The following is a 64489-nucleotide window of genomic DNA, read 5'->3' as shown; positions in this document are numbered from 1 at the left end:
CTACAGAGTTGGTGGCAGCTTAACTAGATATGAGGTAAACATTTCAGTTTCAGAGCTGTATCTTGTGTAAGATGGATTTTTACATTCCTAGCTAAAATGAGTACACAGTTATAGCCAGAATTGTGCAGGTAAGATGAAATAGAAAATATAATTATACAATTCCTTGAGCATAGGTCATGTAATGGATTTTTTTTTAAGTGAAGGTTTTTTAGGCTTCATTGGCCTGAATCACAATAACTATGTTAGTAGCTACTTCAAGATAAAATTTCTTGGGTTTGTTCTGCTATTTTTTATTGAAAAGAATACACAGCTTGGAGAAGTCTCATCCCTTAGAATAACTAAAAAATATGATTGATTTAATCCTGTAGGTTTCTCACACAGTACCTTCTTAGCTAGAAGGTTTTCACTGTGTTTTTGGCCAGCTGTGAACAGAGGTTTTACTAACCTCTATTACAAAAAGGAGGTTAAGTACAACTGAACAGGTACTGTCCTAAAGAAGGTTTCAGACTAGAAGCAACTCAAAAGGTTGTAACTAAACCTTAAATGCAGAAGACCAAGCCAAGCATCTTTTTTCCATACCCATAGCTGGCCAAAATCCACTGGTAGAAAATTGCTATTCTGATCTCCAAAACAATGAAAAATTTTGTCATATGATTTTTTCCATGATGATAAACACTGGGGTAGGGATCTCTTATTATGCTTCTAGACTAATAATTGTTTTTGAAAGCTTCTCAAAGCACTTCAGAATATTTCAGTGCATTTTCTACTGACACAGTTTTAGTCTAGTTAGTATGTTCAGACCAATGCCCCCTAGTTCTTTATTCTGCTTCTGGGCAAAGCATTTAACAGATGAGTTTCACAACCTCAAAATATCTTATTATGTAGTTTTCATGTAAATACTGTCTGACAGTGTAAGTTGTATTTACACTCCTTTGTCCTCAGTAATTGTTAAGTTGATTGAATCATTGCATTAGGAAAAATGCCTTAACTATATAAGGATTATAATAGGGTCTAATTAAAACATACAAAGGGGCATCATCATTCTGCTGAATTTCCTATTGCTGTCTGCTGTGCAAATTGGATACTACTTAAATTCTCTCCAATTCACTTCTCTCGTGCAGCCTGCTGAAGAGAAACTTTAAAGGTAAGAAACACTATGTTTTCATAGTGAATAGATTTGTGTTTCTTTCTCTTGACGTCAGTGAAATATTGGAACTATCCTGAAATGGGAGGGTGTAATGGTTTGGCTGGGAGAGAGTTAATCAGAATAACTGGTATAGGGCTGTGTTTTGGATTTGTGACCAAAACGGTGTTGATAACTTAGGGATGTTTTGGTTATTGCTGAGCAGGCTTGCACAGAGTCAAGGCCATTTCTGCTTCTCACACTGCCCCACCAGTGAGTGAGCTGGGGCAGCTTGAGGATTTGGGAGGGTTAAAGCCAGGACAGCTAATCCCAGCTGACCCAAGGGATACCCCAGACCAGATGATGATGTGCTTAGCAGTACAAGCTGGGGGAAGAATGAGGAGAGGGGGACATTTGAGTTACAGTATCTGACATCTGAAGTCACCATTACAAGTGACAGAGGCCTGCTTTCCTGTAAATGGCTGGACACCTGCCTGCCCATTGGAACTGGTGAATGAATTCCTTGCTTGGCTTTGCTTGAGTTTCTGCTTTACCTGTTAAATTGTCTTTATCTAAACCAAAGGGCTTTCTCACTTTTGCCTTTCCAGTTCTTTTCCCTGTCCCACTGGAGGGGAGTGGCTGTGTGGGGCTGAGCTGCGAGCTCAGGGGGGTTCAACTGTAAAAAAAGGTATTCTTAAAGTTTTCAAAATTCTAATGGGCTTGTGACTTTTGTGGGGCTTTTTCTAGGTCATGGAACTGAGGGGAGACAATGAATAGCCTCCCACCACTGCCATGGTTGACTTCCTGCAGCTAAGGAAACCTCCATCCTGCAGGCTGCAGTGGTGGTGCAGAGAATCCCACTGCTCTGTCCTCCTGCTGGTTGAGTTTAGGTACCTTTTCCTCCCTAACTGCTTTGCTATCTACAGCTACTCCAACAAAACAGTCAGCAAGGAAGATGGCTTTTGAATTTTAACTCTGATCAAGGGCTTGTGTCTGGAGGATTGGAATACGTTTATCTGCTGCAGATCATCCTTTCTAACTCTTTATTAAACCTATACATGTCTTGTGAAGGATGTGAAAAGTCTGTTGTGTATTATAATTGGAGAGATACAGTGCCATTACCAGGTAAAAATGAATTAACCCTAGTTAGACACTTATTCACAAGTCTCTGGTCAACTTAATTTTCTTCCAATTATAAACAATAATATTAAGAAGGAAAAAACCTTATGCATTCATATTTGTGGATTGACTGTGTCCTGGCAGTATTGTGCTTGAAAAAATAATATTGTGAAGTACTAATCTGGCTGGAAACTATTAGTTAATACAGCTTTTGGGCCACAGAGTAAGGTTTGAGATGTGGTTGGTATGGAATGAAGGCTTTATGCTAAGTACAGATCCAATCACTTTAGTGATCATTAGTTACCATTTACTACAATGAAATAAACCCTGCATTGAAAACAGTGGTTTGCTTTTAGCCTGTAGCACATCACACAGAGGAGAGCTGTTTTCTTTCTCATGCTTTTTCAGGAGTGTCTGTTGTTAACTACAATTTACAACCAGGTGCTGCCCTAAAGGGACTTGGTTGGCATGAAAAGAGAGGAGCTGCCCTATGCCAGCAGAAAGCATGTTATGTGCAGCTGAGACCTCACCAGAGTGCATTTCAAAGCCACCAAAAGTCAAAGGACTAATTGCACGTAACCTGCAAGATGTAAGGCTTTTCAAGTTTTCCCTAAAGTTCTTGAATTTAGTGGAGTTATCTGGATGGCAACTCTGTAAAGAACCAGGTCTAATTTTGTTCAGGTCAAACTGCTTACTTTGAAAATCCTTAATTTCACAACTGAGTTTTAAAATAAGATTGTTTGTTCTAAATACTTTACAAGACTGTTGTTATAGCACACCTGGAAAGCTTTGTAGCTTTAAAAACACCACATCTTTGCTTTGCATTATCTCCCTATTTCCCTGGTACTATTATTCTTTTTTTTTTTTTTTTCTTCCTTGCATAGTGGTGAAACTTTGATTTGTTTTAGGTTTTTAATATCTCACTTGTCCTTTCACATTGGATCTTCTGTCACCAACAGTTAGAGAGCTGACAAGAAAAATCTCTGAATTTTACCTCAGATTCTTTATTTGCACAGTAACAGAACAGATTAAAAAAACCAAACCCAACCTTTCATTGTAAGTAGATGAAAACCTAAATGTTAACAGAATCTTTGCTCTAACAAAAAGGCATATGAGTTCTTGTTCGCAATAGTTACTTTCATCCTGAAGTTTTTGAAGTCACACAAAATATTTTAATTAAGGACTAAACTTATTTTTAGACTAACATAGTCACTGGTATCTATGAAGGTTCATATTGTACAGAAAGAAGGGTTGGGCATCCAGCCCAGAATACCCTTTAAGTATATTCTGTTCTTTATTGATATGTTTTACATCACTAGCTCTACAGAAACCCTTAAAAAAAAAGTTTAATAACTTTTAGGTTCACTTACCACAGGTGAATACACAGAAACTGTTCTTAAACTGTCCATAACATGCTAATTTGGGAAAAAGGAATAGAGATAACACCACTAAAAATCATTTAAAGCAATTTGGATTTGCTATGATATGGAATCCAAGATTTTTTAAATGGGCAGTTTTCCCTGGACTATTACCTTAATCAAAATGGGACAGCAACCAAGAATTACCATAGTTAATAATATAGACGTTTTACACTAACATTGTTTTTGTTTGAATTTTATGATTACTGAGCATACTCTCATCTGCTTTCAAGAAGAAATAGAAAGGTCAATGAAAGTGCCTATGATTTCTTGCTAGATGCTGTAGAGCTGCATCACAGGAAAAAGGAAAGATAATGATCAAGTGTTGTGCAACACTTCAAAAGGTGATGAAAACCACAAGAGAGCGCACGATCTCCACATGCCAGGTAGGTGCAATTTATTGTGACAGCTAGATTCCTTTTTAATTAGAGGCAAAGTTACTAAGGGACATTTTAAAAATTATTATTAAATCACTATAGTGCCAGCTGCTTTAATGTTTTGGTTTATACTGTAATTACAATGAACAAATGACATATTGTCCAATTGTATTATTAAGGCAACTATATAATGGGATGGTCTTGTAATTGCTGTTGTGTTTGACTCCTCCTAAGAACAGCAAATAGTCTTTCTGTTCTTCCTACCAGTTAATTACGTCTCTGGTTTGCAAATGTTACATAAAACTTCACCTGCAGAAGTAACCAAAGGATTTGTCTCACCAAAACTGTATTAGAGGTTTTTCTGGTCTGTGTACCTGAGATTTACACCTTTGACAGCCATCTTTCTTACCTCTGCACGGATGCTTAAATCTTACTTTGATTCACTTGCATGTTCTAGGATTTAAGGGGGAAAATAATCGGCAAGAGGTGGAGAATTAGGGTGGGACAAGTGTTTTGAGTCTTGAAGTGTTAGAGGTGGTGTTTGTATATTCCTGCCGACCTGAGGGGTAAGCATCTCCCACTCCCTCTCACACACAAACAGAGTTAAGATAAGCGAACCCTTTTCAGGTTCTACTAATCTACATAACGATGAAAACAAGTACCACACAGAAACCTACTCAGAAGCGGAGTAGGAATTATAACGTGTGACCCAACTGTGCATTTTAGTAAGCTCCTTGCAGCAAATTTCTGTCTCCTGTATGTTGTCAGTAGTTCTTGTGCGGGGCACATCGTGGAGGCACCGGGATAAGTGTGAGCAATGGCAGTCAGTACTCCTCCATGGACCTGACCTCCCCACCACGTTCAGCCCCCGTGTTCTCACTCTTCGTTCTTGTGCGAACGACTGGCGGGGTAACAAATACAGAACATCCAAGCTTGGGCATGAAAGCTGAAAAGCTACCTAGAAAAACAGAGTAAACTATTAAGAAAGAAAAATGGGATTTTAATTAAAATCTTAATTAAAAAATAGTCCGTGCAGGGCGTGGCGGGAGCCACCCCCGGCGTTCCGTACAGCGACATGGCCGCCCCCATGGAGTCTCGGCCTGCAAACCCCACCCCCCTCCGAGCCCTCCCGACGCACTCTTAGCCGTACATCAACATGGCGGCCACCTCTCGCCGACCCCTTCCCGAAGCCAGAAGGCGGCGCCGCGCCGTAAAGCAGCGCCCGTTTCCCGATATCCAGCTGTCGCAAACCGGTGAATGGCTGTGGAGAGGGGCCGGGGGGGTGGGGGACGCGGGCCCGCGCTGGTAGCACGGGGGGGCGGCGGCGCTAGTGGCGACTTCTCCGCATCTTGCTGCCCCGGGAAAGCGCTGCCTGCTGGCGGGCGAAGGCCAAGATGGATCCCAACAGGATCATCCAGGCGCTGAAGGGCACCATAGACCCCAAGCTGCGCGTCGCCGCCGAGAACGAGCTCAACCAGGTAAGGGGGGACCCGCGGGCGGCCCGCCCCACGCGCGGCACGGGGGCGTCCGGCTCCGCCGGCAGGGGCGGGGGGCGACCCCTGCTCGGCGCCGGGAGCGCCCGCCCGCAGCGGGGGCCGAGGGCCGGGGGCCGGGGCGGGCGGGTCGCTGCCTTCGCTCAGTGCTGTGACTCCGGGGCAGCCGCTCCCCAGGGCGGCAGCCCGGCGCTCGGCGTGGCCGGGGCGCTGCCGCTCGCTGCTGGAAGGGATGACATTGGTGTGGCCCTGCGCGGGTCGCGCCCTGGCGCTCCCGGGGGACGGGCGGCAGTGACGCTCGGGGGGGCGTTCTGTCCCGTTCAGCTGCACGGCAAGTGGAAGTTTTCACGGACAGTATATGTTGTGGCATCCTACAACTAACTAATCATAGAATTACAAAATATGCAGAATTGGAAGGGACCCGTCAGGATCATCGAGTCCAACTCCTGCCCCTACCCCCGCAGCGTCCCCAAGAGTCGCGCCTTGTGCCTGAGAGAGTTGTCCAGACACTTCGACCCTGTCAGGCTCGGTGCTGTGATCGCTTCCCCGGGGAGCCTGCTGCAGTGCCCAGCCACCCTCTGGGGGAAACACCTTTTCCTAAAGTAGCTGCAGTATGCACTGAATGAAGCTGTGACCCCAACCTTTGAACGCTTGAGAAAAGAGAAAGTTCCCTTGCACAGCAGTAATAAAGTTTTATTTTCTTTGCTTTGGTGGAATATTTGATGAATTCTCTTTGAGGACTCGGGATTTTTTGGTTATGTTGATGTGTTAACAAACAATAAGAATTGGCTGTCAGGAATTACGCTATTCAGGATTGCTCCTCCAGCTTAGTTTTATATTTAGGCAACTTAAAACTCCTTCTGAGTTAGATACAGCTAATCCTTGCTTTAGCAGTTGGTAAATTCCTTTCGTAAATCAGTGGATTAAGTGCTGGACATTGAGAATGCTCTTGTGAATATTTAGATAAGGATGCAAGGCTTTTTTCTTTTTTTGGCATAGTTACTTTAAAAATCCATCAGTATCTGTTTTTATCCCTACCGTTAACGGTTGAGAGGGAAATGACAAATATTTATCAGCAGCCTGTTGCACAGCAGTAAAAGCTACAATACAAACTACTGCTACTACGGTGTTCTGTTCAGAACAGAGAGGCAGGTTCTGGGTTCCTGGGTCCTGCTCCTAACACTGTCATCATCAGTAAGTGCTGTGAAGCTCAAGAACAGACTTGAAAGCATTTGAAGACTGAGAGCTGTAGAATGTTGTAAGTTTAAGTGATGGATAGTGCAATTCTCATGAAAGACAATGGTTTTAGATTCAAGAGTGCAAGCAGACTTATTGAGAAGAGGTTGAGATGCAGATTTTTCTTTTAAAATACTTGATGAATTTTCTTTTTTCTAACTATTATGAAGAATTAATCCTGGAATCGAGACATACCTATTTTTGTGTAGGCTTCCTGTTACTAGGTGAAGCATGATGTGTCTGACAAAATGTACTGATGCAGTGCTGGGTTTGACATGACTCTCTTGATGAGAGGAACAAAAGTGCTCCTGAGCAATGTTGCTTAACGTGGGACTTTGACATCTTGAAGCTTTTTAGTGCTTTTGAAGCAAGGCTTCAAAGTGATGTGTCAGACTCCCCTCCCGTGTATCTGATGGCACTGTTGACATGTCCCTGTGTTCCTGCAAGTGCTGGAATCCAGGTGCTGTTCTAGCATTTATCTTGTTGTGTCAAAGGGACCAATCCACCAACTAACAGAAAACTCTCTGGCACTAAGTACCCAAAGTGATGATTGAGCCCTTGGCCGGACAGAACAGGAGTCACCTTTATTCTGTGTCAGAGTTACAGGGATGCTGCTCTTGAGACAGATTTGAGAGTGTTGAGGTAAAACTTGGCTGTGTTAGCTCATCTGCAGTGTACATTGGCATTCAACTTTGAATCCAGGTACTGCCGTGTGCTTCCCAGACATTGTAAATCCTACTGCTGCACCAAGACAGTGGCTGGCTGTAGGCACCTCAGTGCTGCACCAGTACAGAGTCCTTTAGAACAATATCCTAATAGTCCTGACTCCATAGTTTGCCTACAGTGTAGAGCATGGGGAATAGAGTTTACTTGAACGAAAGGTTTTCTACCTGTAAGAAGACCCAGCATGTTTGAAAATGCTTCTTTCTCCTCTGTATGTTCCTGCAGCTGCATAAAGATACACCCAAATCAGAGAATTTGCTGTCTGCCTTCTCAATTATCATCTAACTACATTCAGAAATGGAATCAGGATTCCTTTTTTTTTGTCTTCTTGTCCTTTTTATAACTATTGGAAGGCTGCTTGTGAATTTTCTTTCCCTTGCAGCTAGAAAGAAGTGTTGGTTTTCAGCCAAAATTAGTTTATGGTCCATTTATATCCATTTGTGCCAATCTTACTTCTTAATTAGAACAGGTTTCTTGGTACCCTCTCTGACAGATTTGTCAAAGGCTGATCCCCTAGAGGCCTGTTTTTCTAGCCTCAGCAGGCTATGTTTCCTCTGCCATATCATAAAACTGAATTTATGAAATCTAGTAATAGGAGCACAGCTCTTTTCTGCACCAGTTTCCCTTTGAAATAATCTTTCTTGTGGAGTCTGGTCATTTGTGTTTGCAGTGTTCCAGAAAGTCTTGTGCTTGATTCTGTTAACACCTCATTAAATACTAAATCTACAGTTATCTTCTTTGTGTCCAACATCTACATGCTTCTTATGACTCAATATACCAAAGTCCTTTTATTCTGTTATTGTTCTTCACTCAGAAACCTCAAGTTTTTGGGAGAAATTCTGTCATCCTTGAGTACCTGACTGTGTATTTTGGCCTCTTACTCCATTCCATTTTTGTTGACACAGTTCTACAGATCATTCAGCTCTTAGTAGGATTTTTCTGATCTCTCTTCTTGGTTGATGCTACTTCCAAATCATCAAAAAACTTCACTTCTCTCTGTGATCTGAACACAACTGTAAGCGTGGGATTTATTTGAAATCTGATTCTTGCTAAACTGGAGCAGTAATTTCCTGCCAGGTCAGTGTCTATGTCTGTAATTGCTGTCGTTTCCCTTTTAGCCTCTTGGGTTTCCAAGTGTACATGTCTTTCCATCTGCCTCTTTTTCTTTTGCCCCCCTGCCCTGCCTTTTTTTTAGTTCAGCTCTCTCGCATAATTAGTGTGCACTTGATGATGATATTTGTAACTCACACTGTACTTAGTAGAACAGTTAGTTATCATACTAAGAAATATATTCAGTTTCTGTACATCGTTTGTCAGTATCTGTCCTAGGCTATTACTCCTGCTATATCTGTCTCCTGGACTTCAAGGACTTTTGCTGGGTTCATTTATTTATTTGTATTATGGTTATATACTGCTTTCATGTGCCAGTTCTTGGAGTGCTGTAAAATATACTGCCTGATTACTGAACATACAGAGTCATTCTAATTCCAGTTCAGATGGTATTCCCTTACAGTTTTTATGCGTTAGTCTTCAGTGGCTCAACATGCTGTAACGCTTTCCTTTGGCCTGTAGCAAAGGAGAAAATGAGAACTCAATTGCAGAAATACAGTTGGGCTTTTAAGATATTGAGTAGGAGTTACATAATTTGGCTTTGACAGCGACTGAGTAGCAGTGCTGGAAGAAGTCTGAAAAGATTACCCCAAAGTAGGAGAGTCCAGAATAAAGTTTGGCTTCCTTTCATATCTTTCCATGACTTTGTTAAGCTGGCTGCCATAGCAGGCAGGGGTCCACTCTGAAAGTGCCAGTGAGCACTTCATGATACCTAGAGGGAGAAATCTGAGACCATTTTGGTGAGGAAGTTGACTTGTATAATTAAAACTTACGTGGAAAGTGAAGTTTCTTTGATACTGATGAATGAATTTGGGTGAATTTGGCAGCAGAACCCATACATGAAAGAAATTAAAGTGGGTTCTTGCACAAACTTATTTTCACTCTGTATGAAAACACTATGTGTTTTCCCCTCCCCAAATAGTGCCTTTGTGTATAGGCAGGGAAAGAAAAAAGTGTCTTTTGAAGTTCTAGTTTAACAACTCTCTGTTACTGACAGTATAAAAAAACAAGAGTGAAAATGCTATTAAGAACTGCAGAAATACTCCTAACTTTGCCGATGGAATTTCTAAGTATACATTTTCAGTACACAGAAACAGAAAATAAGACTTGATAAACCAGGTAGCTGAGCATTTAGATCAGATATATTTAAGCCTTGAAATAATCTTTGTAAAAAGTTAATTGCTCATGAATTCAAGGTACAAATTTCTTCTGTGTGTTTGTTTTTGCAAACAGAGATGCAGTGCCCTGTTTTTTCAGTGATTTTTATGTGCCATACTTGTATTCAGAGGTATAAAAATGATGTTTACTACTGTTGGAGAAGGATGATCTTGGCTTGCAGAACCTGAAGGAAGGCTTCCAGATTTTCCATATCCGTTGTCCTAGAGTGTCCTGATGTTTTGCAGGGGAAGAAGCACCTTTCAGTGCCATTCTGCACTCAAGCACTGTGGTTGCCATCAGTACAATGGGAAGGTTACTGACTCTTGTGGTTCTGGAGCGGCTCTGGTCTTTAAATGTGACAGCAAGCAAGACATAAGAGTAATGCTTCATGAAATGAGTGTAGTAGTGTGTGATGTGTGAGAAACCTAGGAGCCAAATCTGAACAGATGTGAAAAGTATTTGCTTCAGTAGGATCCATTTGGGGATATTTTCATATATTTTTTGCTACTTATCTCACCTTGTATTCTAGCCCTTTACAAGTGATGATCTTCATCTTGATGTTTTTCAGTGTCTCATCTGAGGCTTACTTGGTTGTCCGATGTTCTGTACCTAATCAAATGGAAGAGGAAATAGGCATAAAAAATGTGTTCTCTGAGCTTTTGAAGGCAGTGATGGTGACGCAGGGAAGGATACATCAGGCCAAAGGTTAAGGAACAGAGTGCAAAAATCTGTGCAGCTGCAGTGCACAGATCCTGAGACAGTGGGCACAGATGGAACAACATGCATGGATCATATGCATCTCTTCACCGTTGCTGTAAATTTACCCAATTATGCCTTCCCAATGCTGTATGCCTCTCCCAGTACAGCTGCTAGCCTTGCACACTGCTATATCCCATCCTCTTAATCCCAGTAGAAATTAAATTAGATTCTCTTTTAGCATAAATACTCTGATCTAGGATTCCTACAGGAACAGCCTGTATGTGTTTTACACAGCTTTAAAAGAATTGTTCTTTGTAAGTACTCAGTGAAAGTTTGTTTATCAAAAACTTTCTCTTTCAAAATAAACATATGCTCCAATGGATCAGCACTTTCAAGAAAAGTTTTACCAGATCCCAACAAAGTGGGTTCAAGGCAGTATAATTATTCACCAAAGGCACAAAGCACCATGCTGTGTTGTGGGAGCTGTGCTGAAGGTCTGTTTCAGCCATCTGGTGCCTCCCTGTGGCTCCCAGGCACAGCTCTTCAAAATTAGCAGATAGTTCAGTGTTCCTTCGTGGCACTGACAATATTCCTGCTCTCCTTTTGTTAAGGTGCAGCTGCAGTGATATAAAGAACTGTCTTGTTGAACTCATCCAGCTCCAAGGTCTCTTCCATGTCCATTTCCATGTCACAGGATACACCTGACAATGGCTCTGCACCTGCTCCTGTGATAGGTTCCGTTTTGTTTGCTGATGTCCCGGGCAACGAAGGGAAGGGACACATCCCAAGATCACAATTAGCATGACAACTAAACAAACGAGAATGTGCTGGTATAGGAAAAATGTTGCTGCATGCAGCTTTTTAAAAAGTCCTCTGTTCTAAAAACTGCAAACAGCATGTAGTTTTCCTGACCCGAGTTTGTTGCTGCCCAAATGAGCAGGATGTAATTTGAGCTTCACAAATACAACAGAATCGCGTGTCTTGTTTCTACCGTGGGCTCACAGTCTCTGTTGATCTCCACAGTGTTCTTGTTTCTGATAACGAGTAGTAAACACAGCCATGTAAAAATGTAAATTGCGGGAATGACAGTAATAGGGAACAGAAGGATTTAATGGGCCTGGCGATCTCTGTAGGGGTGATGGTGTGTGAAGTGTAAAGACGCGCACATAGCTCTGTGCTGGCGGGGATAGGACCCCCTCGGGGACACTGTGCCTTCTGTCTGCGTAACAGGGCTTTTGTCACTCCGGGTGCTTGCTGAGCGGATCTGGCACGGCAGCAAATAACCATATTTGTGTAGATCCTGGCAAAACTTCAGGGAGAGCGCTTGTACACCAGCACAAGTGGTACCCATAAAGCTTCCTCCAGTAGCAGTGATTTTAATGTAGATTTAGTAAAAACTGTTTGGACAGGGAAAGGGAAATAATATTGTTAGCACTGTCTCCAGCCTAAATGTGTTACTGGTAGGATTGCAGCAGGAAACCACTGCCAACAAAACAACCTCCCAAAGCTGCATTTTTAATCAATGTGTTTATAGTAGTAAAAGCTTTGTAGATTGGGTCTGAGAACAGTATACAGGCAGTGTTGAAAACAAAAACGACAGTTAGAGTTCATGCATGATTTTGGTTTTCTGTGCTGCTGGGATTTCTCATGCTTTCCTTATCTCTGTGGAACTTGGGTGTTGAATGCTAGAGGATGCTGCAGTTGACTGTGGCCTCATCAGAACCCACCAATGTTTTCCAGTAGTGACTGAAGGGCAAGCTTTGTACTCCAGGATACTGGATTAAAAGGTGATCTTTGGAATCTAGTATGCTTCAACCAGTTCAGCACGCCTATAGATAAATGGAGTTCCTGTGCTGGGTGTTACAGCTTTTACTTTATTTGGAGCATTTCTTAGGGATAATTAAAATTTATAAAGAAGGAAGTTGCAGGAGAGTATGCTTTTGGTTTGCCACTACTGCTTTTATCTCAGATCTCAGATTACTCTATAAACATCAAATGAGTCTCTGAGTTAGAATTACACTGTCATTATAGTGAATAAAATGAGGGCCAGAAAGTTAAGTGATTTGGTAAAATTATCAAATGATAGTGTCGTGATGCAGCTGGGACTCTTAGACATCATGAAAGCAGCGTAATTTTACCTTGTTATGGATATGGTAGATCAAAGAACTGAGGACATGAAGGGCAGAAAGTATCTTTTATTTCACAGCTTTCAAATGAGGTGGAGTTTATGGGCGGATGTTCTATACTTGTGCTTAAAGCACAACTCTGGGAACAACCACAGAACTGCCAGGCATAATCTAGTGGAAATAAATACTATAAAAGGTGAAGTACAGAAAGCTGCTGCCATCTAGCCCCAAGAAACCTTTCTCTTTGAACATAAAATACATGGATCCAAGGGATGAAAATTCTGACTTAACAGTACTGAGCTGCCAAGGCTTAGTAGTAACTACACCACGCTGAGTCAGCGATTCCTCGCTGGAGGAGCCCTGGTGGATGGCAGCAGGATAATGCTATCAGATTGTCACATCTTTTAAATCTGGTATGCTTTGCTCAGAAGTTCACTGAGCATTGTTTTCTCTTTGAAATTCTTCAGCTGCATGGCTGATGTAGTGTTTGAAAAGTTCCCATGAAGGCTGTCGATTTTGAAGTGTTATCTGCCTACACTTGATTTTAATTGAAGATGTTTGTCCTACTGTTTCCCACTTAATTTTAATAAAAACCGAAGTTTTTATTGAGGTGCGCTATACATCTAGTTTGCTAAAAGATAGTTGTATATGGCCAATGAAGATGCTGTTTACACGTGAAAACAATTCTAAATGATTTTTTAAAATCTCTTTGTTATTGCTCTTCTACCACAAGTTATTTTGCAAATAAATATCATATATTGATGAAGCTTGTCAAAGTCCTTTGACTTTGAATAATTCAAAGACAGATATCAAGCGCTTTTCACTGTATATTCTTAGAATTATTTAAATATTCATTATCACTAATCTCTAATTGAGAACTTTTTCACATCACTTATTCCGTCCATGTGCTGTTACATGCTTTGCTTTTACGAGTAACAATTTGGATTTCTGCAGATCTGGGTAAATTCAAGTCCTGAAACCTTTTGTACATCATGAGGAGGATGGAAAAGCAGTGCAAAATCCTTAGTTTGTATTTCTCATTCAGCATTTGCTCATACAGTGACTTACTAACTGTCTTGTCTATGTATTTCAGTCCTATAAGATCATCAACTTTGCTCCAAGTCTGCTGCAAATCATAGTATCCGACCAAGTTGAATTTCCAGTGCGTCAAGCAGGTGAGATAAAATCCCTTGTTCCCTTTTCTTTCAGTCAATCTGTTACTTGAACAGACTCTGGAACTGTTGTGATGTATGTCAGTTCAGGTTTGTTCTGAAGGAGGAAATGAAAAGGATCTGTCTTTGCTGTATCTTTTAATCATGAGGGTCAGATAAAACCATGGGTTGTGCATAGTGTCCTACTTTGGCTTTCCCTGTATGTTTAGTGATCCCTACTGGATTGCTGTGATACTGACATGAAAAAAAACATGATTTCTTCTCAAAACTGAGAACCCTTAGGTATTATTTCTCCTGGTGGTGCAGAAGTAATGATGCCAAGATGAGTGTGAATTTAAAAATAGAAAAGGGTATCATATTTAAGTACATTTTCCTATTTGAATCTCTTTTCCTTGGAAAAATGAAAATTTTGAGAAATTGAGATAATTCGTAGCTCAAGGGTAGTCACATACATTTAGTCAGGATCTTGGAGACTTAAATAAGTAGATATGAAGGAAGGTCACATCAGTGATAAGTTGCACAGTTAGAGTCTGAGCATGCCTGGAAGGATTGCTCAGCTGTGTGTGCGAGTTCAGGTATAGTGGTGCAGTTAACTTTAGCGTATGCATTTGTGGAAGAGGGGATTCTAAATTCTCATAATCCATTTTAACTACTCCTGTGTAATATTTTTGTCAGATACAAAGACTGTTCAGGTCTTTCAGTAAATTAATTAATACTGTTTCATTCACAGCTTTGTTTTTATCCTGTGGAACAGCATTTCCCATAGAAGCACTGTTGGGGTTTTTTTTTGGTACAGATCCCATTAATCCCCTGAATGCCTTGGGGCGTGCTGACATATTCTGTTTGTCATGCTGGCCTTTATTTTTTCAAAGATAATCCAGCTTTGAATGGTGTTGTTAGTCCATTCTGTAGTAAAGTTTGAGACTTAATCTAAACTCCATTATGTCATTTTTATAAATTAATCTCTCATTTCAGTATCATTCAGGGAAAAAAACAACTGTGTAGAATGTAATTTTTTTTTTACAGAATAGGAGTTAAATGGAAAAACACATTTAAGTTATATTTGCAGGCCAACAGATTTTCATGGGAATTTTTTAAAAGCCAAGAATTGTGTATAACAACAAGATCTGTGGACAAAATAGATTAAAGTCTTGGGCTGGTCTTTCAGGGCCTGTTTCTTGTCTGACTAGTCTGGCATGTCATAGACAAAGAGCTGTTTTTCCTCTTGCTCCTATAAAATATTTTACACACTACATGTTTTCGTACTTCACAATTTGTTATCACCAAAAGAAATTATTGTACCCAAGGATATCTTATTTATACTTTAAAATCCTAGCTAGTAATCAACCAAAGTAGTGTACGGGCGTAAGAGTTTATTAAGAACATTCCTTTAATGCCTCATACCATATTTCCTATGTTTCCTGAAGAATGCCTTCAGGCATTTTAGTACTGATGCATAAATGCTGCTTTCTTTTCTGTTGAAGATTAACTTTATTTTTCTTTTTTCTTTTCATATGAGAAAGAAGGGAACAATTCAGTGGGATTATGGGAAATCCTAATAGTGAAATAAAGCTTAGGGAATTCACAACAAACGTTTCTGTTTGAATAGAAGGTAGGCCATGTGCCAGTTTCATACTGGGCATTTCCCTAAGCAGTGTCACGTCTGTGTGTGCAGTGATTTGTTAATACAAGCCTTCCAAAACATCACTTATTGAACTTGAGTCGTTGTTTTAGGGATGAGTGAAAACACAGATTAGGAGATTTTTGTTGGCTTGTTTAGAATGATGGGATATTATGTTTATATGGAAGATTGCTCCAGTGAAGAATGTACCTTGATAGATACTGATGGAAGTATTATCCCGTTCTGTTCTGATCAGGTGCTTGAGCCTGATCTTGTGTGAAATCGTAAGAAGAATCTTTTTCTGACTTAGCTGTGCTCAGTGCCCATAATTATTAAGAATTCAAGTGGTGGTTTTCAGTTGCCTTTTCAACTCTTCGTTCTGCTTTTAGCTGTTCTGCATGTTGAGCACTGGGCAATGTGTAGAATTAAACTATTCTTTCCCCACTGTCTGTACTTAGCTGCCATTTACCTGAAGAACATGGTGACACAGTACTGGCCGGACCGTGAGCCACCTCCTGGAGAAGCGGTTTTTCCATTTAATATTCATGAAAATGATCGTCAGCAGATTCGGGATAACATTGTAGAAGGAATAATTCGTTCTCCTGACTTAGTGAGGTACCTTACATTGCACAGAGATATTTCTATTGCTCAGGTTTTCAAACCTGCCGATCTGGATTTTGTTAGCATGAGAATCTCGATAGTTTGGGAGATGAGACAAGTGCTTTTTTTTGCAAAAGTAATAATAATCTGTTTACACTTATTCATATGTGCTTGTTTTCAGAACAGTACTAACCTGGCAGTGAGCCCTGTGATGTGGTTTATCTTCTAAGGGTGTTGTTCAAAGTGTCTTGTAACACTTGTTGTAGTAACAGCCTGTCTGTTTGGCTGATTCAAGATAGATAATACATACAGGGCTGTCTGCGATATAGAATTAACCATTCAGGGAAATACTGTCCAAGGTTCCTCTTTTCTAGTAGCCCTTCTCTTATTTAGTTTATCAATTTTTACATGTAACCCCAGTATTTCACTATATGTTAGGGTTCTTAGTTTTAAGTTGTTAAAAGAATGAAGAATTGCGGTTCTTCTTTTGCTGGAAGAATAGTGTGGTTTTTTTTACAGTCTGTGATTATTCACCCCTTTAATTGAACTGAGGCTGATAGGATGGGAACTGATATTTTCTGCAGGCTTTGTTTTTTCATTGCTTAGCAGAACTAAAAGTATTTCTCCACAGGTTTTAGTTCAGTGCTGCTCAGCTTTTTTAGTCACACCTCAGTTTAGTCAATCAGCAGTTCTGCCTTGCCTCACCATTGCGAGTGGCATCTAAAAGTGTCTGGGAGGAGAGAAACAGTAAGATGTTCTTTAACTAATTGGCTCTGCCATATGCTTTGGAGGTTGAGAAAGTGCTGCTCTAGAAGATCCCAGGAAAATTGTAATTTCTTGAGGAACCTGTGGCTTGGATCATTACACAGGCCATTATTCTTTAATGAAAACATAAAAATTTGTGTTCTTTGTGGTTGCTTTCAGCTTGATAAGCAAGTATAAACATTCATTTTCAAAGCACAAAGTTATCTGGTTTCATGAGTAATTAATTCTTTTAAAATACTGCGTGATACTTACGAAGAGGGAGGAGGGAGGGAGAAAAGTAGCTAAAATGTTCTGAAATTAGTTTATTCCTTAAAGTTAAATCTTGTCGGATTTTTTTCTTGCTTTTCCTCTGCTACTTCCCAGAACTCTTTCAGTGCTGTCAAAATACGTACGATACTTAAAACATAATATAGATATTGTAGCCAATAAACCAAGATTTGGGATTTATCCTTTAATTTAAACACTATACCATGACCTTATTCACTTTTTTTTTTCCCTCCATGGACTAGAGCCCAGCTGACAATGTGCCTCCGTGCTATCATTAAACATGACTTCCCTGGCCATTGGACAGCAGTGGTAGACAAGATAGGATACTACCTGCAGTCTCCAAACAGTGGGAGCTGGCTTGGGAGCCTCTTGTGCCTCTATCAGCTGGTGAAGACTTACGAGTAAGTTGAAGTCCATCAGTAGATGAGGAATTGGTACTTTCAGTCTAAGTTGATTACTGAAAATGGCATTCTTAAGAGCACTGGCAGGTCTGCAAGGGAATTCAGATAGAAAATGGGAATTAATAATTATCATATGCTTCCTTTCCTGCAAATAAATGAAAAATATTCATCATCTTTGTATCATTAGTGAATTGAAAGCTGAGCTGCCTACAATAATCTGTATGAGTTTGCTGAGAATTTTTTCTTGAGGCTTTGTATTTTTTATCTGACTGTAAAAAAAATCCTTAGGTTTGTAACTTCCTTTGTTTGAAGATACCCCAAATTCTAGATGTGTGAGTGCAAATTATTTACTGCTTTTATGTCATGAATACAGTACTCTCATTGTCATATACTACTATTACATGTATGTATTTGTATGCATACCTGTAGCATAAAATCCTGGTAGTCTAAATCCACAAAGCATAAATTAGGAGCTGTGTAGTGGGGCTTATCACTCATATTTTTTTTAATTGCCTATTGTTAGAAACATATGTATAAGCCACACAAAAGGAATATAAATGGAGAAAGGGAATCTTTTCCAAAGCAAGGAATTGTCTTTCCCTTTCAATGGCTGTTCACTCCCATTTGTTCAGCACCCAACTTGGATTTGGCATTGGTATGAACAGCAGAGAAATTCAAGTCCCTGCTCCTGTGAGGTGACAATTCAGTAGTAAAGAACAGTAGTTCTTCCTGTCAGTTACGGCCTTTGTGGAAGGCAACGTTTGTTGTTTTCCATTTTTTTTTATTTATAGGTATTTCTAGTGAATTTGCACAAAGAGTTCGGATGGGGGTTAGAGGAGGGTCGAATGATTGTTGGATATTCTTTTTTTTGTTTGTTTTTTAGGGCAGAAATTAAAATTTTGGTGGGGAATAGGCATTAAAATCTCCAATTTGTAGATCCTGGACCAACATTTTTGTTTCCTTTGCAGGTACAAAAAAGCAGAGGAGCGAGATCCTCTCATAGCAGCCATGCAAATATTTTTGCCTCGGATTCAGCAGCAGATGATTCAGCTTCTGCCTGATAACTCCCATTATTCTGTATTGCTTCAGAAACAAATCTTAAAAATCTTCTATGCTCTTGTTCAGGTTGGCATCTGTGTAGAGGAAAACCAAACTTCTACTTATCTGGGCACAATGACCCCTTTTAGTACATTCAGAGGTGTGATTGAATAAGTATACCGTTTTGGATGGGAGAAGTCATACACAATAAACAGCTGTTATAGAACTAGGATATTTATAGATTTTTCTACTTTGAAGCTGGTCACATGATCGCCCAGATTAAATTTTTAATGCATGTAGGGTGCTTCTGCACATTGTATTTTTTAGCCCACTAGAGAAATGTTCCTGTTTTTATAAAGTTCCTGGTTTTTTTGCACATAGCCTGATATGAACTGCATGTCTATCTAGTCTGTGGTTGGCCTTTGAAAGTGTCAGTAATGAATATTGTAGTGTAATTGTCAAGTGCTGCACTTCACTAGGAGGCATTTCTTATTATCTGCTGAAAATCTGGCAGGTACTATGTATTGAGGCACATGCACTTTAGAGAGATGAGTTTGGCTTTTACTGAGATGAGTTTGGTGAAGAAGTACTTGCAGAGAATTAGAAACCAAACCAGGTTTGGTCATAAGGAACAGCCTGAAAATTCTCAATTGTGTTTTAGAAAGCTTTTAAAAATAGTTTGTTATTAAGTGGATGGAGAATTAAAAAAATACCAGGATGTTATTTTTCTTTTCAATGACTTGCCTGAATGTCTTAACTTTTCTTTGGATTTTGTAGAGAAGTGAGGCTTACTGAATAGTAGCTAGGTAGTAGTAGTGAATCACAGAATGACTAGGTTGGAAGAGACCTTCAAGATCATCAAGTTCAACCCATGCCCTAACACCTCACTTAAACCATGGCACCAAGTGCCACATCCAATCTTTTTTTAAACACATCCAGGGATGGTCCTGCCTGGGCAGACAATTATAGTACTTTGTCACTCTTTCTGTAAAAAACTTTTTCCTAATATCCAACCTGTATTTCATATGACTTGGGTCAGCTTAAGACTGTCCTCTCGTTCTCTCCATAGTGAGTACATTTTGCTTGCTAAAATCCTATTGGTGTGCCCAAGCCCTGTAGTATTGATGCTGCTGTGGTCCTAAAAGGTACCTGGGCTGTTGTGAAGAAGAAAAACAAAGAGAATTGGCAAGTTATCAGACAAAGGAGTTTTCCTCATATTATGTCTGCTCAGAAATTCCTGTTCAAATTGTACCAAGAGAGATGCAATTAGAGTGATGTTGATATGTAACGTAATTGATTTTCATTTTACTTGAAACCTCATCTTCCTTAGAATGTAACTACTGCAGAAAGATCTACATTTTATAGAGAAAAATAGTATTTCACACCTGTGCTTCTTCCCTTATTGCAGTATGCATTGCCACTCCAGCTGGTGAATAACCAGACTATGACTCAGTGGATGGAGATCTTTCGTACCATCATTGATAGAAATGTTCCACTGGTGAGTTTTAGCTATGTAAAGACCTCTGATATTTGTGTGTTGTCATTTGAGGAACTGTCAGTATAAAGATTTTCTAAGTGTTCTTTACTTAAGATTCTTATCCTTGGATTTTGAGCCAGAGTGATATAGTATTCAAGTGTATCTGAGAATTTGCATTTTTTAAATATGCATAATTTTGAAATGAAAGTACAGGCATTGTGCAGGTATTGCACATACACGTTATACTGCCTAAGTAAGATAAGTGAAAGTTCCTGAGTGTCATATAACTTATCAGAATCAAAGCTTTAGTCCATGGTATGTGTTTATATTAGTTTACTCAGCAAGGAATGTTTAACACTTAATTGCTCTCAACAAATGACATAACTAATTTTAAATAAATCTATTTGTTTGTAGGAGACTTTGCAAATTGATGAAGATGATAGACCAGAGCTGGTGTGGTGGAAATGCAAGAAGTGGGCATTGCATATTGTAGCTCGTCTCTTTGAACGGTAACAAATTGATGAAAACCTAGATTTGGGTTAACAAGTCTGTACCATTACTTGACATGCAAGTAGAGAAGACAGTTTGATCAGTCAGTCACTGAAGGGTTTTCCTGCTGCTGTGCTCTGCTTTGCACTGGCACAACTGCAGGTCTCAGCTCTTAGTGAAATGATTTGACTCCCTTAAGATGGCAACAGGCTTGCCCCACAGGAAAAGTAAATCTAACTACATATTTATTTTACTACACCCAGCTACAAGTGTTTATGTTCTCAAACATAAAGGCAGGGGAAGATTTGAAAAGAAATCCATAAACGTGGAGGTTACTGAGCTTGTGACAAAAAGTCAGCCATGTTTACTTGAGTATAATATCTTACCTTAGGAAAATTTTAAGAAAAGAACGAAGTAGGGTGTTATATGGGAAAGGATGGCTTAGAAGGAGCCTGTTGTAAAGTTTTCCTTTGCAGATGCAAGACCACTCAGGGTCCTTTATGGTTTAGAAAGTACTGTATTTTCCTGACAGCATAGACTTCTCACAGTGTAAATATCTGTATCCTTTTCCTTTTAAAGATATGGAAGTCCTGGAAATGTAACTAAAGAATACTTTGAATTCTCAGACTTCTTTTTAAAAACCTATGCTGTGGGCATACAACAGGTAAGCAGAGTGCATTTTTTATGAATTGCATTATTTTGTCTGAAGAAATGTATCACTTTGTAACAATGTGCTTGTATCGAGGTTCATTTATTAAACAAAAATGAGGAAAGTCTGGCAGGTTTTCCTGATAGTGACTGAGAAGTTCTTTAGAGCTCAGTGCCATACAGCTGAGGTATAATAACACAAATTTTCAGTAACTCAAAAACCTTGCAGGAAAACTCTCAGAAAGGGTGGGTGCTGATAAAATGGTATTATCATTGTGTATAAGCACTCTAGGTACAGCTGAGAGGAACACTTCTGGTGCAGAGGCCTCATTTCATAGATGGGTGTATTTTCAGGCCTGTCTTTTGCAAGTGCTTTTGCTGCAAATGACTTAGGCATTCTAATCCAATGATACTGTTTTATTTCAGGAAGATACAAATAGATTGGAAGATATCCGGAGAGCAGCAGTGAACATTATTTTATACCTGGAAAGCATATGTGAAAATATAGCCTAAATTCACCATTTGCAAGGAAATTATTTTTGTTAGGGTATGCTAATTGTTTGTGCGTGTAGAGACAGTTCAGTTCCAATAAAGTTGCTAAACAAAATTGCTTTTCTTCATCCAGTGTGACAACAGAATAGTTTATCCATCAGGAAGAACAAAGGAGGGGAATGGTTGTAGTAAGGCTGTAAATTAAATGAAAAGGGAAATAGCCTAGTGTCTATTCTAAATTCCTTGCAATGTATATAACTCCTGAGTGAAAAACAGACTCCCATGGGCAGTTATAATTTGAAATACTTAAAATTTGTCTGTTAAGGTATTAAACTATGTTGCAGAGGGGACAGTTTAGCTTTCAAGATAAATGTACTGGATGATCTGCACATTTCATCAATTTCTGGCACTTAAATAGTGATTTGTCGTGATTCCTTGCAGAGTTAGTAAGAATTCTGTTGTGAATATTACATTACTAAGCCTTTTTTACTTATTCATCAGTTGGAAAGTGCTGACATTGTGCTAGATATAGATATAGACAATCCTTGTCCTTGGAGCATTTTATATAAAAGACCTGACATCAAACTTAGTATTCCTAATGAAGGAGCTATATTAAAAATAAAATTAATTATAATGTTCTGAAGAATTACGAAGCAGAATTGTTCTGCTGAAAGCATATGACTCAAAATTTTGTTATGCATTGCCCCGGTTTTTATTGTTATTCGTGTATATGCCACTTCTATACACTTACTAATAATTCACTTGCCATTAGTGCAGATTAGTAGCTTTGTACTGTGTTTTTTTTCTTAAAGAGGAAACTTTTATACCAAGGAAGCTTTGTGTGGTAGAGTTTGTAATAGCATGCCAGGTGATATTATCTGATGGCTACAATAGGTAATTGAAGTTAAGGGGTTTGCAGCTCTTCTGATTCAGAGGCTTAGGTGAACCTAGTTTTCTTTCTTGGTTTAGTATTTCTATTCTCATCACTGTTCTTTCAAAGTAATTTGTCTTTTTGAAGGACCTGTCATTAAATATGAATGCAGACACTACTTGGCAGATGTAGAAGCCACCAGTTTGAAAATCTCACCGTGCCATTTCCTTACTTATTCCAAATTTTGCTGAGGCCTCTGTAAACTGTGAGCCTCTCACTATTGAAGTATATCTTTGGTTTATAATCAGAAGTGATCACATGGTAGGGCTAGTAGTAAAGGTGGGCATCTGCATAAATGTTTGCAGGATTAAAGCCTTGATATTTAAATTATTTATGATTTTTGGATCAAAAGCATTATAATGATTTCTAATGCTAGAACATCTGCAGTAAAACTACTTTATCTGTTCATGTATATTCACTGAGGAAGTGCACTGCATGTTTATGCATGAGATAGAATTTTCAGCTTTCATTTAAAAATTCCAATTTGTCATTTCTTTAGGTTCTCTTAAGAATCTTAGACCAGTACAGGCAAAAAGACTATGTTGCACCACGTGTTCTTCAGCAAACGTTGAATTACCTGAACCAGGGAGTAATTCACTCTGTAACATGGAAGCAAATGAAGCCACACATACAGGTCAGTGCTTAAAACCCAGTCATGAACAAGGCATGTCATCAGAGGGTTTAAAAAACATCCCCCAGCCCCCCAAGTTTTGTGTTTTTAAAGAAGGTTCCATGAATCATTCAGCAATTGATCTGGAAAATAAAAGAACATTTCTACACAAATGTGGTTGTGTTTTCCAATATATTACTACCTTTTATTGCAGATAATGTTAACTCAACAAAGATTCTGTTCCCTAAGGTATTTATTTTAATTTTTACAGTCTGCTAGAAAGGCATAGTGTTCTGGCTTTTATTAGTTACTGGTGTTCAGAATTGTCTTAGATTTTTGATTGTAGTGCAAAGATAGTGCACAAAGAGAACATTCATCTAAGAGGAGCTAAGCCCTCTTTTAAGGACGTGTTTTATAAGTGAACTAAAAAGCAAATGAAAAGTGATTTTCCTGATTTTTTTTATTTTTTCATATTATAAGATCCCCTTTGTAGTTAGTTAATTCCATGACTTCTAGGGAAGAATTGTGAAATCCATTCTCATGTTAAGTATTGCATTGGTGAGATCCTTCTGCAGAATGTAATATTCTGCTATGTACAGACTATATCCTGAAGTGTATTTTGTGCATGGTAATGTAATATTATAAAGATAGATTGTGTAATTACGGCTGCTGTCTGGGGCTGTTTCAAAAGGCAAGTACCTATAATACTGTGAATTTGTTTCTGGTAGACAAAATAAGAGTGCTGCTTAAAGGAATGTAACTCTAGACAAATAAGTCTAATAAGTTAGTGCATGGTGGAGAGAAGCTGTACTGGAATTTGATTTTATGTGTACTTACGTGTATTTGGCTCTTCTAAAATTAGACTATAACAGAAGAGGTGATATTCTCTCTGATGTGCTACAAAGATGAGGATGAGGAGCTCTGGCAAGAGGATCCATATGAATATATCCGCATGAAATTTGGTAATTTGGCTTTATTTTTTGCTTTCATCATAAATGTACCCTGCAGTTCCAGTGACCAGCATGGCCCCTGTAATGTCTCTCTTCACCTGAACAATAGGAAGAAGAAAACTCTATTCTTTAAGTTCACCAATCTCTAGTTAAAAGCAGGTGGTGGATCAAGTGAGTTTGGCCCATTTGGCTCGTAGCTTAGAACTGAATGATTCTCTGAGGTTTTTTTCTACTTCACATGTGCTCAGAGCAGCCAGACAGGCTGGCTTGCTCCCTTGTTAGTGCCCGTTTCAGACCCTGACTTGAAGATGTGCCAGCTGTCTGCAGGTTCCTGCAGCTCTCACTTTGACCAGAAGAGGCCTGACTTACTCTTTTCCTGTTGAAAATTGTCAGTGCTTTCAGCGTTTTTCTGCCACTTACTACTACTCAATTGTAAGATAATTAGATACGTATTCTTTCAAAAGACACAGCGCAAAGTCTTGGGAATGACACATAGGGCCATATTATGAATAATAACATTTATTGAAAGAGTCATGTCATTGAAAAGGAGAAGGGTACTATAAAAGTACAACAATTTAAGCTGGAGAACTCCTGCGAGCCAGGCACCAGAGATACATATGCAGCGTTTGGGAAATTTTAATTAGTTGATTTGGGATTAGTGTATGTGAAAACAGAATTTAAATATTAGTAGAATAATTTAAAAGCTTGGAGAGTTGTTATGCAACAAATTAATTACAGTATAGTGTTGAGCACTAGGGTATAAATACATCCTTGATTTTTGGTGTGTGAATTCAGTTCTTTCTGTGTAAGTAGTGAATCTTATTTTTATATGTAGCTGAGGCAGTTAAATACAGATTCAGATTGTATCATGGAAGGTGAAAAAATAGTCAAAGTACATTACACTCAAGTATTAAAGTACATTAAATGGAAGGTTAGTGAGGCACTTTTTCGTTTGGAACAAGAATTCCAGTGGTCTGGTAGTATTTCCTAATGACGTTTTATCTTAAAGGTTTCAGGGAAAGTTGGTGTGTAATTTGAGTCACATTTTGAGATAGCATTCGAAGATCTTGTAGTTTGATTCCATTTGTTGTGGGGATGTTTGGAACATGTTTGCAGCACAGATTTTTTTTTTCAAGATATGAATTATACTTTCAGTATGAACAGAGGAGTTTTAGTTGCAATGGATGAAACTAGAAAACTTGACCTTTCAGCAGATATAAAACTACTCCAGATCTAAGTAGATTTTATGTACAAAAAGTTTCCCATGAGGTTTTAATAAAATCACGTCAAAAATGTGTACATGTGGTAAACAGATGGTACTGGAGTGTATTGTTGTTCTTCCTACAGAGGTTTTAATTTAAAAAATAGACAGGATTTTTCATCCCTTATATATGGTCTCAAAAGAGCTAATGAATAAATAGCATGTTCTTAATTAAGGGAATGAAGAGTGGCAGTGGATTTAGAAGGCAAGAAGTAAGGTATGTGACATAAGGTTGGGTCTGACTCTTTAAGCACAAAGTGAAGGCAATCATGTCAATAATTTGGGGGTTATATATTCATCCAGATGTTGTGATATCCCAAAACCAAGATGTTTTATAAAAAGTTTATTTTTCAGAAAATACTTTTTTAATGCTTTTTTCTCCCCATTTTTTCAGATGTATTTGAGGACTATGCATCCACAACAACAGCAGCACAGAATCTCCTTTACACTGCTGCGAAGAAGAGAAAAGAGGTATGAAACCAATGGTATTTAATTATTTGAATTTTCCTTAATAATGTTGTTTTCGCCTTATGTTTGAAGATGCTACATGAAGCTAGTCTTGAAAAATATACTTGCTGCTACATAGTCAAATACTTCCTGGCTGAATGCTGTCAATTTGGGGAGAGTTAAAATATGGTGTGTATAAATCCTAAGTGAATTATTCTTGAAGATTTAAAACGTATCTGCCAGATACAAAATGGGTTGGAATAGATATATTGGAATAGATTTTCCCAGGTTTACAAACAGCCTCTGTCACAGCTGTTCTCAGCATCACAAACAGTAGTAGGAGGGAGAGTGGATCCTTACTACTTTTCACTGATGCTATTTAAAGTCGTCCTTAAGAGCAATAAAATTAGCAAGGACAAAACCCATTTCATGCAGTTACTCTTGAAATGAGGTTGTAACTTTTCTGTAGACTTTTCCGTATTTACAGCGACCTGCACAAAAATGCCTAGGCAAGCCCTGGAAAGTACAGTTGGCTAAAATGGCAAATGTTTTTCGAGGTTCCATTTTAACGTCCAGTAATCATGGAGCTCCATTTCTAGGTGGATTTTCAGAGGAGAGCAGAGTCTTTGCATTAGGTGGAATTGGTGGATTATGACCTTTCTACTTTTTTATTGTCAAAACAGTTCTTGTCCACTGATCTTCCTATTCATTTTCATAATTGGTGTTTAGACCATCAAAATGACATGTTGGAAAAGGACGTAATGAGTGTGGAAATCACATTCAGCTGTTGGTTTTGCCAAGAAATTTTTCTAAGTCTAGTCAACTTTAGAAACTACTGCCAAACTCAATAAATCAAGTTAAGTTTGTACGGTTTTAGTCCAAGCTCTCCTTGAAAATATATGTGTATATTTTTATACATAAACGTATACACACATAAGTATTTACATTTATGTGTGAGATAAGCCAGAAAAGAACTTAAGGGAAAAAGTGGGTGAGGTGCTTTTCATCATTTTCTTGCCTTTTCATCACCTTTTTTGATTTGCCTCAAGACAGTAACAAAAATACCGTACTTGCTATTAGTAATGTGAAATTTCAAGATTAATCTAATTTTGACCAGTTTGGCTGAAAAGTTGAAAATTCCAATGTTTTACACTTGTACTATTGAAAGATGTTACATTTAGTACCTCACATTACTTTGTGAGCAAAATTTCTTCATGAAAATGTCATATGAATTTTTTGAACAATGCTATTTAATAACTTGACTAAAGGGGATTGTGTGTTTTCTGTCCTGCGTAGGTATTACCAAAAATGATGGCATATTGCTACCAAATTCTGACAGAGCCAAACATTGATCCAAGGAAAAAAGATGGAGCTTTGCATGTTATAGGATCCCTAGCAGATATTTTACTGAAGGTAAGTGGGTAAAGAAATGAAAAAAAGTTTGCTTGCAATTGCAATTCTTGCTGTCAACTGTGATTTAAAATAAAATAGTCTTTCTTTATAAAGTATGACTAGCCCTTAGCCATATTTATAAAGTCTGTAGAGAGATTGCACTCTGATTGCAATCAGAATATGAGAGTCTGTTTATTTAAAAATATTAACATTCTTTCCTGGTTTTTATATCACAATTTTATATACAGATTTTTCATCTCACATTTTTCCAAAACTCTGTTTGTTTGTTACACAACAGTCCCTTGGTCCCCTCCTGCTTTACTAGTAAAATGGAAGTGTTAAGAAAGCAAACATACATTCCATCAGCAACATTGCATATGATTCTTTATGAAATTCCCCAGCAGCCTGCACTGTTATGGGCTGCTTCTGGTTCCAGGAAAAGGTTTACTTAACATGTTACAGGAATGTTCTCTCTAGCTTTCCAACTTTTTCACTCTTCAATATGTGGCTTTAAGTCTTATTTCATCTGCCAGCTGGGAGTTTTGAAAAAAGCTGGAAAGAGCAAAGAGCCTTCCTCCATTTCTTTTATAGACAGCATCTTCAGAATTTTGGGTATTTTTCTGGAATCTCAATGCAAATTTAATGCATGCTGTTAGTATCTAATTGATACCGATTACAGTTTGACTTGTGCTTTTGCAGATGATGGAGTCCAAAATATGCCTTTGCTCCATGTCAAAAGTAATTGCCATAATATTATCACATTTATCATGAGAATGGTGATCTTGTGCTGGAGGCTTCTTTTAAAAAGTAATTTATTATATTTTATCTGAATTGTCTCGCTGTGCAGGATGTGTCTTCATATTACAGGCATCATCTTACCAACATTTAACATCATTTAATGTTTTTTTACCAGTCGATTTTCTGATCTTGAATCCTGAAACATCAGTAACTTTTACAGAATTTTTGTAGATGATTTTGGATTGTAAATGCAGTTCCTCATGCTGGAGTATAACAGTGAAAGTGGACAACATTGTTTGTATTGTGAGGAGACTTTCATGTTAACATATTTATCTCTGTCCTGGGGGAAAAAGGGGATTTATTCCAGTTTTCTGCTCCTGTTTGAAATTTTCAGTCCTGAAACATGAGGTTATATTGTACTTAAAGAGTAATAACCCCAAACACTGCAGACCCCTTTAAAATTTGAATTTCTTGTGTTTGGAATTTGACACATTGAAACATTGCATCAGCCGTTTCCGTATAAAATCCTGGATTTGTAAGTGCTCTCTGGATCTTTAGCTGACTGAGATACAGAGTCTAAAGATCTCATAGACACAGTGGTCCTGCCTGAGCCACCTGGCTCCCCACAGCATCTCCAGCTGAATGCCTACAAACTTCTGGCCAGTGTGTACAAAGGAACAGTATTTTCCTTTCTCTGTTTTTTCTCTGCTCAGTCCTTCCTTCAGCTCTGTGAAGGCTGGGGAATGAGTGTGGAAAAAATGCTGTGTGCATTGGTGAAATAAAGTGTGATCACATAAGATACAGGTTGTATTGAGTGTCCCACTTCACTCTCTTCTGTCTTAGCCACTGAACCATTCCTTTGGATGGTAACAGCATGGCAGCATGTATCTTTTCTATTATTCTGGGACTATAAGAAAAGTCTCAAATATCCATGCTGGTTCTAGCTTCCTGTGAGTATCTTGGGATTTGCTAAAGTTGAAATAGTGAAGAAAAGCTCTCATCAAGTATCCTTCTCCAGCTGAGGAAATTTCTGTCGCAAATGAATTATCTTCTGCCATTAATAAACATGAAAAAAGGTGGGATTTGTTGCTGCAGTGTCCAAAATAGCAAGTTTTGATACTTAGAGTAACAGTAGGTCATCTGAAACTCAGATCTGTTCCATATTAAGCTCATATTTATCTTCAGATTATGTATGTACTCCTTTGTAGGAAGAATGGAATTACTAGGTTATTGATCCTTGTTAGTTTTTCAGAAAAATCAGCTGGAATTAATTGCCTTAAATAGCATGAAAATTCCAGTTTACATGTTATAATGAATAACGCCAAGTTGAATATTATATGTACAGTTCTTTCACTTACCTGGTTTTCAACTTGCTATGCTTTTGAGTTGATTCTATTCAAGGTAGGGGATCCAGTTCTCTTTGTGGGGGGTATACCTTTATTATATAGACAAATAATTGTATTTCCCATGGTTGACATTTGAAATGCATTATGGGCTAGACAGAAGTATGTAAAATGAATGGTCTCCAAAATTAATTTTTCCTTACTCCAACAGAAGAGTGTTTTCAAGGATCAAATGGAGCTAATGTTACAGAATCATGTGTTTCCCTTGTTCATGTCTAACCTGGGATACCTCAGAGCTCGAGTAAGTTCACCTGTTACATCAATTCCAGTATTTGCCATGTTTCCTTCCTTTGCAGTTTGATTTCATTCTGAATGTTACTGAAAGAAATTAGGTAAATACATAGTAAAATTTAAAAAACATTATTGTGCACTATTTTTTCTTAGTGTTGATTTAAACCATGATTTTTAGTTAAATGAATTGATGGAGGGTCTGTGTTGTGTTAATGTTCACCTCTTCAATCAGATTTGAGAATCTGAGCAGCAATTGTGGCCATTTTTCATAAGCAGAGATGGCTCTGAAGAATAGGCAGGATTTCCAAAAGTAGGTAACATCAAATTTGAATGTTGCTTGAAGAAAATCCCCAAGTGCTAATATCAGTCATGGACAAACAGTTTTAATTGTTTTTTTTCTGATTTTATTTCCCCCAGAAGGACCAAAGATATGAATGCAAATTATGTGCACTGAATTTATTGGAATATGGGAAAGTCTAATAAAGAGCTGCTTGAGTGCAATACCTGTGTTACATTTAATGAAAGAATATACCATAATTGAGTGGGGAAAAAAAAAGCAGTGCATCCAAACAGTGAGATAGTTAGCATTGATTTTGACTTAGTTAAAAATGCTTAAAATTTCCATAGCCCCTAACTTGCTTCTCTTTTTGCCTTCCAGTCCTGTTGGGTACTTCATTCATTCAGTGCTTTGAAATTTCACAATGAGCTGAACTTGAGGAATGCAGTAGAGCTGGCAAAGAAGAGCCTGATTGATGATAAGGAGATGCCTGTCAAAGTGGAAGCAGCCATAGCCCTTCAGACCTTAATTAGCAACCAAGAGCAAGGTATGTGACAATGATTCATCAGTTGTATACACTGATCTGTCGATTTTTTGTCCAGATGAGGAGGTTGGTGCAGATTTATCTAAACATTTCTGTCATTTGAAGACACAGATTTCAGAATATTTTATCATGTTTAGACAGATTCACTTGCTCATTACATCCCAGAATTCCGCTTCAAGTTTTGATGACGCAAAAGAAGTTAGAATCAGCATGTTTGTTTTAATGAAGTAAATATTACCCATCTTTGGGGTTTTTTTTACTGAAGTAAGCAGTGTGTATGTTTAAAAATGAATACTGCTTATATATGAGAGCAAGTGTTCCTTCAAAACTGGATTTTTGCTGTAGGTGGCATTTCAATATTACACAACTTACTTACTCTGTCTACTGGTTATGGACTGCAAAATTGCCTTGGATATGTTTTTTGGCTTTTTTATTTCTTTAGTGAATTCAAATTAAACTTATTTTGTTAAAGAGTAGCCACTACCTGGCAGTTTGGAGATGCTGTATGTTTGTGTTTATGGATAGTAGATTTCACCTAGATTCTATTGATCTTTTAGCCAAGGAATATGTGAAGCCTTATGTAAGGCCAGTGATGCAGGAGCTCCTGCACATTGTCAGAGAGACAGAAAATGATGATCTCACAAATGTTATCCAGAAGATGATCTATGAGTACAGCCAGGAAGTCGCTACTATTGCTGTGGACATGACTCAACACCTGGTAAGAGGAATAGTAAAATACCAGTCCAGTCAGAAGCACATGCCTGGTTTGGTGAACATTTAATGAACTCTGCTTGAAGGACACACTTGTTAAAGTAATCTTTATGAGTCCTCCTGTAGTATTTGCAGTATTTATCGGTTTTTTTCTCTATGAAGCATCGTTAAAACTGATAGATTTTTCAAAGATACTGATATGTGTCACTTGTTTTTAATGAGCCAAGCTCTAACGATTTAGCATTTCAAATGTCTTAATGTAGATTTCTAAACAAAAAAGAGGAGATTTTAATTTGCTATATTGCCTTTCAAAAGTAGCAAGAGTATTTTTCAGTGCTGACAGCTCCTATAGATAAGGTATTGCTGCTGTTGCATTAGCTGCCTGGTTTTGAATGACAAATTAGAAACACGGGTTTGCTCTTGAATGTCAAGTTGGTTGGTTTTGTTCACAGGCTGAAATATTTGGTAAAGTACTTCAGAGTGAGGAATATGAGGAAGTAGAGGACAAAACAGTTATGGCCATGGGCATCTTGCATACAATTGACACAATCCTGACAGTTGTGGAAGATCACAAGGAGGTGAGATTTTCCTTCATACTTTCCTCATTTCATTCATCACAACAAGCACTTCTGTGTATGTTGCATCACTAGGCATGAACGTGCATTTACTGCAGCGGGATGCTACCAAGCCACCTCTGACAGATACAAATCTAAATCCTGTTTTACTTTTGTGATTTATTAATTGTTTAGCTTTCAACTTCGAGGGAATTTATGTCCCAAGGGTAAAATTCTCATCCCTTACTTGGTAAATACTTCGTTGGAATGGGCTGGTTTTGGTTGGGGTAGAGTTGATTTTCTTCACAGTGACTAGTTGTATTACAGAGTGTTAAAGTTGCATTTAAGGGAAAATATTTTGCACAAGGCCAGTTTTTTACAGATGACCTCTGTCTCTAGTTTACCCAGCAGTTTCTTGGATAGAATTCCTAGGAATTGGTCTCCCAGTTGTGGTGCAATGTCCACAAATCACATATTCAGGGTAAAGAGGTTCTTTCTGCATCAGGGAGACCTTATTTCATAATGTGATTGTTAATGCAGCTTTAAAAAATGATAGAAACCTTTTTGATTTGAAGAACTTCTCAAACTGAATTAGTCAAATACATTTATTTGATTGCTGTATTTCTAATTTTTTTAATAAATTGCTCTATGCTTTTATTTCAGATCACTCAACAGCTCGAGAGCATTTGTTTACAGATCATTGGCCTTGTTTTGCAGAAACATGTTATAGGTATGTTTTAGAGATATGTACAAACACGTAAATTAATTATCATTAACTTCCAGAACAGAATTTAATTTTTTATGTGTGTTTCTTTAAAGAAAAAAGCCATTACTTTACCATTGTAATTTGTTTCTCTTGATCTACCCTTGTACATTAGTCAGGCTATTGTGTTTTGGAGGTCAAAAGCTGTAGATGCTGTTCTGATTATAATTCTGGCTAATTATGTTAAAGGAAAATGTCTACGACTACATTAGTCTCTTATGGACATGGTCTGCAATTAAATTACTGCTTTATCAGTATGCTTCACTTAAAGTTACAGTTTTGTGATAAGGCCTTGCAGAAAAAACAAAGGCTGAGAAAAAAAATATTTTTCAGTAAGTCTATTAGAAGCATTGTCTTTCATGTGCTGCTGATGTATTTATTTGATGTGTATTTAAAGTGGAAAACTATGCATATTATTGTAACTATAGCCAACATAAGGCCTGTCTGAAAGAGTCTTTTACAATTTGTTTTCTTTTTCTCTGTATGGTTTCGTTTCTAATTGCTGTCTTCTAGTTATTACTAGACTCATGACTTGGTTTCAGATTTTAAGGTATTTACAAGTTAAATTTATTTTGTAAAGCACCCTGCTTCAAGAAATTGTTTGTCTTTTGCAGAGTTTTATGAAGAAATTCTGTCCTTGGCCTTCAGTTTAACATGCCAGATGATTTCACCTCAGATGTGGCAGCTTTTAGGTGTTCTGTACGAGGTTTTCCAGCAGGATTGTTTTGAATATTTTGCAGGTAAAGTCACTTCTGTTCTAGTGATGATTTTACTGTTTGAGAATTCATCTCTAAAACCCACCCTGATAAGGGTCGCTTCCATTTAGTGTCTTGGTTTAAAGTGATTGTGTATTTGAGTCATGCCCTGACCGTCTGTTTAGTGTGGGAGTGTAACAGGAGATACTTAAGTAGGATGTTTAAGCATGTTCAAATCTGTCAGTGTGATCAGTTGTTTTAGGGTTCCTGAACTCAAGAAAGTTGAATATTCAAAGTTTATGTGAAACTACAAATTGATTAATTAAAATGTAGTCCTATTCTAGTTCTAAAAATACACCCTTCAATAGTGCATTTTATGAAGAATTCTTCCAGAAAAGACTTTTGCAGAGTTTGAATTTCCAACCATATTCAAGAATCTAAGCTAATGAATTCCCTTTTAGGACTGCCTCTCTGGTTAGCACTTTTTGTAATTTTTTTGCTCTCCCTGTTCTGCAGATATGATGCCTCTCTTGCATAATTATGTGACCATTGACACTGATACTTTACTGTCTAACCCAAAGCATTTAGAAATCATTTACTCTATGTGTAAAAAGGTAAGGCTTCTGATTCTTACTGTTGTGCTTATCGCTGGTAAATAACAATTAGAGGAGCTGTGTGACCTGAACAATGCCACATGGTGGCCAAGCATTTCAGAACTAAGTGAATTTTGGTCTTACCTCAGATCTGAGAACACACAGCACCTTCACACTTTTTAAGTGACATGCTTTACAGAAATGACATGCAAAAGTCTGTGTGGGAGAAAGTTGCTGTTCATCTTGACTCTCTTCTTTGGAGAGCTATTTTAGTAGGTAGGGAATTAATGAAGCCTGATTTCCTTGGGTTGCCTATCTTGTGCAAGAGATTGCCAAGTTTTACTCTCTGGTTGTCAGCTAAGGTGCAAACTGATTTGAAGCTCTTCCTACAAGATAAATATCTTGTTTCCCTTTAGTGCCGCGACTCTCACATATAATAAAGTATGAGATCATGCTGCAGTCCTCCATTGATTTGAGGCATGAGAGAATGTTAGGCATCTAGCTACTTGCTTATTTTTAAGAAACTTAAGAGTATTTGATGTGAAAGTTTTGCTTCTTTTGTCAGGTTTGATTGCCAGTGACCATGGGATTGAAATGTACTGAGATTAAGCACTCAGTTTCATACCTATATGCTTACACACAGAATAATTGCATACAATTTGTTCTTAATCAGAAACTAGCCTAGACATAGCACTTTACTTTGCCAGGCTGTTAATCTGCCAATGACTATTAGAACTGAAGTGAAAAAATGGAAACACAATATGGAAAACATCAGTGATTCTTATAAGTGATATTTCTTTCTAAAAAAGGGAAAGTGAGGGCATATAAAGAATATAACATTCTTTAAGAACTACAGCAATTTCTTCTAGTTTTTAAAATTCACCTTTAGCCACTTGTTTATGTCCTGTAGAGATGAATTATGTGTCTTAATTCCTCACAAAATTTAGTATGAATACATATGTATATGCTGTGTACAGATTTTTGGATGTGTGCAGGTACAAGAGCCCTTGCTTTCAGTGTTGTCAGTGACTACTGATAAATTAAATTGTTACTCTGATTGTTAGGTACTGACAGGAGATGCAGGAGAAGATGCAGAGTGCCATGCAGCCAAACTCCTAGAAGTGATTGTTCTTCAGTGCAAAGGACGGGGTATTGACCAGGTGATACATACTGAACAGGTTTTCTCTTTTATTGCTTTCTAATGATCCATGACTCCTGAGAGAAACAGCTGGAATTAGAGAATTTGAGGGAAATGTAAACTGGGGAGAAAAACAGAAAGAAGTAAATGAACTCAGGAAAGTTTCTAAGGTTGTGTTTTTTGGTTTTGAGACAAGGTGCTAATGGGCATGACCACAAAATGAATGGACTGAATTATAAGAATATAGTATGTTGTACAAGGTTGTCCGTTTTTGCTTTTTCTTAATAGAATTTCCCTTTTGATGCAAAACACCCAGTTAAAATTACTGTGGCTGAGAAGCTAACTGTACATATGCAGCTCCTGTTGTTTTCCTAAGCTATAGGAAATTTTTAATGTTTTAAATTACTTAGTGCATTTGGAAATGTGGATTTTTTAGCATGGCTGGATTGTGTTTGCAGGGATAAACATAATCACACATTTCCAGAGTTTCTTAGATAACCTTTTTAGCAAGTAGTCTTTTTCCTATTAAGGGCCGAATTCTGGACTTATGTAATGAGCCTAAATTACCTTGGCGTATCATGTTTGATGTTGCCACAGTGCAATCCATGGACTTCAGTGATAAATTTTCAGTTAATTTCACTAAAACTGATATCACTTCACTAGTGTAAATCTGAAGTAATTAAAGATAAAGATGTTCTCGGAAAGATTTTATTTTTAAAGGAAATCTGGAAGAGTTTAAAGTGAATTCAATGTGTTTGCGTTGAAATAAGTATGTGGTGGGAGGCTTAATTGAGCTGTACAATTCTATGAATTAAAATGGGTGCGTGTTGAACTGAAACTCATAAACTAAAACTTCCGTAATGCTTCCCAAATTTTTGTAAAGTATAAATTTTCCCATTGAAATATACATGGGTTTAGAGGATATTTATTTCATTGTTTAGAAATTAGTGCATGTTTGTTTTTATCTGACTAAACTAATTTTAAACTTTTATAAAAAATTTAACATCACTTTAGATTTATTAGGAAAAGCTTCTTATGTTACAGGTTTAGATAGTTTAATTTCTAATGCCTGTTAGTTTTGAAATTGTTTAGTATCTTTCTTTAAAGATGAGAATGTCTGAGTTTTTTCCTAAAGCTTTTCTATATGCTAGAGCAAACTCCACCAAATGGCCCCAAATATTCTCCCCTGTGCTCAGAATAACATTGCAATTTTTAGCTCAGAGAAGAGCTGTTTTGGGGAAAATGTATAAGCGTGTGATTGGAGGCTAGAAGTGAATAGAATGTGTTCCTTGGTTCTATACCTGAACTTCAGATAACTCAGGACATAATTCTGGTAAAAGTATTATAAAATTTTGTATAATCTGGCAACATGTCTAATGACTGGGGGGTTTTTTCCCTTTCCTTTTCTTTTTCTCTCACTATATGTTCAGTGTATCCCCCTTTTTGTGGAGGCTGTTCTGGAGCGCTTGACTCGAGGAGTTAAAACAAGTGAGCTTCGTACCATGTGTCTTCAAGTTGCCATAGCTGCACTCTACTACAATCCTGACCTACTTTTGCACACCTTGGAGAACATCAGATTTCCACACAATCCTGAGCCCATCACTGCACAGTTCATAAACCAGTGGATGAATGACACAGACTGTTTTTTTGGGTAAGTGTTGAGAGTTATTTGGGTTTTTTTTCAGTATTCAGGATTGACCGGCTGGTTTTCAACAACGTGTTAACTTTTTATCTGAAACGCTGCGTACATACTTTCTGTTCTGTATTGTAAATTATTTTTAACTGCTCCATTTAATTTAAAAAAATTACTCTTTCCAATGAACCCCACCTCTAATTTTAAATGAATTTTCACAATCAACTTGCATATTTATCATTGTGCCATTGACTGCTTAGCATACTGTTGAACTTAAGCGTCACTGTGATGTCCCTTGAATGTGTATGTGCTGCACTGGTGTGCACTCAAGCAGGAGCTAAGCATTTGTAAAGGTAATGAAGGGGAACAAAGCCTGTCATCACCTAGCAGAGCATGCACTTGATGCTGAGCAGAGGTGAAGGCCAGTGCTTGCCTCTCAGCTGAGATGAGGTGTCTTAACTGTGAGATTCAAATCTACTTAAGGGCAAAGCAGACAGACATAGTTAACAGCTATGTCTCACCTTCATGTTGGAGTTTTGGTTTGTCACTGGAGGCTGACATCTCATCACTGAAGGATGACATCTGCCTATCCAGGTGTATGGATAGGCTTAGGCCGTGTCTTCTTTAGTTGCTTCTTCCACACCTTGTGGTAATATTATTGTTAATTACTAAATTATTTTTACATCTACCAACTTCAGAAAAGGGCAAGATATTTTAGGATTTCCGCATACCAATTTTCTTTTACAGCTTGAGCAAAGTTCTTGTTCTTCATCTCTTTGTGCTTTCATTTTTTTTCTACTACATATCACATGCTAAGTGCATACAGAAACAGTAAGAAGGAAGATACTCCCTACACGTGGTAAACTGAAAGAGATTTATAGCTTGAAACAGTTCATCCTGGAGCATTCAGTGAGAAACTAGTCAGATTCAGAGAGGAAGAATGTTGAGGGTCTAACTAGGCTCCAATCTTAAATAGTACTGTGAGCTACAGCTTTATTTTCAGTGCTTCTGTGTTGCTCTTCAAAAAGCATCAGCTACTGAAACTACTGTTCAAGTAAGCTCCTGTTTGGAGCTGAGAAAAAGTTTAACAGAGTCTGTGAAAATGAAAAGTTAAAATGCCTGTCGTTCTGCCCAGACTGCACTTGAATGGTAGCAGAGGATTAAAAATCTCTCTCTTTGATCTGCTGATACCAGCAGATAAATAATTATCTATAATATTGCTTAAATCTAAAAGTCACTCTTCCTTCTGTGCTGCCTCCTCACTTTGTGGCTTCCAGGTGTAGGGTAGGGCTTTTTCTGTAGTAGTTCTGCTGGTGAGGCACTGTGATGTACTGTAAGGGACTTCCTCTCTTTCCCTCAGGAGAGCATTGCTTCTAGCAGACCATTTGTTTTCTTATGAGTAGTAAAGGACCCCCAGATTCAGAGGCCTAACTGAACAGGAAAAGACAGAAGTGCAAAACAAATTTGATGTTCTTAGAACCCTTTCTTGGGTCCCTCCCTAACAAGTTCATGTCTTCATCAGAAAGCAGTGGGCACCCTTATTTGTACAATCCTTTTTCTCATCAGCAGCCATTTGCTGCTTTGGTTTACACTTAGCTTGCTTTCCATTAAGAGGCATTTTTAGGCCCAAATAATTTGGTAAACTCACAGATCCTAGACAAACTGGACTAGATCAAAGTAGATCTACCTCCAGATGTGAAGGACCATGTGAATCTTGCTGTCATTTCTTTGTCAGCCATGCAGGAAATCTGGAGTGTAGTGGTGGTGACAGTGGCTGTTCAAGAACCTTTGTTCACATAAATCTCACACTCTTATGTGTGGACACTCCATCCCTGGAAGTGTTCAAGGTCAGGCTGGATGGGGTTTTGAGCAGCCTGGTCTAATAGAAGGTGCTCCTGCCATGGCAGAGGGGTTGGAACTAGATGACCTTTACTGTCTCTTCCAACCCAAACCATTTTGTGATTCTCTTGTCTTTTTTCTGTTTCTGTGAAGTCGTAGTCCCCATAGATCTTGCTCTGCCAGCAGTAGGGTTGTGCATGGCTGCACATGCTCAGGCTGAAGCCAGTGGTGTTTTCCAAAAGAATGCAGCACATGTGAACATATGAGATGGAATCCATGGGAAAAATGGAGTTATGATAAGTTGCTGTTCTTCCATGTTGTTAAAAACGTGGAAACTATTGAAAAAGTGTTGCAAAGTTGGCATATTAAAAATTAACCAGGCAAGAGAACTCAGAACTCCTTCTAAGACTGTGCATAAATTCAGTATGTCACAGTGGGTATCACGTATCTGTGGTTGTGTGCTGATAGTCCCTAAATGCCACAGGATATGGTATTTATTTCTAAATGTTTTCTACAATAACTTCACACTGGAAAGCCTTTTGCAGAAACATTTGCTCCTTACCACTTTCTGCCTTTTTCCTGACAGCTACATGACTTATGCTTATTCTCATACTAAAAATTCTTCTATGGTAACTAGGGTGAAAGGAAAATCTCACTTGCTTCAAAAAACCCTTCAGTAAGTGATTTTGAGTTTTTTGAAGCTGAATAGGGTTATATATTTGATAGGAGTTTGAATAGTTAAAAATCGTAGGTTTCTCAGAGTTGTATATAAAAATCCTAGTCTTATGTTGGTTCCAACTTTGCAACTAGAAGGAAGTGGCTAATTATTTGGAGTTTGTCCCGGAGCTGGATTGATGTAATAGAAAGAAACTTGATTCTCACAAAGGAGCACAGAAAACCAGTAAAAGGAAAGGCTTAGTGATTTTTCTCTGAAATACTTTCAGCTTGGTTTAAAATACAAAAGATTTTACAATCCATTGTTCTGTATTAGAAGAAAGTGTGTTAGCAAGAAGAGGTCCTGCAGATTATGAGGACCACACACAGCTTGTTAAAAATAGACTTGGCTTGGGGTCGTGCATTGCCGTGTTGTGTGTTTAACACTCCAGGCTTGATAAACCATTGAGGAGTAAGCAGAGTCCCTGATTGTTAGGGAGGGCTATTGTGTGCTTCTGAGCAAATAAGTACAGATCTCAAAGCACAAATTACTAAGGAGAATCATATCCAGGCTCCCTTGAGCAGATGGAAGAGTGCTGAAATAATGAGCCTTTTGACAGCAACTGAATGGTCCTGAAGCCATTCTTTCCTATTATGAAAATATATAAAACTCTTATTTTGCTTGCTCAGTCCTATGGGTCCTTAATACATCTGGGGCGTAGTAGAATACTGAACTTCAGGCAAGGCAGATGCTTTTCCTGCTGTTTGTCTCTGCTGGCAGGTGAAAGAAAAGTCTCCTTCTGGCTCAGGTTCACTAAAGATGGCTCAGTGCCTGAATTTCTGCTGTCCTGCAGGGCCTTCTAATAACATGCATATTCTGAAGACATGTTCATTCTTGCAGCTTCTCTGTTTAGCAGCTTTAAAGTGGAGCATGACAAATATGCTGTGGGTTTTGGTCATTTGGGCTGCTTCCCAATGACAACTCCCTGCAAACAGCAGGACTTCATTCTTGTACATTGGTTTGCTGTCCCAAAATGATAATTTAATATAAAGCTAATCCATCAATTACTAAGATTTTTTTTAGATTTTACTGTTGGATTTTGCAATTGGCATTGTGCAATGGTAGCTTTTTTAAATGTATGATTAAAAAATAGTGCTAGGAATTGTTTGTTTGCTCTGGTGCATGTGGCTGAAATTGCTTCTTTGTACATTTGAGTCTTGAAGAAATTTCATGACTTCCTAGTGTCAACATGCAGGATAAAACTTGTGCATAGATTACTGAGCTTTGGTCACACTTGGATGGCAATGCTGACACAAAGAGGCGGTTAGAGAAACTTTTTTCCATTTGTACTTGCACTAAGAACAACTCTTCAAATAACAACTATCCTTCATTTATAGGTAGCATTATCTTTAGCTTGGTTTTTGGTCTGCAAAGTGTCGACATGAGAGCAAATGGCTTGTTTTCAACATGCAGGAGTAAGTAATTTCAGCTGAGAGGAGTAAGGGATTTATGTTTATTTTTTTCATGAAAGAAGACCCTGTTCCTCCATCTCAGTCTCCCTGGCTGGTTTGTATGCTCTCTTTTGTGTGCCATTCCATCTGAAAAGAAAGGATTATGGTTACAGGAGCGCTCTGTTCCTGTGTATGCTTTGGTGCATTTTTCAATACCTGTAACCAAGCAGCCAAACCCAATGTAACAAAGTGTGTCATTTGATACCCTGGTTGGCTTTGTTGTTCTTGGAAGGTCTGCTGGGATCATAATGTTCTACATGGTCATATATAATTTATTTTTGTTGTCAACTGTGCTTGAGAATTAATCACTTCAGTAAATCCTAACAGGACTAACAGCATGGGACGTGTCATGAAGTCCCTCCAGATCTCTAACCTTATTTAAGCACAAGTAAAGTTTAGAAAGCTGCAGTACAGGATTGTGTTACTTAAAGGATGTAATAGTTTAGTAACATGTTATATACCAACTTTGGTAATGAAATGCTAAGCACTTAAAAGTTCTATTTCTGTAGTGATTTTTGAAGTGGTGGAGTGAGCTGGTTGTCCCTCTGTTAGCTTTATTGCAGCCTGTGGTGACCATCTTATTTCTTCTCTCTCAACTTGTATTCTCTTCATTCCGAAGTAGAACTGGTTCAATAATGGAAATATCCCAGGAGTTTAGAGGATGGCCATTTCTGCCAGCTCTGGAGGTTTACTTGGTTTCTCTAGGCACTACCTGTCCTGCAGAAGGCTTGCACAGAAGTTGTCAGCATCAAATTGAATAGTTCAAACAAAAAAAGTTCCTCTCAAGACCATAATAACAGAATACTGTAATGTTAGCCCCAAGTTGAATACTTCTGACGTTTCCAGTAAAGGAGAACCAAAGAGTATCTGCAGAGGCATTTAGAGATTTTTTTTTCCATCTTGTTTGCAGAAACTTCTGTTTCTGGAAGTGAAAATCAATTCTCATGTTTAAAAGCATAGGTTCTTACCTAGTTTCCTGACTATGGCCACATAAAAACCTTTTTGCTACTAATTCAATGGATTTCTTCCCCTTCAACCGTCTCAGTTTGTTTTACTGGAGGTCTACTCATTTGAAAGTTCCCAGTTTGAGTATACTGCCAGTTATACTTGATAAGATGGAATCATTTCCCTGCTTTCACCAGAGTTAGCAATGTGTCTCAAGGTAGCATTAGAAATTATATATTGAAATATGTATAAGACAGCCGTTCTGATGGATTTCTCATAATTTAACCTCAGCTATCCCTGGGGCATTCCATAAATGCACCCTACGATTCAATGCATTGCTTATCATTGCTCTTTGCTAATAGTTTTTGCCAGTTTCCATCCCTGAAACAGTACTGCTATCAAAGCCAAGGCAAATTAATTTTCCATCCTATTTAATAATGATAATCTGTATCAAATGCTTTATTAAAGACAAGATAGTCTACATAATTATTAAACGGTATTTATTTAGCATTACAAAGTTTGCATTTGATAATCAGAAAAAGTTGCTCCAGGAATTTGACCGGTGCTTGAAAGATGTTATTGGATGAGTACTTTCCAGTGGGAAACTTGATTCAGAATGAAGAAAATAGTTTGTATAGGATCTTTGAACATAGCTTTTGAGACATTGTCTTCTGTCATGTCAAGCACCAGGATTTTAATGTTCTCTGTATATCTTTGCAGTGAAAATCTGGTTTTTGTATAACAATTGTACCATGTTTCAGACTTCACGACAGAAAGATGTGTATAATAGGACTGAGCATCCTAATGGAATTACAGAACCGACCACCTGCAGTGGACGCTGTGGCTGCCCAGATTGTTCCTTCAATCCTCCTCCTCTTCTTGGGCTTAAAACAAGTTTGCGCCTCACGAGAGCTCACAGAACATGAGGATCATGCTAAAGATGAAAAACACTTTGCAGAAGATAATGGTAAAATCTCCCCTTTTCACATTGTGGATTTTGTCTGGATTTAATTTAAAGGGGGTAAGAAATTGCAGTTCATTTTTAAGACTCATTAGTCTGCTGAAAATAGCTCACCTTACTGGGTGCTTGAAATACCATCTTTGGAGTTGATTTTCCTCCCAAATTGTAATCAAAATGTTTCATGGTGTAACAGCTAACATTTTGTGGAAGAGTAGTATTGGTTCGAGAGTAACTTGCAGGTTACTCTGCTGGGTTGTGAATATGCCCTGTCTTCTCACATAGGCAGCAGGAGTTTGCCAGGACTCCACTAGGTATATTCTTACTTCCTGGAAAGAAGCTGTTCCGGTACCTAGCTGTTTGAAAGACCTTTTTGACTGAACTTTGAAGGAGATCCTGGCAGGTCTTCTTTGTCCAAATAGAAATTTACGTGCAGAGTGGGGTTTGAGACAGCCGAGGTTCCATGAGCACACAGGCCTCTAATCTCTGTGTCTGCCAGAAGAGAAAAAACATCAAAGAATGCCTTACAGAGGGAATTGTGAGGAGGGAATTATGCACAGTATTGCAGGCAAGTGTGCTTGACAAGGAGTCAAGCTTGTGCTTGACAAGATGTTTTGAGGTCTGAAAATTAGATTGGATGTAAGAAGATTATGTAATCCACTCACATTTCATTTAATTTGTTCTTGTTCTGTAATGGAATCACAGAATTCTTCTCATTACGTAGGAATATAATATGGAAACAACCCAGGAATGTTCAAATCTCTGTCCCTGCTTGCTGCACTTATAGTCATCTTTATTCTTTCTAACTGTTAACACAGGAAGAGCTGCAGGTTTGGAAATGAAGGTTTTGGTTTTTTTGACTCTTGATTATAAGTCAGAAATACTTTTCCTTAAATAAGAAAGAGCAGTATAGTATTTAGAATTGCAGGTTGTAGTTGCATTTAATTCAAAGGGTCATAGTTTCATAATCAGAATGGAAGGTAACACCAACTTAGTATGTTGGTTTAAGTTGTTCAAATAAGGCAACACTCAAGAGAGGGCAGATAGTTGAGAAATAGATGGATTCCTCATGGCTTAATGTACATTTGTGAATTCTGTGCAAGTCTCTAATTTAAAAAGCAGAGTGATGGGACCATTTCACAGACGACATTTCCTCAAAAATTTTGGACCCTATAATTGCACAATGACTGCATAACTGAAAGAAGAGAAAAGATGGCAGCTTCACATTCGTCAGGTCTGCGTAGAAACAGAAGTTTACCTGATCCTGAATGTAGGAAATGTTTTAACAGCTTCATTTTTCTAAGACTTGGAAGATTTTGGGGAAAGGGTGTTAACAGAGGGTCTCCCTTCCAGCCAAAACCTAGATTTACTAATTATTTTTAATTCATAAGTAATTTTTTCCTTATAGTTTTAAACTTTATTTTGCAAAACATATCAATGCTTTTGTAGAAGAGATACCAAGTGATGAGGATGAGACAAATGAAGTGAGCCAGGCAATGCAAGAGAACCATGGTGGAGGAGGAGGTGGCAGTGCTGGAGGTGGAGAGGAAGAGGATGAAGATGATGATGATGACTGGGATGAAGATGCATTGGAAGAGACTGCTCTTGAAGGGTTCAGCACACCTCTTGACCTTGAAAATGGTGTCGATGAATACCAGTTTTTTACACAAGCACTTCTAAGTACGTGTTTGCTGGTCAGCAGAATAATACAACATGATGAAATCGTTTGGAGATGTTTATGGTCATCACTGGGGAAAACCCTTTTCTTTGTTACAAGTAATAGTTTAGGTTACTGCAACTGTAAAATGTGATCTCGTTTTCTAATGTTAGTCCTACAATTTTTTTGCTTACTAATGCTGGAAAAAGCAAATGGTAGCAAATACAGCCAGAGATTAATTCTCTTCATGTTCTCCCTCAGAATTTTTCAGTCACAGTCTAAATAAATAGGGCTTGGTCACTAGAGGGATTCATATATAAAGAAAAATTTGTCACCTTCTAGATGTTAATGGGAAAATTATTTTCTCCCTTTCCTCTGTCACTAATCCTGTTGCTTTTAGTTTTCATGGGAGTTTTAATTGAGAAGATTACGTTCACATTGCCATGAATAATGGCCACATGGTTAACTTTCTGTTTCAGAAAGCAGAGGATCTAATTAAGTTCCCCAAAATGGATTGCCTCTGTTAGAGTGGGAATTCAGTGCAAGAAAAACCATCAGGAGTACTGATCTTGTTTTGCAGTGCAGATTCTGTTTTAAAGCCAACCAGAATTTTCCTGTGTTTCATTTTGTTATTGTGAAATGAGCTTGAATGTAAGCTGATGGTCACTTTTGCTGCCTGACAGCGGTGCAGAGCCGGGATGCAGCCTGGTACCATTCCCTGACTGCGCCGTTGAGTGAGGATCAGAAGAAACAGCTGCAGGAGATTTACACATTAGCAGAACACCGGAGAGCTGCTGCAGGTGAGTCATTTCCCTGGGCCCCTTTCAGCTGTTGCAGAGACCTTGGAACTGATTCTAATCTGTAACAACAACCTCTGTGCTAATTAACGTTTTCTAGGAAGCGTGAGCAGGATATCATGATTACATAATTCCTTGCCTGGAAGTGTGTGTTATTCAGAGTAAGTTTACTGTTGTTTCTAATTAATTGCCTTCTCATTGACTTGTGCTGCTGCTTGAACAGGGTATGAACTAGTTTTACACAATCTGACATTTGAAATGAAGAACAAATTAAGGCAGTATCTATGTGCAGCTGGGCATTTGATGAAGATTACTATCAACTATTATGCATTTAACAGTTTTCTAACTTTTTAACTACTTATATTGCCCTCGCAGTTAGTGTGAGGTTTTAGATGTGTAGAAATGTTGCATCATGGAAAATAAATCTGCAGAATAGCGTAGCATAGACTGATTTGGTAAAGGATTCATTTTTCAACTCTGTTGTAGAGGTGTGCACATTTATGCTTTTAGAGAAAACCTGAGTGTAGTTTATTCCTGTCATTGCATTTAGAGAATGAAATTTTGACTCAGCTGAAGAGTTTTTTCTGTAACTTTTCATTCTTAGCTGAACTGTATTGTCTCTGACAAAGGTATGCTCTATAGACTGTTTTTCATATCCTTTTTCTTTGAATTCTAGAGACTAAGACAATAGAACAACAAAGTGGCTACACATTTGACAACAAAGGACTGATCACAGCATTTAATTTTGCTGGAAGTACTCCCAGTGGCAACTGAAGAATCGGCTACAAAGGTCAATGGGAAGGGTCTCATCATTACATTTTCTTGAAACCATCGTGACTTCTGAGTGATAGGGGAGAGTAATTTAATGCTGCTGAATGTTTTCTGGAAAATAGTGGTGTGCTTCCCCCACCAGAATGCTCTTTCTAACCAGCTACTGTAATGTACAAATTCTTGTGGTGTTTTTATAATTTGATGGACTGAAAGGAAACGTTTGTCCTCAAAGAACCTGGATGACCAGGAGGGGCCAGGCTGCATCTAATTGAGTTGCACTTCTCAGGTTTTTGCTGTGCAGAATTGATAGATTCATATGGATAACAGTGCCTTCTGTTGTACATGGATTGCCTGAACAAATGGATTTTGGAGTGCATTATAATTTTTTAAGTGTAAGGATATTTCTTGATACACTGTAAGCCTTGGTTCCATGTTTTCCAATCACCTGCTGTTCACAGTTCAGTTTAATTGTTTGTTGGTTGCATACAAATTGCTGGATTAGAATATTAGCACATCTTCCCTATTTGGTGCAGACCAAATGTGTAGAGGGAGGTGTCTGTTGGAGTTGCAATGCATACACTGGTTATGTCAAAGGGTCTTAAAACATGGCAGGTTTTCCCTTGATGCAGTAGTCTTAAATTGTTTCTCATAGCCAAGAATTCAACTCACTTGAGTTACAATGGCTTGCCTGGCAGGTGGCTACCCTAAACCTACATCAATATTAGCTCCTGCCTGGACAAGTCGTGTGGCCCTCTCATGTAGATGTTCTACATGGCAACTTATTTCTGTTATTATTGATGGATATTGGATTATACGTGGGATAATCTCTTTGGTTTTTATTCATTCATTACCATTCCAGTGGTAGTACTGAATAATGTGGTACAAAATATTTGCAATATTTTATTTTGATAGAAGAAGAAAAACTTCAAACTTCTTACTGTTACACTCTGTGATTGTATTTCTGGTCTGCATTGGAGTTGATTATTCATGTTCCATGCTGAAATTTCTTTATCTAACAGATCTTTTTCCTAAACTTTGAAGACTGGTTTCACCAGTGGCGGTTTAGACTAGATATTGGGAAAAACTTCCTCATGGGAAGGGTGTTCAAACATTGGGACAGATTGCCCAGGGAAGTGGGAAGAATCAACATCCCTGAAGTGTTTTAACAACACGTGGCACTAGGGACAAGGTTTAGCAGTGAACACGGGGTTAACAGTTGTGCTTGATCTTAGGAGTCTTTTCCAACCTAAAGGGTTCTATAGAACAAGGTGTTTGTGGAAAAGTTCATTTAGAGAGGAAGCAATAGCAGTACTAATTTGAATAGGTGCCCCTCCTTTAGGTCTACTGGAATCACAGTGGTGTAGCAAAAAGCAGTAGGGGTGCTTTAGAATGTGAACTTTGGATTGGAGATAAAACGTTTAGACCAGATTTTGTCTCTATGTGTTAATTTCTTTATGATTTAAAAATATTCACCAGTCGATTTTAAACACATACTAATTAATAATCTATTTCTTTTCAGCAGTGTCCCAAATAAAAAGTCTTTCCTATACCCCATCAAATTTTCCATAACCACAGTAAATTACAGACTACTGGCCCTGTGCAGTGTTGAAGCTTTCATTTTGTCATTCTGATTGAGTCTGATAAATCTGAAGCACTCTGTGCCTTGGCTTCTGGAAAAGGCCAGAGGATCTCTGCCTGTTCCTTCTGGAATTTTCCTAGCCTGGCAGCTCTGAGGCAGAATGTTCCCTATGCTTTCCTGTTTCCTGCACCTTTGTGTCAGACTCTAAGGCTGCTTCTGTACTGCTGCTTTCTTTCCTTTTTTTGCCTTCCTCTCCCCAGCAGCTACAGAGTAAAGTTGGTCTGGTTCACATAGGTTTTTCACTGATGCTACTTAATAGCAACAGTGAAAATGTCTTCTTTTTAGGCCTGTTGTACATGTGGAAAATGGTGAGAATTCCAGTGTCCATATTTTCAAAAGGGAGCAATCTGCTGAGCTGCATTGGACAGGCTCTTTAAGGTCAAGCAGCAGAGGGGCAGGATGCCCTTAATTTTGAATGTCACATTATGAAAATTACAGGTCACTTGCTAAATTTAGGCCTGGGGGTGTATTGACTGAGACACTAAGTAGGAAAGCAATACATCCAGTTTGTTGGGGAATTTATTAGAAACCATAGAAGTTTGGAAATCATTCACAAGTTTAAGAAATGGTTTTTGGAACTTAAGGGCACTGGTGACTTCACTCTTACTTGTCAATTGAAGTTAGGTATTAGGCAGGTAAACTGTTTAAGCCCTTTATTATTTTATTAAAAAAACAAGATTGTCAGGTTGGGTTTCTTTCAAAGCCCATTTGCCTTCTCTACACTGGCATGCAGAGTAGAAGACAGATTTATATTTTTCTTCTGCTGATGAGGTTGCTTGCACAGTCACAGGCTAATATTTAGGAGTTCATGTGTTCAAGGTAAAATCTGCTTTTGCATAGCATAATCTTGGTGTCACTCATCTGAACTATGGCTGCTCCCTAGTTCTGCTTCTTGTATACTTTACAAATCAACTGCCAAGAAAATTTCGTCCAGATGTTTTGTACAAGAGTTTAATCAGCAGTGTGGAGTCGGGAATCTTTGTTGTCTATTTTGCAGTGGGGTCAGAGATGTCTGAGGGAATGGCATGTAAAAAGGTTACATGCCTTTCCCTTCCCAGAAGATTCATGAGCAAATGTTTCTACTGGCAAAAGCAAACGTTAATTATTTTATTCCTTTTTTTTTGAAAAGGATTTTCATCCAAAAAGATTTATTGGGCTCTGGCCTCCACTTTAACATATGGTTTTCTTTTAACATAATAAATACCCATTTGTACATGATCATAAATAGGTAGTGGATTTTAGGTGTTTCTTTCTGAGCTGTGTCCAGCTTTGTACTACATTAAAGGGAGAATAATAAAAATGTGCATTTACTGTCTCACTTTGAAGCCGAGGTAATCATGGAATATCAGATACCAGCACTGCCAAGCAAGCATGATTTTGCCATTGGAAGGACAGAGAATCATGAATGTATTGCAAAATAAAACAAAGGCTGATAACTGGTGACTTATGTTGCCCCATGCCCATATTCCCAAATATCCATGTGGGCACCACAGTGGCTTAACATAGGAAATTGGTGTTATGGGGGTTATAATCATAGCAAATGTGAACTTACATAAGCTGCTTTTCCAGATAAAATTAACTGATCTGGGTGTTGAACTGCATATGCTGTTTTGTCACTTGTGAAAGGAAAATAAGAATCACCACATGTTTTGACTGCCTCTTTTTGCTGTCTCTCAGCATTGAAGTACATTGCTTGTTTCATTACAAAGCAGAATCTTTAATCACAATGGCCAGCTCCAGGAAGAGTGCAGAATATCGAGCTGAGGAAAAAGTTAAAAAACCCCAAATGTCAACAATCCCCCAAAACCCACATGTGCACAATCTGACTGAAATGAATGTGCTTTGGGAGTGTTAAGTCAAAATATTTAAAGAATGTCACGCAAAATGATATTGTGAGATTCTTTGCTTTAGGGAAAAGGGCTGCCTGTGGGGTGTCAGGGAGCCATGAAATGCTCTGCTTTAGAACATGCCCTTTGCCTGTGAAGTCCTGGCAGTTTGTGACTCTGGATTCCATCATATGCTGTAGATGAGAGATGGTAGGACAGTAGAGAAATTTTTTTTCCTTACTATAAAGCCAGAGTCTGTCTTGGGATTATCTTGAGCCAAAGGAATTGTAGACAACATGAATGATTAACTATCCAGTTTCCAGAATATTTTTCTGTCTTTTTCTTCCCTCTTCTTCTTTTGTCAGCCACAACGTTATTGGATATTACAGGGAGTTTTCAAAATACCTGAAAAGGTAAACCTTAAACAATTTTTATAAAATCTTTTTCTTGAAGCAATATAATTTATCATTTGCATTTCTCTCTGTAGAATAGTCTCTCATTTGACATACACAGATGATACAGAACTTCAAAAACCTCTCACTTGTGCCTGTGGTTTGATGAGCCTCTCTGTGATTTACTCCTTAATATGGGCACTTTGAAATCCCCACACCTTGTACTGAAATCTTCTCAAAGGATAGGCAAAAATGCACTATATAATGAAGTATCCAGTCCTCATTCTGAGATACGCCCTAGTTAATCTTTTGTTAATATTTGGCAGTCTGGTGCTCAGTTCCTCAAGGATCTCGGTCTCTGGTTGAGGACATTCTTCGAGTCCAAGAATCTGTCTCTGCATGGAGGCAGAGAATCAATTTTTCATCACTGCAGAACAACATACAGCAGGCATGGCTATGAACTCCTTCATCTTAGGAGTGAAAATAACATTCTTTTCTCTGGGATACCAGGTTTGAATCCCTGGTGGGATACAGCAGAGATGCATGTCCCATTGTGTTTAAGGAAGCCAGACACTGTTCCAGATACCAGAAAGTCTCAGCATAAAACCATATCATAAAGAGGATGTGTGAACAGGCCAAGCTGCTTGCTTTGGACAGCTCTTCCACTGCTACTACTTTTGTAAAACCAATCAGGGAAAGCCAGTGTTAAATGAAAGAAAAATTAAAGCAGTGCTTGGGCACTAGACAGGCAGAAACTTTCCTGGCCTGTGGATCTATTTCTGATACTCACTACAAATACACACAGATACTCTTCAAATACAATATGCATCATCTGTATGGATGTCAGTACCCTGATTGACAGCCAGTAACGAGAGATGAAGAGTTAATGTGATTTTTCTCTGGCAGGGATCAGCTGCATCCCTTTAAAAAGACTGGAAACTGCTTGTCCTGACTGATACACAATCACCAACATGAGACACTCAGTGGGATTACAATCTCTTTTAAATATTATCAGCATACCTCCTAAAGGGCTACTGAAAGTGCTCTTTGTCTAGGGAGCTGGCAGATGAGCTATTCTTGGACTAGAAGAGTTATGGGGAACACCAATTCGGAGAGAATCTGCAGGCAGATGTGGTTGTGATGAATTGGAAAAGGATCCACCTAAATTCAGGGGATGCTTTTGATATGATCTGAGATCTGCAGCATTCCTAATATTGCCTAGGTCTTCTAGAGAAGTGTCCAAGAACTTTGTCCCATGCCTTTGGGAAGAGAATGTGCTTGGGCAGCCCCAAATTTGTTGCAGTGCTTTGAATTTGAGATCAGAAAACGATTTTGATTACAAGTTGTTTGTAATAGAAGAACGAGGTGGAAGTGGTCTATTAATGCTAGAATTCTCTTTGTAGGCTGTATAGAGATTCACAGTTTAAGTGTTTGGCTCTGTTCATGGTGGTGTAGGAATTAAACTTTCAGATACATGGATTTCTCCGGCGTGAATACAACAGTGTCAGCTGCACGATTCACCTGGGAGAGTGTTGGTCAGGGGCTGCCTACTGGACCATCCGTCACATGAAGTGAAATGCAAAAACTGTAAAATTACTTGATAGTTAAAGCTGTTGAGCAACAAAAATTTTCTTGGAATGAGATTTTAATATTATTCTCAGGTACGTTTTAATTTTCATGTTTCGTGCCCTTATACAAAATGCAAAATTTCTGCATAACAGAGGCCTGTTCATTTCTCACAGGACTGTTTACCATTGAAGGTGTTTATCCAAGAATTGTTCCTCATTTTTAGGTACTTTCAACATGTTTATTAGTGAAGTTGCATATATCCTTTTTTCACACTTTTTATGCACAGAGATCTTGGAAATGAACTGAACAAAAGGAAGAACTGTGCTTTGGAAAGAGAAGATTATGCATAAGCAGGTTATTTTTAGAAAATAACTGTGGCTTCTGAAGAAAATATGAAACCGTAAATATTTATACAAAAGTGCATGAGGTAAAGAAATTAATGTAAGACAATATAAGCAAGACACGTTCTTTGATCACAGCTGTAATGTTTATTTTTCATTGCCAAATAATATGTGATACTTGCTTTAGATTGCATGTGCTGTTGGAATAACGCCTGACATAAATCACGTGAAATGTTTTGGGGGCTCAAAAAGAGACCAAAGAGGCCATGCAGATTTCTTTTGATTCTAGAAGCAAAGAGATGAGCCCAAGACTGATGTGACTGGAGGGAGCCTGCTATGTGCTACATTAGCAGATTGAATTGCAGGATCATCACCTTTGTAAAAAGCCTGAAATACTAAACCGTTGGTTGGTTTTGAGGGCAAGAATTGACAAATGCAAAGCATGCATTGATGACAAGAAGAACCTTTTCCTAGCTTAAAGAATTCTGTACAGTGTTCTCTAAAGCTGTGCTGAATTTGCTTTAAAAACAGTAATAAATCTTATTGCTTAGGTTGAATGTTACATCTGTTGTGCATTTATATGGGAAGAATAATATTTCTTAAAAATATGTAACATGCCACCTACCAAGGAGCCAAATCTCTTTATAACTGCTATTCATACAGCCATAAAACTTCTTTGCAAGAACACACGAGAATTAATTTTAAACAAATGTATGTGTTATCCAGAGTTAATATGTGCATTTGTAGCAGTGTGTTTGTTAATCTCTGACTTGTGAAGGCAACTGTTCACTTACACCCATTGGCTGTGAAAGAACGTAGCTGATGTTTGATGCAGAACACCCAAACACAATTCTCAAAATACCAAACTAGTGAAGGTAGTCATCTGCACCAGAGCTTCAGCCAGTCTTCTGTGCATGGAATCCATGAAGAAGACACTTTTACCAGGATCCCACAGGACAAGAAATGAATTTTCTAGGCTGTAACTGCAAGCCTGGTATCTGTATCAGTGTCGTATTTCTCTGGTGATGAGTTGCCTGTTTGTTAAATTGCATTGATTGATAATGCTTGTCCTTTACTGTATGGGCCACTTCTGTGTATCCTCCACAGGATACACAGATACTCTAAAAGCAGTGCTTAGTGGTCCACGTTTTTTAACCAGAGAGGCCGAATTAGTGTAGTTTGCCCAAAGCCATAGCAACGTGTTGCAGCTGGCATGAGAAATTAAAATTCTGGCTCTGTATAAGTGCCTAGGAGTTTTGCTATTGGCTCTAACCAAGCTAGGATTTTACCCATGCAATTTGCTCGGTCCTGGTGTTTGGATCCTGCTAATACCTTCCACAGAAGCTCTGCCAGAACATACTTAATTTATGAAATTGCTCAGCAACAGCAAGTTCCACTATTGAACTGCAATTTTAATTGGTCTAGCAGTGACACTGTTTAATTGCATTTTGTGTGGGTTGCTTGGTATGACAAGCTCTCTTGGAGAAAAAATGGTTCTCAGCAAGGTGATGAATGACATCCCAATTGCTAATTCTCCTTGAGGCTTTGAAGTGAATCTGATGTATTGGAAACAGAACTCCAGATGACTGGTGGTATCACCCGGGCCATGTGTGAGGGTGCAGGTTGGGAAGCTCCTCTGCAGGTGTTAACAAACATCTTGGATTGATTGTGAACTTGTAGGTTGTAATTTCCACTTCTAACAGGCTCTAAAGAGTATATTTGTTACTGAAGTAAATATTTGGTTCCTATGCTGCCTCCTGCCCTCTGACAGTGTTGGTCTTTTTTGGACTAGAATCACATTCTTAACCTGAATTTTAACTCACAGTCTGTTAAAATGGTAACTTGTTTCATTTGGTTCCCAGAAAGGGTGAAATAGGATCAGTGTTTGCTTTCTCTTGTTGCCAGGTATGCTAAATTAACAATTTAAATAATTTAATTACCCATTTTATTAAATTACTGGAACTTTACCCAATGTCATGCAGTTTCCTGCTGAATTTTTTTTCAGGCAGAGCTCATGCTACATGGTATTGTGTGCACATCAGGAAAACTTTCCGTACTCACATAAATGAGATTCCAAACAAAATACTGAGTATGGAAAGGTCATGCCAGTATATGAATAATGGATTTTTTTCCTTTTTTATTAAATACTTCTATCTTTCAGCACCTTGTGGAGCAGAATGTGAAACTACAACAACTAAGGGTGCCTGAAGCAGTTTCTATTAAACAGAAATACTCCATACTGTGCTTTTTGCACAACATACCTTGACTTGCACCTGCCTACCCTGAGAAATGGTTGTACTAAGTGTGGTAATGGGGCCAAATGTCTGCACCTTTGTGTAGGGATTTGAGCACAGCCACAGGGCTGGCACTGGGCCCTCACCAACATTTATGCTCTGCAAGAGGTATGTCTTCACAGGGAGAGCACACCCTGTGTCCCTAACATTCCTCCTGCCATAAGGATCTTCCTGGAGGATGCAGGAGGTTAAACAAAACTGCAGCAAGAGTAATCGGAGAACACTGCAGTGCATCTGACTGTGCACTGAACTGAAATGGTTGTCACCGTCCTTTGCCACTCAAATGTGTCAGCATGAGGTGAGATTAAACAGAGACATGGAGTCTAGTTTCTCAGCGCAACAAGGATCATAATTCTGCCAGACAACAATCAACTCAGTTAGGGTGAACAGCATGATTAGCTCAAATTCTGTTACTGTTTTGAAGAAAAACTGACAGGGATCTGTCTGCACCATTGTGATGGAAGGAAAACAAAAAGGCAGCCTGGCCAAGATAAAATCCATGCACAAAAAATACTCTGAACATTTATTTCACTGGAACAGCAAGCATGGAAATCACTGCAAAGAAGAGCAACTATTCCAAATGTTCAGTTACAGAATATTTATCCCAAAGCAGTTAATCAAAAGGTTTGCTGATTCCACGAAGGTAGGTCTAAGGTAAAGAGGTTGCAAATGCTTTCCTGTTGTGCTCTGTTGCAGTTAGTATGTTGAGATGGACATGGCTGGTATCACCGCCAGTCCTTTCGCAGCAAACTCTTTATGCCTTCTTCTCTTATCAAACTTCTTTTCTCATAACTCTTACTGCTTCTTTCATAGACCTCTCTCAGGTAACTCTGACTCCTTTTCTTATAGGCAGCTTCCCATATACTGATTCCTTGTCTTACAGGCAGTTCCACATAGCTCTGACTCCTTCTGTCACTCTGCACGACTGGCTAAACCCAAGCTGTCCCTTTCCTGGCCCCCTAACCCTGACTGTCCCTCACACAACATCTTCTCACCATATCTGCCCCTTGCACAACCTCATGTCCCTTCCTCCTCACAGTGGCGGACTCTCAGTCTCACACTCAAACTGCAAGTGCCTGTAACTGGTGGCCAGCTAACCCCAGAATGATTGGCCAGACACAGATGTTTCCACTCCTTGGTAATCAGTACAGCTGCAAGTCATTGGGAGAGATTCGCTCCTGCACTATCCTTTCAGCCTAGCTCTTCACACTCTGTGTGAAGATTATTCTGTGATCTGTAAGTACTTTGGAACCCGGGGCTGTCTGAGCCACTAGGCTGGAGGCTCTAAAGGGACTTCACTGGCTGCCAAAGATTGTTCTGTCAATAAAAGATAATTCTGCACAGTCTCAGGCTGCCTCAGTTACTGTGGTTGGTTCTTCCTAAGTCTGGTGAAGGCTTATTTGATTTTTTTGTTTAATGGGATTTTCTATTGGTGTTTGATATTCTCCTAATAAAATACACAAACCAGTACCACTGTGTGGCTGAAGTAGCAGCTGGTTTTGGTAGCAAAAACCAAAACCTATTGCAGAAGGAGTGTTTGTGTTCATATCTGTCTGTTCTGATTAGGCTTTATTACCCTCTCACTTTGCTGTCTGTTCTGTAGCTTTGCAATGCAGTGATCATCCAGGGCATCAGGATGTTGTCTTAGATCTTCATCTTCTGCTTTTTGTAAACACAGAAATCTTTTCAATTGTGATTCTGGATTCCTCTGTCCTCTTCTCACATGTGCACCTCTTGGGGGTTTGTGACTCTGATCTGCTGAATTAGGAAGAGCTGTGGAGTGGTTCTAGATTTTTCTGTCAATAGATACTCCCATAAAACACAGATCATGAGATTCTCTTACTGTTCTCTTTATTTAGATACAGTTTCTTGTAAAATGTTTTCAAATATATTTTGTGCATTTTTTTCAGTGTTTCAGGACCAAATTACTGAATCAAGGCCCAAATCCTTATGATGAAATCCTGTAGCTGTACTACAGGTTAGAAAAGATGCAGAAAACATGAGGAAAACATCCAAGATTAACTATGACAAGGAAAAGACAGTATTGCTTTGCTTATAAACTGTAAATACTTAGTATCTATATTTGAAATATCTCCATATTTTTGCTCCATTCCAGTTTTGGGCAGGGGATTTAATTTGCTTCTACTTTTTAGTTGGGTACGGAGCTTTAGTTGACTTTTGACTCTGGATTTTACTTTATGACAGTATTGCTGCAGGAAAATATAGCACCAACTACTTAATGTCAAATAATGCGTGCTAATTTATTTTGTTGCCATTTTTGTGGCTTTCATCCAAGGTCACTTGTGTCATGGGACACCTGAATCCAAGATTTATTCTGCTTCAGGAGATTGCCTAACAGTAAGCTAACAGTTCATAATCTAAAGAATTTTTGAATCTATGTTAAAACATAGGGAAGCATTTCATCCTCTGAAGCTTTCTGTTTCACAACACAACTTTGTACAATAACATTTTCTTACTTTTAAATATTCCCCTTTTGGTCAAGGAAGAAATAGAGGATGAAAATCAGCAACTGTGGACCTTTGATATACAAATGAGCACTAGGATATGGAATGATAATAGTTAGATAAGGAGGAAAATAATGTGAGGTTTTGTGGATTTTGGAGTGTTTTGAGGTATTTATATTGTTGGGTTATGTTTTGTTTTTTTAAATGAAGTAGTTAATAGTTGTTACAAAGTTATTTATTGTAGAAGCACATTAGTCTTAAAGGCAAAAACAAAGCAATGGCAAAACTGCAGTGGGAAAAGTGCACATGGCAAAATGCACATGGCATAAAGCCATGGCATAGAGCACCAGCTCTCCTTAATGCATATTCTTTCATAGAAACTTTTCAACTAGCTAAGACACAAACTCGGACCACTACTTTTTGACTTGTTAGAATTTTAGTTTTTTAGCATGCTAGGCTACACATAAACTATGTATATGGCCTATCTTGTTTTAACTGAAAAATGTAAGCAATATTCTTAACTTTGTTATGTTTGAAGGTAGGTTCTTGGAGCCTCTAAAGAAACACTAGTATGTTTTTCAACCTTCACTAGAACATGTACTAGTTCTCAGGCATCTAAGGTCTTTTACTCACTAAAAGCACTTAAAACTTATTTCAATTACTTACTTATTCACTCCATCTATTCACTTACTCATTTCCTTCAAAGACTTTAATTCAATCCCTGCACTCTGATTTCTCTCTGAAGAAATCAGAGAGACTCCTGACTTACTGACTCCAATAAATAAGCACACTACCTAATTAGGCACCTAATTTAGATTAAGAGGCTTATCTTGTTAGATTTTGTAGGAGGGTGAGGGATAGCCAGAGTTGTGCTCCTAAGGCATCAGATGCTCAAAGTCATCCTCTGGAAAAGCCTGCTTCCTTCTCATAAAGCAAGCTCAGGGAAATGAACCATCCATGTTGGGTGGGGAATTTTGCTAATGTGAGTGCAGTGGGTTTATTTTGAGGAGAAAGATGAACACTCAGAAGGATAATAACCTACAGTAATTAGAGAAGAAAAGTCTCCACATCTTGTTTGCTGTGTGTGTGCAAGTGGATAGTCAGTTTTGTTGATGTGTGCATAAGAGAGATTCTGAAATATTACTAATTTGATGCATATGCTTTGTTTTGCCATGGTAAATTAGAACCTTTCCTTGCCCAGGAGCTGAGCTGTAGCTCTTCTTCTTGATTTAAAGTATGTTGTGTTGCCTTAATTGCACCATTTATCATGACATTTTGGTGCTTTTTAATTTTGCTTTTTACTGTGGATTCTCTAACCCAAGTAAATGATACTACAGCATTCAGGAAACTTGGGGGGGGGGGGGGGGCGGCATTCAAGTCAGCACTTCATCAGTGCCCTGAAAGATAATCTATGAGCACCAAAGTTGTAGGACCTTGAAAAAAGATAATTGGCATGAAGAGCTTGGAACTCTGCAGGACAGAAGCACCTAAAGGTATGTAAGGTTCTGATTCTGAGTTACTGAAGGTGTTGAACCCCTGGGCAGATGGTGTCCAGATTTTTTAGAATTAGGGGTAAGCCCTAAAGAGAGGAAACAGAGCCCTTCAAAGAGTATGCTACAGAGCTGAATTTTCTATCAATTTCTATTACTATCCTTCCTTCAAGAATTAGAACCAGAACTTAGTTCATGTTAGAAGGGAGCTTAGGAGGTTCTTAGTCAACCTACTTCCCAAAGCACAGCCAGCTCGGAGATCAGAGAAGATGGCTCAGAGTTTTATCCAGCCAGTCTTTCTGCTCTTTCTGTAGGATGGGCAGGGGGAATTTGAGGGTAGCAGAATAACTTGGCCTATGTGGGCAGAGATCATTAGGAGGGCAGGTGCTTGACTTGTTCAAAATGTGGTAATGACAATAATTTTGAATGAAGTGGCTCTGCTTCCAGTGCAGGTTAATTAGCCTTTGCATTTGAAAGGAAATGAGCAGGAAAAGCAATAAACATTAGGCATGAGTCCCACTACAATGCAGCTTCTAACTCTGGAAACCACAGCTTGCTCCAATGAGTGTTGGCTTCAATCAGAAGGGTATGTCACTTCCTCAGAGCGGGCCAAAAGCTGAAGCATGAACTGTAGGGTTCTGTGGCATCACGAACTATAGAGCTGTGGGGGAAGGTGTAAAGGGAGAACCCACATGAGAAACCAGTTTAGACTGCAAAGTGTCAGCAGGTGTCTGATACATTCTGCTTGCTGAGGGAAGCAGGTGGCTTATTATTCACAGGAGATAAGAAGTATCTCTCTGACAAAAGATCTAAGCATGGGAGAACCAGATGAACGGAGGGACCTCTGGAGGTTTCAAGGAGATGGGTTGTGACCCCCATGTTCTTTTTCCAAGAAGATAGAGCATACTGGTGAAGGAGAAAAGACTAGGCAGGGAAATACTGGCTTCTGAGGGTTGTGAAAGGCACCAGCAGGCATTTACTTTGTGTTACTGTCAGGGGGGAAAGCATAGGTACACTCCTGACCCTGTAACTGCAGAAAAGGTAGGATATTCACAGACAGCACAACTGCGTCTTCCCAGTCTCCAGTTTTGCTATCACTTCACTTCTTTGCAATAATCCCTCCATGAGAGGTGCAGATACATACTGAATATACTTATATAATTGGCATAATGTTTATTTGTACAATGTATTACCTCCTTATGGATGTACCGAAAAGCCAGATAGAGAGACCGGGCTGTGGGAGGGTCTGAATGTGGCATTGAGGAAGAGGGGATACACAGGTATAGGCAAGTTTAGGGAGAAGTTTATTGGAAAGCTATTAATACAGCTACAGAGCCCATTCTTTCTCCAGTTCAGAACACATCTGTAACTCCTAAATCTTTGGTGTCACTTGTGGGGGAAATGCTCTCCCTCTGGTACCAAACCGAGATGTCCACCACAAAGCTGAAGTCTGCCATGTGTGGGTCCAGCCAAGGGACACACGTGCGGGGCAGTGTGGAAAGCCTGTTCTGGGCTGTGACGGAGTGTCAGCATCGTTCCAGCTGGGAGGGAGGGAGAGGGAAGGCGAGTGCCGGACACGCGTGGGCAGTGCGGGAGCGGCCGCGCCGCTGTCCGCGGTGCTGAGCGCGCCGCGCCGGGGCTGCCTCTATTGTCTTGTCTCGTCTTAAAGAGATGGGCTGCTTTATAATCTTCCTGTCTGTAACATCCCTGTGTCATTTAGCAAATGGTGTGGCCCGCTGGAACCCAGGGATTTTCACCGTGGCAGGTAACTCTGAATATGTCCACCTAGAGCCACGTTTCATATCCCCTCACAGAAAGCTGCTATTACGGAAATAACTCTCTGCTAAGCTGAGCACAGTGGGGAGCTCTTGGGAAGATGATTCTTCTGAAAATGCCTGTGAAATTCTGCTGAAAATGGCTACACCAAAGCAAGGAGCCAACTCCTCTTGTACCATCCCAGCACATCAACTGACAGAGTTGCAAAACCTGAATCCTTAAAATCCCTACTGAACTGATGTAGCTGAGCTTCTGTATGCTCTGTATGTTGATTATAAGACTTGATTGCTTAGAACTGCTCACAGTACCTAAAAATATCTGATATATTCAAACTATCAGCAACACATCCAGCATATAGTACTGAGTGCCACCCACTGGCTTGAAATATTTTTTTCACCACGTGTCTGACTTGCTACAGGAGCCAGAAAGCAGGAGAGAGACAGTCAGGAGTGACATTGAAGGGAATAATTTCCCTCATTACTTAAGTAATGTGTTGAATTTGTTTAGAGTTTGAAGTTTTGTAATACTAAAAGCTCTTGGGAGGTGTGATTGTTTGAATGGGTGCAATCTCTCTGATGGTAATGAAATGCTGCTTTGAGTCCAGCAGTTCCTAGGAAAGCTGATAGCAAAACTATCTTCTATAGTTCTATAGAAGTCTAGTCTTGTAAACTATAGTCTAGTTCTATAGCTTTTATTACATACTTTTGTCATGGTGTTCCATGTTAGGCTCAGCTGTACCATTCTATAGGTGAGTAACATTTCAAGATTTAATCTTTTTAGAATAAGATACATTTATTTTTCACTTGAATGTGTTCTTGGATTTCTTCTGACAGAGTATGTATGGCAGTCAGGCTCACAATCTCAACACCCGCCCAGCATCACCTTGATTTCCTAGGTCAACTGATCATCCAAGGAAGGACTATGTGAAAGGAGAAGATCCTAGATCTCTAAACACATGCTTTCTGATGTTGTAACTTCTGTTAATCATCCCTTTTGGCACCTTTCTGAAAAGCCATTGTTAGTAGTGTAGGAGACTTTTCCCTTCTGTTCCTACATTTGTCTTGCATTGGGTCCAATTTCAGTTTAATTCAGGGAATGACAGAGTGCCTTTATTCGGAATGGCAAAGCCTTGGCTGTAAGAGTCACAATGTTGATTTGCAGCCTTTGATATACAATAGCTTTATTTCTGTATGTGCACTTGCAAGAAGGAGGTGATGTTTCATGTACAACAATCTTACTTTCAATATAAGGGCTTGTCCTCAGGAGTATTGTTAGTATGGGATGTTTTTGTGTTATATATTAGATTTCATGTGATTCTAGAAATCTCTGCTTCATTTTCCCCACATGTTCAAGTAATGGCTGTACAAAGGAGGCTACTCATCTTGCCTGTGTCAAGCAAGAACTCATTTCAGCAATTGATGTGCCATCACCCAGTTTTTGCCTGCAGGACTCTGTTCTGCATAGGGAGAGCCAACCATAGAGGAAAAGCTCCAAGAATGGAGTACAACCATTTATAAACCTGTGACAAAATGCAAAACGTGTTTCCCTTTAAAAGTTGTGCCTGAGGGTACCTAATGTATAGTTTTTCATCCTGTAATCTTCAAGAATGATATACTCGTGACTTTGGGTTTTTTAATAATGATCATGTTAGGAAGATCAGGTCAGGCAGATCTCAGCTAGCTATCAAGATGATTTGCATTCTGTATGTCACTAATTTGTCAATTTTTCAGTCTCAAAAGGCTAAATTTTTATTAGGATTGATTGCACGAGGTGATAGGCATAGGTTTATTTTCCCTCTTCTTTGCAGATTCAAAGCCTTGTTGATGGTGGTTGCAGATAGATACCTGATAGAAGACCAGACCTGATACCTTCAGACACCACAATGTTTAAATGAAGTAAGGTATGATTGTCTGGCAAGCATATTCTGTCAAGTGGAAGAGAGCTTTGTTAAAACAGAGCAATATCTCTTGTCTCTGTTATGAAATACTAGTTTTCTGATCTGATTATTCATACGGAAATTTTAGAGAGACAATGGTTCCAACATATCACTCCTTTTCCAGAGCTATTCAGCACCTAATTTCACTGGTCTCTGGTGTGCCTAGACTGCAGGGAAACATGTGCTTTTTCTTCCCTGCAAAGCAGGAAATTGCCAATTGTGCATTATCAAAGGAATGAGAATTTGATGGAGAGCTCTCTCTGTGCTTCACTGTGATACAGTTATGCAGTAAATTTGCCAATGGCTTCTGCTGCCCAACAGAATCCACACCCTAAGGCTGTGTAGCACACATTCTGTTTTTAGAGAATACGTCTAGGTAATGTCTCTGTGATCTTCAGAGGCAACAGATAGGCTGTGGCAGTGTTTTCATCCTAATTCACAAGGGCAAGATCTACCTAATGTAGTTGGCCCTGCTGGAGTGGAACATTGGCCTAGATGTCCTGCAGACCTCCCTTTCAGTCTTCAATTATTCCATGATTCCAATAAAGCTGCCTGAGCATGTAGCCAGCATCAAAGGTGCTTTTTACAAGCACTGCTGGAGCCATTGCTGCTGCAGCTGCCCTCGGGCAGAAGTTTGTCTCGAAGTGCTGCCTTAATTTCTTCTGAGGAGCATGGAGGCACTCAAGAGAGACAGTTTTTAGGGGCTGTGGTGTGGTGTGCAGGGATTGTGCAGTCTGAACACTCCAGCACACTGCAGTCCTGACATGCCTCTGCCTCCCTGCATCCCACACTTGGTTCACTGCTTGCTCCCATGGATGTGGCTGGATGGCTGCTTTTCTGCAGGACTTACTCTGAAGAAGAATCCACGCAGCCAAACAGAGCCCCATGGGGCACCCCTGGTGTTTTGTGAAAGGCTCAGGAATCTCCAGGTATGAAAAGCTAATGTCACCTCTCACCCCACCTGGTGTTCCTTTCCTCTTCACTACGAGTGGGTTTTTCCCTGGGTTCCTCACAGGGGTGCTGGTTGCACAACCCAGCACCAATTAATTTGGGGATCAGTCCTGCATCTTTACTGGGATGCAAGTTTCACATGCTCCTTCCCACTGCTTTCAAACAAGATAAATCACAGAAGAGTTTAACCTTTATTTTCTACAAATTGTCTTTTTCAGTGCCATGAAACATCCCTATAAACAGGCAAGAGCTGAAAGAACTGGAGTTGCTTTGAGTTATATGAAAACCAAGTTTGAGCCCAAATAGTGACATTTATAGAGGCAGGTGGCTTGTTGAACAGGATGCTCAACTGCAAGCCATGATTCTAAATGTCAGTTTGGGAATGCCATAAATCCTATCTAAAATGTGCTCAGGTTGTTTTACGTTTCAACATGTTAGGCCAAAACTCCTCAGACAAGAAAAGAATAAGCAGCGTGGGTGGTGTAATTGTTACTTTCTTAGTTCCTAAACATATGCTTTTAGCAATCAGGACCTCATAAATTTTCCCTCAATGCTTGTCAGTGTCGCTTAGGTTTCCAGCTAGGGGCTTTGAACTCTGCTGGCCCTTCTCCAGAGCTATCATCTTGCTTGCACTGATGTCTGCAGTTTTGAGGGTATAGAGAAAACTCTCCTGAGGAAAAAAACCACAGCCTTTACTGCTGAAAGACAGAACTTGACAGGTAGGACTGAGACTTGTTCCCACTTTAAATGAGCCACTCTTTACTCATCACCCTCTCCTTTCTACTCCCACCCCTGCCTCAAGCTGTGCCTGTCCTACAGTTTGGTCCTTTAGCATTTAGCCTTTGGCAGCCTGTGCTGCTTCTGTACTCCTTTCCTCTACAAGTTTCCAACCAGGTTGGGATTTGGAAATCCTGTTCACTCCCTAAGAGGATCTGTGTGAGCAGTGTCACCAGATTTCAAGATTGTTTGCTTCAGTGGCCCATTCTGACCTGCAGATAAGCCTCTGTGAAGCCTGCTGGAGTCAGGCTGCTGCAGGGCTTGTAGTTCTTCTCAGCGAAAAAGGTTTGAATTTGTTTTGATTTCATATGAATTCTTTGTGTTTTTTACCACATTTTAAATTTTTTGGGGGGGTGTGAGCTTAGGGTTGTGTTTTTTTGAAGGGTTTTATTTTTTTTCACCCCCCATGTATTGCTCAGCATTCAAAGCCTTTTGGTGTCTCCTGTAGGATGGGCTCTGATGGGTTCTCAGCAGTGCCTCTAGAGGTATCTTTTCTTTTTTGGGGGTGTGTCTGATGACAGAAGAGAGGGGGCAGGAGTGTGACATGGAGTTGTTTGCAGAACCCTAAACACATTCCTTCTGAAATATTTTTTCCTCCTTCTGCTGAAATCAGATTTCACCTAGATAAGTCCAACACTGTAGCAGACCCACCACAGGGATTTGTCATCTTTATATAGGAAGAAGAATTGCAGGAAGAATGATGTAGTGCTGCAGCTTTCCAGTGTGGTAAATTTAAGATACTCAATTTACACCATTATAACTCTTCAAAATTATCTGAGAAAAACACCTCTAAAGCTCAAACTTTGTTTACTTCTCAGGTGCTAAGATTAACCTTTTGTGAAATCTTCATGTTAAACCTAGCTGCAGTTTGGCAGAAGTTTAGGAGAGAGAGAATGAAATGTTCTGGAAAGATGATCATGATTTAAGAAGCTGTTATCAAACAAAGCAGCCTCATTCTTTTATTTCTATTTATCTAGCCTGTCTTCCAGAGAGCATTTTTTGGCTATTAAATCACGTTTATTTAGATCTCTTTTTCTGTGTGACCAAGACATTGTCAGCCACTTCCTGGCTTCTCCTTGATTCTGCAACCTTAATATTTTTTTAACATTGGTTTGTGTATAAATTAATACATTTAGTTTTAGGAGCAAATTGAAAAAAACCAGCTTTTCCAGCATATGGAACCATATGTACCCACACAGGGGCCAGCAAAATGGCTGAACTATTTAGACTATCTAGCAGAGACCTCCTCTTGAGTAAAGAGTGTGCAGCCAGAGCACTGAAAAGTTGTTTTCTCTGGCAGGGTGGTCTGCAGCCCACGTCTGTCAGTGGCTGTAGTGAGTGGTCATCAGCTCATCTGCAAGAGATGTGTCAAGCATCAAATGAAATGTAAGTTAAAGGTGGAATATCCTGTTTGAATAAGAGAGGGTGTGCTATGGGTTTACTGTGAACCACTGGGCTGCAAGGTTTGGGAACTGCT

The 64489-nt window shown here is 38.9% G+C and overlaps 1 protein-coding gene across 2 annotated transcripts; it reads left to right on the top strand.

Moving 5' to 3' along the window:
- The first annotated feature begins 5353 nt into the window (after nt 1-5353).
- Nucleotides 5354-51880, top strand: IPO8 (importin 8). Of its 2 annotated transcripts, XM_014877019.2 has the most exons (26): nt 5354-5515; nt 13676-13757; nt 15834-15990; nt 17250-17408; nt 18377-18533; nt 19855-19944; nt 20338-20432; nt 20992-21076; nt 22983-23117; nt 23956-24055; nt 25699-25775; nt 27048-27164; nt 29436-29525; nt 30174-30339; nt 30894-31054; nt 31500-31625; nt 32265-32331; nt 32979-33104; nt 33576-33673; nt 34717-34812; nt 36221-36441; nt 42135-42340; nt 43781-44011; nt 44672-44788; nt 44886-44946; nt 45462-51880. In XM_014877019.2, exons 1-25 carry the CDS (start codon nt 5432-5434, stop codon nt 44906-44908), a joined length of 3066 nt encoding a protein of 1021 aa, XP_014732505.1. In that variant the 5' UTR covers nt 5354-5431; the 3' UTR covers nt 44909-44946; nt 45462-51880. The 2 variants fall into 2 exon arrangements, with proteins under 2 accessions (XP_014732505.1, XP_014732504.1); XM_014877018.2 differs by lacking the exon at nt 44886-44946.
- Nucleotides 51881-64489: the final 12609 nt, after the last annotated feature.

Source organism: Sturnus vulgaris, chromosome 5 (genome assembly GCF_052056855.1).
Source record: "Sturnus vulgaris isolate bStuVul1 chromosome 5, bStuVul1.hap1, whole genome shotgun sequence".
Taxonomy (NCBI): Eukaryota; Metazoa; Chordata; class Aves; order Passeriformes; family Sturnidae; genus Sturnus; species Sturnus vulgaris.
The sequence above is the reverse complement of the archived record's forward strand: the minus strand, read 5'-3'. Positions and strand labels throughout refer to the sequence as shown.

Coding starts and splice junctions, on each gene's coding strand:
- IPO8 (XM_014877018.2), top strand. CDS start 5,432: ATGGATCCCAACAGGATCATCCAGGCGCTGAAGGGCACCATAGACCCC. Junction 31,626..32,264: donor TTGTGGAAGATCACAAGGAG/GTGAGATTTTCC, acceptor CTTTTATTTCAG/ATCACTCAACAGCTCGAGAG. Junction 44,789..45,461: donor ACACCGGAGAGCTGCTGCAG/GTGAGTCATTTC, acceptor TTTGAATTCTAG/AGACTAAGACAATAGAACAA.